The sequence below is a fragment of the Passer domesticus genome, chromosome Z, assembly GCF_036417665.1.
Source record: "Passer domesticus isolate bPasDom1 chromosome Z, bPasDom1.hap1, whole genome shotgun sequence".
NCBI lineage: Eukaryota > Metazoa > Chordata > Aves > Passeriformes > Passeridae > Passer > Passer domesticus.
The window spans coordinates 63312858-63384946 of NC_087512.1; the positions used below are offsets into that span (position 1 = coordinate 63312858).

The 72089-nt window shown below is 39.7% G+C and overlaps 1 protein-coding gene across 2 annotated transcripts; it reads right to left on the bottom strand.

The window, feature by feature from the left end:
* Positions 1–1815: 1815 nt before the first annotated feature.
* On the bottom strand, positions 1816–57426 carry MAMDC2 (MAM domain containing 2). 2 transcript variants are annotated; one of them, XM_064404166.1, is made up of 14 exons: positions 57277–57425; positions 57047–57160; positions 28121–28386; positions 27332–27416; positions 26175–26312; positions 23642–23898; positions 20918–21011; positions 18155–18301; positions 16989–17254; positions 7460–7553; positions 5620–5772; positions 3879–4138; positions 3171–3255; positions 1816–2859 (listed from the first exon to the last, which is right to left on the bottom strand). In XM_064404166.1, the coding sequence occupies exons 1-14, from the start codon at positions 57305–57307 to the stop codon at positions 2798–2800; spliced, it is 2052 nt and encodes a 683-aa protein (XP_064260236.1). In that variant the 5' UTR covers positions 57308–57425; the 3' UTR covers positions 1816–2797. The 2 variants fall into 2 exon arrangements, with proteins under 2 accessions (XP_064260236.1, XP_064260237.1); XM_064404167.1 differs by lacking the exons at positions 1816–2859; positions 3171–3255 and having other exon boundaries at positions 3979–4138; positions 5624–5772; positions 57277–57426.
* Between the last annotated feature and the right edge of the window lie 14663 nt (positions 57427–72089).

Here is a 72089-nt window from a genome sequence, read left to right on the forward strand (position 1 = left end):
TGCTCACATCCAGGCAGACAAAATGCCAGGTCTCTTAGCGCTTGGCTTTAGCTGTCTTTCTTAATATTCATGATTGTAAAGTGAAGTTTATATTAGTCTTATTTTGGTGACACCATAGTCAGAATACCATTTCATTTACTTCATAAAGACAGAGTAATAGTGACATTTTATAACAGTTGTTATTCTGGATTTCTGTTGGTGTAAACGAGGTCTGAATTTGCCCTCTTTTTGAAAATTAATAAGGATAATAATAAAATGAAAACGAATGTGATGATATTTAAAGAATAAGACCAATATTAAACATATGGCCAGTATTGAACAGAAAGACAATAAAATTCTTTACACTGATCTCAGGACAAGCTGAGTTCCAGTCCAGCACTAAGCTACATTTACAGCAATCAAATACAAGCCCATTACTGCCCGGGGCATTATAGTTACTTTTCAAGGTTTTTTTCATGTCCATTTTACAAATTTACACATCTGGCATCAAAGAAATTACTTTTAAAGTCTGCACTAGCTTTTGAAGAATTTTTCAGACATTAAACAATTATGGCAAGTCTCAGAACTGTTCTTTGCCCCACAGTGGTCCTGGTACAGCTACTGCAGCAGTGAAGAAAAGAAAAAACCGTAAATAAATGTTGGTCTGGGACAGAAATTAATTCCATGAGGCATTTCCCATTTGGGCAGAGCTGATAGAATATTTTTTCACCTCACCATAAAACTGAAGTTTGCCAGTGGAGAAATCTTAATGTACCAATACCCAGTTTTCAAATGTTTTGTAGCCATTCTTTCACTCTGAATTTCTTATTCTATGAACTGATACTCATCAGACACTGAAGTAAATTAAAGTCACCTTTTAAATTTTCCCTCTGTACTTTAACTCCTGCCACAAAAATGATTGCAAAGGTGATGTTCCCTACTTAAGGAAGAACTTAGGTGTTTCTTTGATTTGTTTTTTTTGGTGAGTTTTTCCTCCCCCCTCTCCCCTTCCCCTCATCAGGGCAATGCCTCACACCTTGTGGACTAGTATTTCCTTCAGTGATATTGATAAAATCACTGCAGCAGTGAAGTCCCTAGAAATCACTCAGTGGAGAGCACTTTAGAATCATTCATTTAGGTTTTTATTTTATCAGCCTAAATCTGATGGAGTGAGGCAGAGTTATATAAATCTTTAGAGATAGGAGCCTAACAGTTGTACTTCATGCTTCATTTCATTTCCATACAGAGAAGCACCAAGCCTAATTATTTTAACCACTTCACTTGTTTTCTGCTTAGATAATTTGAGCTGAGTATTGATACCAAAATATGCACTTTACAGAACAACTGTAAAATTGCGTTGATGCATAGGAAACCGTCCATTATTTCTGTTTGCTTTCATTTTTTAATAATAGCAAGAGTGATATGTTCATAAGTACCTGACTAGGGAGACTGTAGGTACCTAGGAGAGGCAGATAAGATATCAATTACTTTTGGCTCTTCCTCAGTCTCTAGGAAACAAAAAATGGCTTCTACCTGTGCGGTTAAATAAATACATGTGTATTGAATGTATTATACTGAACAATCTCTTCAACTGTTTCTGACACCAAAATGATAATTTACAAGAGATGCAAGAGCCTAGGTCATCCCAGGTGCTGTTGATCCTCATAGGCGGTTAGGAGAAGCATATTCTTAGTTCTGAAAGAACCAGGATATGGTGGCTGTAAGAAGTATTTCTACCACTCAGAACGTAGCTTCCTGCAGCAGTTCAGGTTACTTTTTGTTAGTCTTCTTCGGTGATGTGATCCACACATTTCATTCTCTTCATGTTCAAAATAATGAATTCAAGCTACTTTATTAGGTTCAGTTCCTTCTCCTTACACTGATTAGTACGAAATCTAGAGCAGAGCAATAAGATGATACTCAAACTTACATTTTATTAGGAAGTTATAGTAAATTTGGAAAAAAAAACCCTTACACACAAATACACAAAACCTTGAAAAATAACAAGACATGAATTCAGTTTCCTATTAATATAAATGCAAGATATTTGTGGTTGTGGTTGGGCAAAGTGTAAGTGCATTCTCTGTGAGTGTACAAATTTATTTAATAAAAAAACCCCAAAAGAACAACAAGACTCTCATCCCAGAAAACATATGGCTTTAAAGTGTTTCATTTCATATAATTCCACAGGCCAGCATCTTATGCTGAATTATACTGAACACTAGAAGTGAGTTTGTTATTGACAAATATATTTGTTATAGTAAAATAATACACTATCACAAAAATTGCCAGGAGAGTATTAAGTTTCCCAGAGAGATTTGTCATTGAGAATAATTGCACTTAACCTGTAGGATAATACTAGTAGCTAACACTATTTTCTTTGTTATTTCAAAACATTTATAATTTTCTTAATAAAAATCCATTCTATCCCCAACACAAAACATTCACTGAATGCAGATTTAAGATAACGCAATATTGGACTTCAATTGTGCAACTCGAATTTCCTCTTTTTACTTATATACCAGAAACGTTTAAAAAATTAAAAATTAATGATCTGTGCAAAATGGGAAGCCTTTATGTAATAATTGATACCTCATGCAAAAGAGGAAATAATATAAAAAAATTATGGTCTAAGCAGCCCTGAGTCAATAATTTCATTGAAAAGGCGAGGAACATGAGCGCTCCAAGTTCTTCCTATGTATTGGTGTGTATTCAAACCAGTTCAGTATTTCCTTAAAACATATTTTGAAATAGGCAGTTTGTGCAGTTTCTCACATACAATTCTTCAATGTACTTCATTCCTTTCAGCAGACTGTATTTAATATTCAAGTTCGTTTAAGCTGTCAGGATAGCCTGATGAGAATTGAATTTCTTCCACTTCTGGAATACAAAGAATGAAGAAATACTGTAATTATTTTTATTTTTGTCATACATAAGAATACTTACAGCAGAACTTAATTAGCATGCTGGATTTAAATAGTACTTTCATGTGGTTTCTAAAAAGTCTACAGCCACTTTACTAGTCAAGATTCTGAGGATGATCTCACATCCTATTAGAGGGTAAAAGTTCTGCACTAACCCAGCAGCTTGATACTAAATTCAAATGGAGACTCAAGAGAAATATCACCCACCCACAAACAATCACTGTGAATTTCAGGTCTTTGTCTCTTACAAAGTATCGTGACACTTACCCAAACAAGGTCCTGCCTGGAACAGAATATCATCAATTGCAGTGTCACTTCTTATTGACACACCACGGATTGCCTCAAAAATAATCTGTAAAGTAAGACACAAATCTTCATGAATCCAAATGGTGGAAGGACTGAAAAAAATAATAGCCATGCAACCTATTCAGGGGATACCCTTTACCCCCTTCTCTGTCCTTCCTTCCCCTCTCCTTTCCCTCACCCTTTTGTTTTCCCTTCTCCTTAGATAGGCCTCTGGCTTTGCATCATCCCTTCTCCTTGGTGCCCCCTTAGAAAGACCACCCTACAAGAAGCTGCCATTTCATCACAGCTCAGTAGCAGTGTCAAATCTGGACAGGTCTACAAACAACTGAAGGAAAAGAAATTACACAAATGATCTTGAAAAAGCCCTACCATTACTGACAAAAAATTATGGCATTTAAATTTAAATACTGTGAAATAGCATTTAAACATGTTAAAAAATATTGAATTCATAACTATTTTCCTACTTGCAACCTATTCATGTCTTTAATCCCTCCCTAACTTAATTTGTAAAAAAAATTACATTATTTCATATGCTTCAGGTATCCATTCAATGCCACCTACATTTAAACATTTTAGTTTATTTTTTTTTTTAACAATACAAAACTTGGATTCTAGTACATAGTTCACTTCAGTATTCCAATTTGACTGCTTCTTTCTTGTTTTTCTTACCTGGTAGTTTCTATCACTTTCATATTCTATCAGTCCCCTTAGCCATGAGATGCTTTGTTCCCCTGTCCTCCTCCACAAAGGTATTTCTTCATCATCCCCTTCCTTTTTTAGATAAACACTTAATAATCCAGTCCCAGCTCCATACATATGATAGAAAAATGTCAGGCACTGTTTTCCAGATGTTCCTCTTAGTGATCTTGAAACTAGGTATGCTCTCTGTCCATAGACCATGTTAGATGCCTCTATATACATGTAGTATCCTTTAAAAGATATATAAGTAAATATTAGCAAAGTAGGACATATTAGGTTGGAATGTTCGTTATGCTCAATATACTCATTATATTATATTGCACTAGGTTTGGTACAAACCCGCTTGGGAATTCTCCAATACAGTGTATGAATTAGGGATCTACAGCTGTAGATGATCTCCCTTTTCACCTTCTCTCTTGACTGCTGCTTGCCACCAAACTACAGCGTGGCTTTGAAGGGATGTCTTCACTAGGAGTTTGTGCAGAAAATAGGACTCTTGAATATCAAAAGAGACTCTCAAGCATCCACTGGCTGCTGCTGCTGCTGCTCTCAGCATTCCACCCATCTCACTGATCCTTGAGAATTCCCACTCCCTCTGAAGGCAATCTCACCCCCAGGACTTGTGGTGACAGGCAGGTAAAGGGACAGACCAGAAAAAGGGAACATTGGGACTGCATGAAGAGTTCCTGCATTATCTGAGTTCATTGTCTTCTGGCAGAGCATAGATCTCAAAACAGAACAGTTGCTTTATGCAGCGGATGGGATGTGGGGATGCTCCTCAGTCTTCTCACACACCTCAGTTTGCTCCAGCTGGTGATATCTGAGTGATGGAACGAGGGGCATGAATTTGCCTTTCACCAATTCATGGCCTGAACCCTTAAAACTTGGTTATATCTGTTGAAATACATAGCCGAAGAAAAGAATAGAAAGGAAGAATACACTACAGCGCTGTTATACCAGGAAATGCACTCAGATAGAGATTGATTAATTGGAATTCCGAGACAGCTGCAAGTACATCTAAGGGTATGTTTTAGGCTATGGCTGGTGGTGATGCAGTTTTCTGTGCACTCATGCTAATGGGGGTCCTACCCACCTAAATATTTGAACTTGCACTAGGAAGCTTGTGGAGCACATTTTCAAGATAAAGGGCTTGTGGGATCTCTTTTATTCTTCATGTTTTCTTTTAAGTTTGAACCCAAAAGGGTTCATACAGAAGAATACCAACCCCTTGCACAGCTTGCTGTTAGGAAATGAACTAAGAAATAATCATTCACAGACCAGGCTTAAAAGGCTCTCAGTTTTCAAGTCAAGGTATCAGTCTCACTTCTCAGACTACTTAATGATCCACATTAACTGAAAATAGGTCTAAAGTCAGTTTCAGGGAATATTCATATAAACTGGGAATTTGGAAGGAGCTTTTTCTGTGGAATCTGGACAGTCATCCTCCTTTATCTCCCAAGGAAAAGGCTACTATGGGACATGACAACCAAATTATCTACATGTCCTAGGGATAATTCAGATCAAATGTCATATTTTCAAAACCACTCATGAGTTCCCTGCAGAATGTGCTTACTTCATTTGATTAGTAACTTTTCTGAATAGAAGAGTAACAGCTTTCTCTATCTTCTGGTTTATCATTTAAAATATTTAATTAATATTTTTATTAACTGTCAATATCTGTTCTGAAATTCCAATGTGGAACTTAACTCACCTACCCCGGTAGTGTGGTCTCCTTTTGGTCCCGTATAAGAAGTGGGAGTTGGACCCCTCTTCCTGTGCCAGCTCCCACGACCTCTCTTCTTCTGGGTAAACACACACTCATCTTTTTCAAAAGTGCATTCTCCAGGAGTGGGCAGCAACAAATCTGTAAGGAAAGGATACAGTTTAAAACATCAAATATATTAGACTGATATATGGAGAGATTACACAAGTAATGTATTACATTTCCTCATCTGCTGACATCAATTATAGCTACCTGGCAATGCTTACAATAGTCACAAGCTTATACAAGCTGCTTTCAAACTGTCGTATAAAATTTAATTCTCTTCACATCTTTGGGAAAATCTGTGCCCTAGTCTAGCTCAGTGAATAGGATTCACTAGTCCTAGTATTCTTTAAAACAGTTTATTAGTCTTCACAGCAGAGCTTTGGACTAGATGATCTTATGAAGTCTTTTGGTTGTAATGGCTGGATTCAATGCTCTTAGAGGTCTTTTCTAACCGTAACAATTCTATGATTCTATACCAGGCTCTGTTATAGAATTTTCTTCACTGTTTTGGCACCCCAAGCAGCATAATAAATATGTATAATGTGCATAATAAATGAGCCTTGTCAAAGACTGGAGTTTCTGTGAACTGAAATCAATGCCACATGTAGCTCTCCTCTGTTCCTTTGGCACCACACTCTACTGCAGCCTACAACAGACCACAGAGCTGCAATTACTAGAGTATTTTCATTATTTCAATTCTATTAGATCATACAAAAGGTGATATAATTCAGGTGCATGCCAAGAAGCTTTTGTCAGGTAATCTTAATTTGTCATTCAGAAGCAGACATTTTGAGCTGCTTCCACCTTTTGAAGAGGAGGAAGCCTGATATCTCTGGGGCATTTTTCAGGCATTTGTTTTGCTCCCCTCAGAGACAAGCCATGGCATGACTATACACCCAGATACCAGTTCTGCACCTTTGGTTCCTTTTCCAATTATTTAGAAACTACAGCAGGGCAAAACAGACAACTGTTGGAAATAGTTTAGAAAAATGGCATCTTGTTTCATAGCTGTGACTTCTTTCTGTTTTATTAGCCTGAATGCATAAAATCTAATCAGAAGAGGTCATTAAAAAGCTATTAGGACCGTTGCAAAGGCATGGCTTTATTCCAAAGAACAACGGGATTGTAGATTGTGCCTGCCTCATGAAGATGTTTTTGGTTTTTTTTAATTAGGATACAATTGTTGTATTGTCAAACCTCATAAAGCCACAAAAGAGGGAGTTTGGTTAGTTCAGAGAGGTTGGCCTGTGCGTATCAGAGGGTAAAGTTTTGCTGAAAACCATTCCGTTTTTCTCACTACAGTGTGAGTCTTGGACTGCTTTTCTCTGTCTTCATCAAAGAACTGTAGCTCAGGTGAGGCTGTGTCTTGGCCTTGCACAACTGTATTTCTTGCCTAAAAAAAAATTATGCTGTGTTTTGAAAAAGATTGCTTTGGGGTCCATTTCTGGCTTCTTCAAGACCATCTGAAAACTACTCTTCACTCAGTTGAACTGTGGGTTTATTTTAATGCCCTTAAAGGACCATTCACCTATAGACAACTGCTGTGGAGTCACTGAAATTTATTAGGAGTTAGCTGGTACCCCTGTGAGCAAAAACTGGTCCTTGCTGAATGTTTGCTACTTTGCAAAAATAAGATTTATGCCATATGTATTGGGGGGGAAAAAAGACAAGAAACCACAACAGGACAAAGGCAGCTGTAGGATAAGCTTGGAAAATGAAGGTGTATGACGAACTCTTCTCAAAAGGATAGCAGCTGTTGGATGACAAATACATATGGTCTTACCAGCAGCCTGGCAGCTCCCCAGGCTCAATGATACATCATCCAGTGCCACCAGTCCACAGTCCCAGAAGCTTTTACACCAGCTAACAAAGACAACCTACGATACAGGAAGGAAGTTTCAGGTACAAAACCTGGCACTGTTAAGAGTCTGAAATGTTAAGTGTTTTTTCCAAATGCACAGATAATTTTGAAATCTACAGAACAGGAATAATGGATCCACTTTGCCTTGGCATATTCTGCCAACGACTGAAATATTGATTCCAGTGGGGACTAAATGTATGTTTTCAATCCAAAGAAAGTATTTTCTCACTTTTGTAGGCAAATTATGTATGTCTGTACATAATTCCCTAGAGTATTTTTTTGTCTGTGAGAAAACATGACTCACTGAGGTTGTGGTTTTTTCTTACCCAACACCCAACATGAACAGCTCAAATATCTTCAGCTATCTTATCCTGAAAACTAGGAGGTTTTATCCATGGAAAAATAAATTTGAAAGAGTAATGTGGAGTGATGGACAAGAATGGCTGTGGCAAAATGCAAAGAATAATAGAGATGAACTCAAACTACTACACAAAATGGGATTATTCATAAATGACTCAGTGCCATGACATTGTGGAGCAGGAGACTTGAAATGTTATGCATAATTCACAGTGTTCGTCTGAATTAATGAAGATTAATAAAAACATCCAAGATCATTGATTTGAGTAAACGTTAATTCTGCCATGAAAAATACAAGTAACTCATGAGATAAACAAAATGTAAAGAAAGTGTAAGACTCAGTTGCCCTTCTGCCAAAATTGACACAGAGCTCTTTGAATTACAGAAGACACATTAGGATTTATTTTGTGAAAACACTGCTGGCGGTTTTCTTGGCCTAACCACTGCAAACCATCTGTCTGACCATTGAGGTTATGACCATAATTTAGGAGGAGTTTTTCAAAACAATTCCTTTGTGTTGAGGTCTATTCTAGAGATTGCAGAAGGATTACTGTCACTTCTAACTGTTTAATCTTCTGGACAACACCTCAGTTGCATATTTGAGGTTAAATGCTGACTGACAAGTTTTCATGTGGGTAAAAAAAGGCATTCAAAAGTTCTTAGAGCATTATTTAGTATGTTCTCTTCTAGTAGGCTTGGTAACACCTTCAGTATTGTGCCTACATGGTATTTTGCCAGTTTGTTTTGCTATGTAGTATTTATTGACTCATTTGCTGATAATAACAGTAACTACACCAAAAACTTGGAAGCATGCATGCATTATGCTGCCCAGGGTGGAGCAATTTTTGAAACTCTTCCATTCAGTGCTACCAATCCTGGTTATTTTTAACTATCTGTCTTGTACATTGCCACTGGTATGGAGTTAAGAAGTGCCTCTGCAGAGAATACAAAACTGCTCAGCATATGGTGGCCTAAACCTCACACCTTTTTTTTTTTCCCCCCACTGTAGAACTGTATCTTAGCTTTAAGGTTTAACAGGACACAGGGACAATCCTTTAAAAACAGTAGCATCTCTTGGAAAAAAGCATAAAATAAGCATAAAATAGGATACTGACATTGGGTGAGTATCACTCTCCAGAATTTAAAGAAATGCATTCTGGTGAACATTTGTAATGAACTGAAGACATATTATAGCCCTAAATCCATGAATCTTCAGAAAACCACACATGTAAGGTGAAGTCCCTCATTTGTGAAATAACATTTCCACATTGTGGACTCATGTTTTAAGCAATGCTTTAGTATTGACCTCATTGGGAGCAGGACTAAGTTCTTTATTCTTAGATTGCAGTAATTTGTTCCATATAAGGTATGGAACTACCCACTGGATCCTGGAGAAAGCCCTCCATTTAAAAAGCATCTCAACAATAACTGTGGTCTCTCAAAGGCCATTGAACCAGTAATCTTTGCACAACCAAAGGACTGATCTGATTCAGTGACACTTATAAGCTTGTTCAGCTTTGCCATCTGTAGCTTAAGCTTCACTAGTTTTCCACTTGATTTTTGTGGTGTTGAGGGACACACTGCCATGAGCACACTCTGTAATTTCAGGGATTAAATTACTAAATCTTCTACTTGGGAGCTTCTACTTGGGAGTGCAGAGTTTTCAGTATTTGCTTTAGCAAGTATACTGAAATTGTTACAGTCCCCTCAATTTATTTTGTTGTTTAATTCTTGATTTAATTTTAGGCAATGGACGAGAACATTTTTATTCACAAGTTGAATTTGTTCACTCTTCTTCTGTTTTAAATATCCTTTTCTGTCACAAAGCAAAATATTTGAGTATTTGAACTTTATCTAACAAAATTCTATCAACTTGGATTTACTCAACTACTCATTTTCACCCTGAGTCAGATCTCTGAATCCTTCCTACAGTCTCAATAGAACTAATCTCAAGTTGCTTTGCATTTGTTCTTGTTTTGAATTAAAATATTTGCTAGGTCAATTTTTCCAAAATAAATTCTTATGACTTTATCTCATACCTTGGAGAAGACAATAGGGGACTCTTTGTGCTGAGATTTTTTTGTCATACAGCATGGCAGATGAACTGTTTCAAGCTAGGTAACAGAGATTCCTGCACTCACATTTTGGACACTAAATTAAAAACACTATCCAGTGAAGGCAGTTGTGTTGCCTGTGTTACTGAAAAATAAAAAATATCTCTTATGTCTCTTTTTGTTCCAATAACAGGACACAGCTAGGGCATCAGTTTCCTTCCAAATCACTGCCCCAGCTTAGAAGCTGGTTTGTTTATCTTGCAGTGCCTAATCAATGGTCCTGGCCTTCAGTGTCCAAGTATCAATAATCCTTTCTTAGCACTTATCCTGGATGATATGAGGTATGAGCAAAGCCAGATGAAAACATCTCGTCGAGCAAGCTTCTGCCAAAACACCATATCGGGTTGTGCTGCAGATACTGGGTGAGGGGGACTTCTAATCCTTAGCACTCAGCGACTCTACAAGGAGTTAAAACTCAAATGCATATAAAGTTAATCTGCTTTTAGAGGAGAAGAAATAGGACATGCAGTAAGGTACCTTCAGTGTACCTTCAGAGAGATAATGGGGAAGGTTGCTATAGGAGGTTTTATGGAAGCTGGACTGGGAACAGGAGAAATGGAGATCCCTATATGTTCCCTTGGATCCCTATATACTCTTATGTGTTTTCTTTCCTCCTTGTTTATCCGAGAACATGTACATCTTGCTCAATTAGCGAGCCAGATCTGCCAAACAGAAGAAAAACATGAAAACAGCCCAATCTGGTGACTTAAAAGTAAGCTATGCCTCTGCAGCAAGGTAATTTATCTTTTCCATCCTAATGAATATTCCTAGGTTTCAATGACACACTGTAAATCTGCGTATACACAAAACTCAGTCCGTCACTTAGACACATTTAAAGTTCAATTTCCTAAAGAAGAAGGACAGTTATAGTGGAGTCTGAGGTGGTTTTTTTCTGAGAAACTACTGTTGTAACTTCCTCACAGTGACACAAAACTCAGTATTACAAAATCAAAAAATAATTTGAACACTAGAAACAAAAGTGTGACCTGACAGGAAGAAGCAGTCAAGATGTTTTCACACAAGACAGGGAGCCTGACTTTTCAGTCATTTATGCAAATAAAGAGATTACAAATAAGCATGTAAGCCAGGGACTGACCACACAGGGATGGGAAAACCATTCTGAATGTCTCAGGGCTTTTCAGTACAGATGTTTCAGGTGTAGACCAAGTTTCTCATAGCTAACTTAAATAAGACTAGATTTTAAGCGGCTTGTACTTCTTTGACCTAAACAGTCAGAAAGTCATTTATCAAGAATTCAAATAAGCCATTAAGCCAAAATTAGAACATCTGTAAGTTTCGGTCATTTAAAACAAATTGATTTAAATGGCACTCACCAGGCAAGTTCAGTTTCTTGCCATGTAAATACAATGAGCTTCTATGGGAAAAATAATGTAATATGAAAGCTTCCACATAAATAATTGGATAACATTGATAATAAGCTTGTGACAGTTGAACAAGTATTTTTGAAATCCTTTCCTGTCTAAAGGAAGAAATAAACAATGAAAAAGAAACATAAAGCTAACCAAAAACCTAGTGCCACAGGCTGTTTATCCTACATCTCCTCTTGCTGGATTGCACAGTGTAGCAGAGAATGCTACCTGCACACAAATATATACAAGGCACTAATATTTTCATAAGTTCCCCACCACCCTCCCAGACTTCCACAAATCTGGAAGGGCTCTATCCTCACTCCAATCAAACATTTTCCTGTCCATTAAGGACTGGCAATGCCAAAAGGAGATGTGTAATATTTCATGCAACATATCACCTTGCTTAGCAACTATGAAGATGCAAGCCCTTTAGGCACTGCTTCCTAACCAGAGGAACTTATTCAGTTTCCAGTATGCTGTTTCCATAACCGTGTATCAAGCACCACAGGAACTGAGGTTCCCACATAGCAGCACTATTCTACTGTTTCCAAACTCTACCATTCTTATTTTAGGCATTTCTAGTGACTGTTCTTCAAGAAGTTTACTTTAAAAGGTAAGGAAAGGAATGACAGGACTGTTCTATAAAACTGCAGCTCATTCCAGCCTCTTTAGGGTGCATACCTTATTGTGGGAAGGCTGATAAAGGTTTTGTTGGAACAGTAGCAAAAAACTCTTTTATTTGACACAAGTGTAGAGGAGGAGGAGCAGGAGAATGTCTGCCCTCCTTCAGTTGGCACCTGACTGGAGAACTGTGTTTTTCACACTACTGACTTGATCACAGGGATCTAGGTTTTCATTGTTTATCCATGATTAGTTTAGTCATTTACCTATTACTTTGGTGGACAAGCAGGAAACACAAATTTCTTGCCAGCAAAGAGAAATAAATGCTAGAGTAATTTAACATTGAGCATCACCACAGTGATGATGTGACAAGAAAGGTCCAAAGACACTCAGATCAAGTACTACGAAGGCAGCAGGGTGATAATAGATATTTAGGAAACAAGAACCAAACCAGCACTAAATATGTCCAACCCAAAAAAAGCTGAAGAACTTGCTGAAGTGGAGGTCACAACTGGACCACTGTGGTTACAGTCACTGTGAGGTCTATTTTCCATTATTTTTTAAAATATTTTTAAAGGTATGTATACTATTTGCATCCACAGCATTTTACAGCAAAGTTTCTCAGCATTGTTCTGTCTCTTTTCTTTGTTTTATAATGTGTAAATATTCAAGTGCAACACACAGTCACTTGATTTTCCTTCTTACAATTGCAACTAAAATTAGTTATGAAGGATAAGAGAAAGCAAACAGATGAAGTCAAGCAAAGAGAATAAGGAAAAAAAAATCAAAGAGGAATAAAAGAATACAAAAATGCAGCCACAGCTAGATAGGATAGTAGGTTAGACTGTTATGCCAATTACCTTTCTGAGGATTTGATTTTGAACTCTTTGGGAGGTTCAAGCACTATTTTACTAGGTAATATTGCAAAAGCTTGCATGATGGATAAAAAACACAACATGTTTGCTTTCAAAAACCTGAGCTTCAGAATGGTAACGCAAATCTAGCAAAAATGAGCAGAATTGATAAAAGCAGACCCAACTGAACTCAAACCTTCATTTTAATCTAGGAATTTGGACTTGGTTGTGAAGTTGCATAAGAGAAATATTTTTCCATGCTGGTGTTTACCAACATACAGACACACACACTCTCACAATATTAAAATGTAGATTCTTGCTTCACAGTTCACGTTAGCTTCTCAAGGATGCATATGATATGTGAAATTTTCATCCAGTTAGCTCCTACATTTTCCTGACATGTATTGGCATGGAAGATCAATTTCAGTATATTCAATCAACTGAAAATAATCTATATAATTCAGATTGAGGTTTTCATGCTGCCCTTCCAGAGGCTTTTACAATAAACCATGAAAGATTTAAGTGATCTCAAAAAACATTAGAAATTTTTTTTTTGCATTTCTTTCTTTTCACACTGATTCCCTGGGTACAATATAAATCAATATACACTGTGACCATAGATACTCACACCAACTAGAAGAGACAGTGCTGCAAGTACAAATTAGAAGATCAGGATTTTAAATTTCCTGCCTTCTCACTAGTATTATCAGCATGTGTATTTACAGTATGTGCACAAACACACACATAAACACACACAAACATATATAAATATAAATATATATGCACACAAACACACATATATGCATGTAGGTGTAGACATTTATGACTTGCTTAGCTGGATCATACCTGCCTAGCCTTTAAAATATTTTCTTTTCAAAATGTTATATTAAAGCCAGCTGGACAGCTTCACATTTCCTGCTCAAGCCATCAACTTGTGCCAGACTGCAGTTAGCTAATTCAAAAAGAACTTGCAAAAACCATTACAGAAACCAAGAAATGAAAATCTGCATCTTTTTATTGTCCTGATGCAAACAAATATGCTATCAAAACTAAAATGTATTAGATGGGTTTTATATCTTTTTCAAAGCTTTGGGAGTAGTATTCGTAGTAGCAAAAAGATGAAGGATGTGAGTAATTGGTAATTTTATAGCAATTGTTTTCTGGCTGAAAAAATAATTTTGCCCTTCAGGACACATTGTCGCTGACTTGACCAGCTGTTAAGAAGTGCCAGGAGACTGTTTACTGTTTCCAGATGGGCTGACCCAAGCCAAAAGTGGCTCCTGGTAACCAAGAAGATGCTCAGCCAAACTACTGTGCATGCCTACAACTTCTCACCATCCAAGTCTACATATGCTGCATCTCGGAGAACAATAACATAGGAACATCAATCACTATGTCTCTATTAGAGGAAAGGTGGCAGCCCTATCTTATTTTGAGACCACCTCTCTCCGCTGAAAGACTGTTTTTCACTTGTCTATAATACTGCCAAGACACAATGATCTCAGCTCAGATTTTCCATGCTAGGTCCTTGCTACAGCCTTGTTTTGGAAGATTTAATCCAAAACAGTTCCATCATTTCTGAGAACAAGGCTAGGAAAAAGGGTTTATTTTGCCCCTCTTAAAAAAAAAATTCTGTGAAAAGCTTGAGCACTCCAAGGCTTTGGAGTAGAAGCAGAAAAGTGTCAAGAGTCTGATCTTTATACCAGTGCTATCTTTTCTGTCATTAGTTTTTGAGAAACTAAAATTTGTAAGAAATGGGACAAGCAAGGCAAACAGAATGGAACATGAATAATATTACAGGGGAAAAAAACTGGATTGTCTAGAGCTGAGAGTAAGATGAAGACTGGGTGGGGGGCAGAGGGGTGGCTCATTGCCTATGGGACAAGTTAAAATAAAGATGCCTCAGTGAGGAGGCAAGAGACACAAGGCTGCAGGAGACAAGACAAGAGAGGTCAAGCTTCTGTTATGTCTCTCAGCACTGTCTCCCTCCAGAACCAGAAGGGTAATCCCTCCTTACTTGCTGGTTCCTACCACTCCTTTCTACCGGCCAAAACATGCTCTGGTGCACCTCCACAGCCGCCCTACATGAAATGAGTGGCTTTTGCCAGCTATTTCACTACTAGGCCGACACATCTTCACAGATAACTAGCCTGAGTGCTTACACAGTTACACAGTAATACTTCGTTTCCTTCTGTTGCCTTGGAAAAGAAGAAACAAACAGAATAAAGCACGAAAAGACTTTTGAAAGTATTGAGGTTGAAGAGTTGGACATGAGCTTGCAAGGCAAAGCCAGAATCGAGTTTACTGTGCAACTTCATTTGAGCTTACTTTTAAATATTATGAGCAGACAGCCTGTAACTACACCAGGTTTTCACCCTCTGCCTTAAGTAGACATGCTTAAACTTTGGCAATATTTGTCTTTTTTTATGCTACCTTCCCATCTGTAAATGTATCTTGATGTACTTTTCCATTTAATATTGTTCAGAACTTCACCCATTTCTTCTGTTTATCTAAGGAAAACCTTATAAACTGAACTCCCTTTTCAAATGCATAGTTATTTAGCTAAGAGGTGCCTGAATTATGGTTTGCTGACTACATGCAGACTTATGTAAAGCCCAATAAATCTCCCAATATTTTGTGATATTTAAGGAATCCATCCTCAACAGAAACATTTTGGCACTTGTTTCCATGGGAAGGAAGACTTTTACAAGACCTGAAGCACCCAGGTAAGGTTTTTGAGAACTGACAGAGGCCAATAAACTATGCTGCAGAGCATAGTTTTTCTGCCCCTCCTACACACCTCCAGACTCAGAAGCAGCAAGGCAAGCTTCTTCACAACTCTTTTACATATCCTGACTTCTGGGAAAACAAAAATTGTTCTTCACAAATTCATGCTGGAAAAGATTTTCCATGTAAATGTCTGATGCTATAAACCTGCCACCTCCAAGGCTGTCAACCAGTTCTAACAGTCGTGCTCAGATGTCATCACTACTCATACAGCTGATTAGGCTACATCAGCTACTAAACCCTTCCAGAAGTAATAAAGAAATACCTAAACAGGAGATGACAAAAGTAAATTATAAGACTGCCATTTTAACTTTGTTGCAAGTATCTTGGAATGATAATATGAGAAACTTTTCTAGTATGCACTTGCCGGTCACTAATTAAATACTTTTTTTATTCTCTAATGATTGAAAGGGAATTACAAATTCTGTTATGTTTTATGGATACAGTACATTAAAAAAACCATTGAAACTTTAAGGTATCAGGTATCTGACAGAAAACACTACCCAACAACTAGGAATGAAATTTTAAATGTAAATTTGCCTCTCAACACAAGTTAGGTAGCTGGTTTTTGGTGAGCTTTTATCGTCAGTAATTACTGTTATTTCAAAAACTAATTTGTAGTGGAGAAAATATTTAAGATGTTTGTCTTTAATTTAGAAATACTTAGAGTTGCAAGACAAGTTTCCATTCGTATGTTCATCATATTATCACACTCTGGTCAACTGTGCAACAAATGCAGTGATCTATCTGGTTCTCTGTAGACAACTCACTGATAGTGAAAATCTGCTACAGAAATCAGGATAAATATAGAAGTAGCACTTACAGAAATCTGTGTAAAAGTTAGTATTTGAAAAAAGAGTGGAGATGAGGAATTACAGTGGCTTAAGGACTTATTCAGGAAGTGATATCAAGTACTAATGTGTTATTAATTTGCTGAGATAACATAATGATCTCTCCAACAAGACACTGCTAATTCTTCACATCCATTGCTCTCATTTACACTGACTTCTAGTTTCATATTGTAACCCAGCAGTTGAGTTTAGTGAAGGAGGATCAGCTCCCCATTTTGACCAGAACTTACCAGTACTTTTCAGATTAATTGAAATCTGCAATTGAGTTGACAATGATATGACTCATATAGGAAATAAGGAGACAAAAATGAGAGGATGTGGAGCATGCTGAGAGACCTAGACTCAAATGGCTTTTGTTAGAGCTCCTCTGGTGAAATCTCCAGCTAATCCAATTTGCAGGTATAGCTCACTTAGGATTTGTCCTATAACAAAGAACTCTGAGAAGGCAAGGAAAATCTCGTCTCAGAATTCAGAAAATTTGAAGAGTTGGCTCTTACCTTGCAAGGCATAGGCTTTTTGAAGGAGATTTCAGCTTGAGTCCAAACTCCCTTTGGAGTGTCCAAGACAGACCAGATTTTCTCTTGAACAACATGATTCTCCTCAAAGATATAAACTGCAAGAGTGCCACTCATCTTAAAAAACCCATATAAGGCATAATAAAAACGCAGACAAAACTGCAAGTTTCCTGGCAGGGTTGGGCCATACAGACGTCCAATGTACCCAGGCTGTGATGTAAACTTTGTGTTTGCCAATAAATAATAGCCTGCAAGACAGCATAATTATCGTATTTAATATGGTATTAGCACAGCTGATTTGCTATTAAAGCAGCTTCTGTTATTGCATCAGATTTGGGTTATAAAAACAGTTCCAACTGGCAGGAAATAGATTATCACACTCTGACAGGAAATAACCATTTTTTTCCAAAAGCATCTGTCTGCTTCTAGCTAAACTGGCACATGGCTAAGTTACCAGAAATAAGCACTTATCAAATTTATCCTTAAAAAATTCCCTGGCTTGCTGGCCTTGCTGGAAAACTAGCCTTTTCAGGGTTACCACTGTGAGACCAAAAAAAAAAAAAAAAAAAAAAAAAGGGAAGGTGGGGCACAGGGCCTATTATTCCCTGCAGCAAGTATAAAGAACTGAGACCTTAGTGCACATGATTAATAACCATGAATATTCTACAGAAAGAGATGTCTGAATTTCAGAACTTAACAGTCTTCTCACCATGTGGTTTCACTACACAATATTTATGTTTTCCCTTTAAAAAGCCAACTATCCTAAGCCTGTAAGAGCTAAAAAGCCACTTTTCCTCTCTAAAAAAATGCATTACCCTATTATTACACTTACTTCCGTATCTTTTTGGATTCATCCCTCCAGTAACTACAGAGCAGTATAGTGAAGATACTCTGATTTATGGCCCTACCTGACTATTCAGTAGGTGACCCTCTTACTCTACACAGGGGAAAGCACAGCCAGAGCCCCAGACAGGACCAAGCTGTGAGCAGTGATCTTTAATGGCAGAGAGTTGCACTGAGGAAAGCCAACCATTGTGCCAGTGAAATTACTTAACAGAGTGAACAATGATACAATAGGTTAACCTTAACCTTTTATAAAACATTTATATATAGTTTGACTCTTCTAGGAAAAAGCAGTTTTGATTCACCGAATCCAGTAGTGTGATCTCCTGCTCTGTACACATTGCGCTTCACTTTCACTCTGCTCCATCCTGGACCATCTTTGTGATCTTGGTAAAAATTACACAGATCTTCCTCAAAATTGCAGCCTGCATTGGCAGGATTGAAAGGAGCTCCTAAAAGAAAGATGCATATGTTCTGTTAGGATGAGTACAGTGTGATATTCATAGGTTTGATGCAGAAGGATGCTGAAGCATACTCTGGTTTGTCTTGCTTTTTTTTTTACCAAAGATAAGCATGCACAAAGATGTTACATATATATAGTGCACAGCCATGATGAAACCAAATGATCAAATTTCGATTGCAAGTTGGTCTTATATTCTTGTATTTTTTCATGGAGGCAGGAGAAACCCCCTAAAACACAAATGAGCTCCAGATATTAAGACCAGTTTCTTCCTTCAGGATATAAATTCACAAAGACATTCAGACCATTTGTTTTCATCTGCTCCTTCCTTCAACCAAAAGATTATTAGGACAAAACTAGTGTGCCCATGTGCCTGTGCGTGCACTGAACATCAATATTTAGTATTTAGTATATTCTTTAAAGAGCATTTCTTAAAAATCCTCTTTATAGTTATGTGTAATGTGTGTGCTTATGCATGCTGTAAGTACATAAGCAAAATAGTTTTTAGTTCCTGTACCACCTCATGGCTACTTTCCTCTGGAGCTTGCCTCACACAGTGCTAACACTGAAGTGAAGAAAGCTGAACCATTTATAGTAAAGTTGATTAAAAGCAAAGCTAAGACTCGCCCAGCCCTGCTGATGGCTCTCTCTTGACCTGCACTATGGAATTCATGGGTCAGAACTTGCTTCAGTCTGAAAGAAGTGACCCTGCTGTATGGGCCATGCTAGTAAGTAAAACATTTCTATTTCTTCAAAGGCCTCACCAGTCTCTTATAGAAGGTGCTTGGGGAAGGAAAGGCACAACCCAAAGCTATCATGCAAATTTTGGCTTTGCCAGGAGCCCAGACACAGGTCATTGTGTACATCACTCTACAGCAGCACATATGACCTTTCTTCATGGAGATGAAGAGAGCTTTTTCACCAGTGGCAGGTACACAGGCAATCAGCTTTAGTAGAACAAAAATTGTGGCTTCGGAGTGATGCCTGAGGTCTTTTCAGTCTCAGATTGGCCAAATCTAAGCCCTCCTATGTGTCTTAACTCTTCCTGCTGCCATGGCCTCCCACTTCTGCTTTCCTAGTTAAAGAAAAGGCAGGTGGAGCACTACTATGTGGCATTAAACCCATATTCTGACTCATCGTTTGCTGAGCAAGTTTAGTACTGTGGTACCTTTTCCTCCATTTGGCTAACATCAAGACTTTTGTTGAACAAAACTTCCAGAAAAAAACAAAGAAAAAATTTAGTTCTGTTATATATACTGCTACGGCCAAATACAAGGAGAATGGAGAGCTCTTGCTTTTAAACATCTCTACCCAGAAGAATTGAAGATGGCAATAACTGATAAGTCCAAACGATCAAACAGTGTATGCTGTATATGTTGTAGGTAACAAAGTATAAAGCAAATAATTTACTTTAATTTTTGAAACAAAAAACCCAAAGCAACCACAAAACCAACCTTCAAAAACAAAGTTAGTAGGTGGAGTTCTAGATGAACCTATCGTATTCAGAACAGATTCTGATCCATTCAGATTAGATCTGAACTTCAACCATTGGAGCAGAAAATGCTATAAAATTTATCCCATTTCTCAACAGATATAAGTTGTCTGAAAATTAAAATGGAAAAAACAGAGAAGCAGCTACAAACCCATGAAAATTGCAAGCATAACTTAGGATTTTTGTTGCAAAATAAAGCAAATACCAAGAAGTTATTGAGGAGATAATCAAACAATGGATTTATTCAGCCAGGAGATGTGGATTATTAATGATTAATGTATCTGGAATCTACCTCCTTCAGCCATGATACTCCAGCAGTGGAGGCAGAGCTAGCAAATACTCTCAGATAAAAAGGCGGAAAAAACAGCCTCTTTTTCATTGATCACTTTAAAGAACTCGCCTAAAAATTCAAACTTCTGACCAAAGAAATAGATGGCATAATTGGGAAACCACTAATCTACTTCTGACTAGTGTTTAGTGCCAGAGTAAAAGCCCAGGAACCAGCTACTTAAGAGGCTGCATTCACAAATGACAATGTCCTTTGTCACAAGTGCCTCTACATCAGAGGTCACAGGGATTCAGGTGGTGTCTGTTGTTGTGAAAACCTAACAAATACTCGACAGACACGCTCTGCCTGAGATGAGTAATACCTCCTGGAAGAGTGAAGACAGGGAGGCAAGGCTCATGTTTTGGCTCTGAAGAACACCTCAGGGCATGTGGCATGAAGAATGCCTACACTGGCATTAATGAAAAGCCCAGGGCATTTTCTTCCTCATACCATCACACCTGGGAAAATCCTCCTTCTCTTTCTGTGACAAGCCTGCAAGTGGTAATTTCTCAAAACCCGTAGTGACACAAATACAGCATTCAGTCCAGCACTCCAGCTGCAGAACCCTGAGGCAAGGTCTTTGGAAAGGAAGCATTAAGAATTGGTTTCTGAAAAAAATGGATGTCACAGGTGTTATCTGCTGTTATATCTTCTGAAGGAAGAGGAGCCCAGTGGCGCTGGTCAGTTGAGAAAGTAGCACCAAAATTGCAAATACTGACAGACAGTTCTGAGGGGCAAGGCAGAGGGAGAAAACAAGGGAGATAAACAGCAGCAAGGGCTCACCTTACCTGTCTGATTGCTGCAGTAAACCGGAGAGAAAGAAATGTCATCAAGGGCAACATAACCTCCCTTGGCGCTATTGAAAGCAACTTCAAATATTACCTAGAAATTATAGTAAGTTGTTATTTGTCCGTCATATACTCAACAATAATTTTGGTAAACATCTTTCAAATACACAATTCTGACTGAATGTCCCAGAGAGACTCCAGCACATCTCATACAGTGCTGAAAGTGTGGGGACTAATAAAATTATATCACTTACTAGCGATATAAATCAGAGCCTGACCTTAGCACTAGATCGTTGCTCACTCAAGGTCAAGGAAACACCAAAAGCAATACAGCTCTTCTGCTTTAGGAAGCACCACTTTTAAAGATAAAGTAAGGCTTCTGCCACTGCATTATATAAAACCACAATTCACAATCATCATTCCATACTGATTAGAGCTCCAGTTTTATCTAGAATCTGTCTGGATCAAGAGCTTAAAACTCCCTGTGTTCATTACTCTGCTATTAATGTATCAAATTTTACAGTTTTCTGTAAATATCCTCAGACACTGAAACCCGTGACTTGGCATTAGCTGTTAGGGAAGATTTCCTGTACAGAATTTATTTAAGAACCAGAAAAGCTATTGCTGTGCTTTGTTTAGCACAAAGATCAAACAAGGTATTGTATTTAGTTATTCCCAGGGGAAGTAATTTCCTCAAGTAAGTGGAGGACCATCTATAACTCTTGAGGAAGTGTCTTAAAATTTCTCTTAAGTATCAAAGGTCTGAGATACAGGAAAACTTTGAGAGCCAACCCCAGGGACAAAACAAGGAAATAAGGACAAATGCTTTCAGAGTGAGATTCTTTTCAGTGACAGCAATGCCTGGGAGAGCTAGTGAAAGAATCCTGAGCAATCTCCTTTAGCTAGATGAAACAAAGAGGAAGAGTCTCTTGAAGCAACTGAAGAGCTTATGTGTTAAATTTTAATATTATTTCTATAAAATGATCTCTGAAATAATTACTGTGTTAAATTACATAGAAATTCCTTGAGCAGATTAAAGGCCTGTCTAGCCCAGCGTCTTTTTTCCAGCAGAGAGCACCTACAGAAAAAACTGAAGACAATTAAAGGCTTTCAGTTCTTCCTCCCTTATGTTATATTCCTGATGGATTCTTCCTTTCCCTTTATTTTTTCTAATCAGTTTTTTAATTGATCTTAATAATGGTATCTACAGTATGTTGTGGAAGTGAGTTCTATGGCTGAATCATATATGAAAAGACCCTCTGTTCATTTTATTTTAAAACTGTTACATAGTAACTAAGAATTTGGAACCGCAATGTAAATTTAGAGAAACGCAACAGTTAATCTCTTCTGTGCCCTTCATGACTCTTAAGAACCTCTAACATATTCTACTCCCATCTTTTTTTGTAAGGGCTGAAAACTGTTATTTCATTGATGTAACTTCTCCATACTTTTCATTATCTGCATGTGCCTCTTGGACAATATTTTTAAATCTTTTTTTAATCTTCTTAATTTATTTTTTTTAACTGAGAGAACTGACGTTGCATACCCTGCTGAACACAAGATTTCCCTGTACATTTACCCAGTGGTACAACATCCTCTGTTTTGCTATTTATTCCCATATGGATAATTTCTGGATGGAATGCCACCAGGAAATGAGAGGATATTTTCACAAACAACAACAGTATTGCCAAGCTCTAAGTGAACATTAATTAATTTCCATCAATAGTGCTAGGACTGATTTTCCCCTTTTTAAGCATGAATTTAGTTTCTATTAAGTGAATCAGTAATTCACTTACAATTCTGTATTATGAAGCCTTCTAAGATTCCCCTGAAGTCTGATAATTTAAATGGATTATCACTGATTTTATAGAGTGTAAGAGGCCTGTGTAACATCTCATGAAAATTAGCTTTACCTCTAATAATTTCTGGAAGTCTACAGGTTTATGGTGAATTAGCAAATAACTTAGGTAGAATTAAAGCAAGTAGAATTTATCTGTGACCCATGTAATAGAAGTGTGTATGTATAGAGAGAGTATATGTGTGTATATATATAAAAATTACATACATATGTGTAAAATACACATGTAAGTATATATGTATGTATATAATATACATACACTGCTTATTTCAATCTTCTAGGTTTGGAGTATTTTTTAGAAAACACTAGGGAATAAAATATCCAATTTTTTTCTGATACTCTCGACAGTCATTGTAATAACAATCAAGAGCTGTCTTTCACATTTAAGACTACTGTACTCTTAGGACCCAAGTTTGGACTTTCTCTCATGAACTGCAGGATATAAGTAAGATGGTCAATAGACCTTGAATATTTTTTAAAATTTTTTCTTCTGCAGTATTTTTCTTATGCATTATTTTACAATACTCAGCATCCTCAATAATGGATCATAGAGTCACAGAACTCTATGATCTGAACTGAGAGAACCTTAACATTATTCAGCAACTAAAAAACTTCCCATCAGTGAGACTCTACAACCTCCCAAGATACTCCAATCAAGCACTAAACCACCTGGCTTCAAAATCAAGCATGAGTGTGGAAAATGATCCCTTCTTGACCTTTATGCAAAGGGTAAATGAAATCACAGATTACCAACATCTTTCAGATACTGCATAATCCCTGCTATGTTCCTTGCTCGGTCTGAGTTGGCACTCATGTCTGAGGCAACCTGAAGTCGCAGCTGGACTGTGCAGGAAGGATTGCTTTACCTCCATGGGATACGGCGCATTGAAGTCGACTTCTGCCAGTGCCCAGTCTGCATTCAGTGCACTGTCTGTTTTCCAGATCTCTTCATAAAAGCCACTCATGTCTCTTAGGTAAACAGTAAAAACAATGCTGCTTTCCTGCTTAAGTTGATAATAAAAAGATAAGCAGCCAGATATTGGGGCTGTGGTCTTTGGTGAGATTAGCTGAGCCACTTCCTGAAAATGTTTGACATAAACAGAGTCCACATACATGTAGTGACCTAGAAGCAGAAAAACATTTGGTATAAGGACACTCTTTAAAGAGCACCATGTACAAGAATTATCAGCAGACGAACAAGGACTAGACCTATATATCTATGAGCAACAATGGTTGCTTCCTAGAAAATTTTAGTAATTCTAGAAGTTTTTTTTTCCTCTCTTTTCTTCCTCTGTACAAACCAAAATTGTTCGGCTAAGATACCACCAGCAAAATAGTCAGTCTCAGCTCTTTCTTTTCTTAAGTCTTTATCATTATTAGAAATAAGATATATTTGAAACATAACAAACTCTGAACTTTGGTAGCCATTCATAAATGGAAAAATGTGCAACAACCGTGTAAACTCCCTGCCTCCCAACAGCTTGGTGTAGTATTTAGTCTCTCTTAAGTGCAACTTTTAGTGAAGCAATCCAAGTAAATGAACAAGATTATAAGCCATGTGTTGTCTCATCTTTTATAAATCAGTTCATTTAATATATCAAATTATTGTCAAATAGCTTTTAGACCTTACATATCTGCTCAGTGTATCTAGGATTTGGTTTATAAATGTCTTATTTTTACTGCATGGACTGGAGTTTTTATGTAAAATCCTTAAAGAAGATTTTTGGGAGATGTTAATGAAGAGAAAAATGCATTACATTTGAGGAAAGTATCTTCCCATCATTAATATAAGCCAAATATGACCTGCAGGATTTTCTAAGGGTACAGCTTTTAATATTTTGATTTTGGGAGTGCTATCTCAATTTAAACAGGACACATCCATGTTCACAAACATGCTTTGTAGTTTTTCTTCTTCTGCACTCCCAGAAGCACAGCATCAAACAGTATTTGATGAACAAAAAAAGGCTCTTCACAAGTAGAAAGCCTGGAGAAGACAGAAGCGTCATGCTGGAGCGGTACTTCAGCATGAACACTGCAAACTATGCCATTCAATTTGAGTAGGCACCACTACATTAATTAGCACACAGAAGTCTCAGACCTTCAGATGTCACTTCTCGCTTCACTCTGGTGGAAGGAGGGGAAAGGAATTGCTTGGCTGTGGGTCTCCTCCAGACTGCCCACTGCCAGGGACTGGTGACTTCAGCAATACTTGCCCGCAAGGTTCTCAGCTTCACTTCTGTCCTGCAGTTTTAGCACAACTCATAGTTTATCTACAATCTGCCTTGATGATGGAACTTCACAGCCCAATTCTTGCAAAATAGAGGCACTTCTGTGACTTTAGGCTTCTTGAAGTCTTCTCAGTAAATGCTCAGCATTGAGGGCTTGGTGTGAAACAGAAATCTGTGGCTACAAGAAAACACATCCCTCCCAGCTGGAAGCATTTTCTGTCTCAGTCCTTATTTAATAGGCTAGTCCACTGTCTTCTCTTGAAGTTGTGGTGAGTTTAAACTTCCATCAAAATTTTACCGGCATTTCAGTGCCAGGGGGTGATGCAAGGATGGAGAGACACTCTGTACTCAACTCACACAATTGTGAAGTAAACAAAAAGGCACAGCGGCATGAGTTAAGGAAAGAGGATCAACCCTGCTTTTCATGAGATGTGATTCCTTGCACTGCCACAAGCATCATGCAGCCCATGACACACACTGTGCAGCACCAGCCCAATGTCCTGACAATCACCTGCTGTGGTACTTTGGGCAAAGAAAAAGTTATCCTACAACCCTCTTCACAGCTGTGTAAAAATCTCTTCCCTGGGCAAGGTGTCCAGGACAAGCATTTCACACCAAGTGCAGAAATTCCAAAAATTCTTCCCAGCATTATGTCTCTGAGGGGCTGTACTAACAGCACTGCATTTGACTGAAAGAAACAAAACTTCTAAACTGTACAGTTTCACCCAAGATTCTCCAAGCATGTTTTAATACCTTGGTTTTCCTACTTCATTTTCTCAATAGCCATTGCAAAGAAAACCCCTGTCACATATACAGAGCAGCAGTACAAGAATCTAAAACTTACTGTGGCCCACACATTTAGAATACATTGAAAGTTGAATTTTCGAGCTCTCACATCCAAAATTTTATTGTTATCTCTGAGTACTTTTGAATCTTAGCAAAGAGTGTAACTACCTTTTTATAAAGTGTACAGGCAATTTTGTCTGAACTTCTGCGAAATCCCCCAGCCTCTTTCTAATCCTGTTTTTATCCCATAAATCACTCTTACCATTCCCACCCCAACCCCACAATGAAAAGAACTCATATAATAACAACTCGCAGTATGAGAGTCATACACGAACCACAGACTCAGATTTTTCCACTATATTTCTGCTCTACATTTGTTGCTTACCCAGTGCATTGTTAAGTGTGTGGTCTTTGGGCAGGATAGACTGAGAATTCCGAATGTTCCCTCCACCAACAAACCAGTTGACGTTAGGATTCCAGCGGTTCACATAGCCACAAAGATGGTTTTCTTCAAAGTCACATTCTGCAATTGCAGACACTACCAGCTGAGTGCACACATTTTCATTACAGAAATAGGAAGAGCAAATTGCTAAGCACTGGCCTCACTTCACATATGGCAGAGCAGATAAGGCCTGCCTGTATTTATAAAACTGGACACACCATTTAAGAACTCATAATAAACAGAAGCAAACCTATCCAAAATTTTTGAACATCTTTTGATAAAATTTTCATTTCCATCATCTTTGGACCAATCTGTCTTTTTACCATTTGCCAGGATAGGACTGCTGTAATTCAGAACCAAATAAAGCAGATTTAAATACACCACTTCCATGTAGTAAATAGTCAAAGCAGAACTTTCACTTGTAAACCAGGGATGGCCAGAAGCAAAGCAGGATAAGTATTTCAAAACAGTAATGCAACTGCTTTGTCTCCTTCACAGACCCAAAGAATTGTGACAACTTGGTTGGACTCCACCAGAGATCTCCAGAAATGTGAAGATCTCTCAGCCTCCTAGACACTGGAATTTTTGAACTTCATTAGCAGTTTTTAGCAAATATCATGAGAAAATGGCAGAAACTGTAAATATATATGTATGTATATATATATATATATATATATCAGCACAGTTTTTTGACTGTAGCCTCGAGATTACACTTGTAATGAAACCATGAGCAGGCAGAGAGCAGAAATAGTCTTGCAGCTGTTATGTCTAGTATTTGAAGCTTTTCAAAATATAACAGTTGCTCCTGCTTGAAAAAGAAATAGATTTTGAATTATATTGTTGTATATACTACGTGTGTGTATATATATACACACATACAGATATGTATATATACATATCACAGAGATAGGTGAAAAAACCTCACAAGTTTGTGAGATTATTTTAAAAATTATCTGTATTGAATATAGCAGTGTACTTTTCAATTAGGAAAAAACCATTGTCTTTTTTTTTTAAGCCAGACCTTCCATCCAGTTTTAAAACTGCCAACAAGGCATTATCTTCTATGCAGAGAATATGAGGGTTGAGCAAAGAGTACTTACCAATACAATATCCAGAAGTTATTTTGATTTCAAAAACTGCTATGCTGGTGGATTTATCTTGTCCCATTTTGGCTTCCAGTACCAGCTGCACAATATAAACCAAACTGTCAATTTTAGAATTTCATTAGTACCTTGAATATTTAAATAGGATAAAGAGGAGAACAAATTAAATGTTTCTTGGTGAACCATCACCCTTGCAGTCAGGTGTGCTTTTGCTGAAAGAGCTTGGCAGAATGCATTAAAGATGGAGCCAGTTCTTCTTTAACCACAGAAGACACACTGAAGGACAATGACACAAGGCAAAAATTCCCACACTTATTTAAGAGTATGGAATTCCATATTCTTCAGCTGTGGTTATGCAAGACGTTATTGTGAGTGATGCAACATCACTCTGGATAGAAATACTCTTCTGTCAGCATGTGACTCCTTCCAGAAAGGTGCAGAGGGCAAGAATAAGTGAGCACAGCTGCAGACCCAGGACCTGGGGCTTCCTGTATCTGCCACGTGGCACAAGCAGCTCCGCAGGGATATCAGGAGCTGAAGCATCCTCATGGCAGGGCTCAGCTGGCCATGTCCCCATGAGCTGCTCCACACAGTTGCTGGTTAGAGTACTGCCAGCTCTGCTCATGGGTGCTAGGGACAGAGGGCTCAGCTGACTTGTGCCACCAGCCTTACACACGAAACCCAAGAATAGGGCTTGAAATAAGTCTACATATATTAAAAAAAGAAGTTTGTGCAGCCCAACATATGCACCAGAAAGCCTGTGGCGTCTTCTAAAACTGGGCTTACCTTATACTTCTTGGTGCTGTTTGTTAAATCTAAGCTAGCTATGAGCCAGCTGTCTGATGGCTCCTTGGCTGACCACAGCAAGCGATCAAAACTTTCTCCTTCCTGCCTCAGGTACAGGTTGAGCCTGGCAGGATCAGGTGAGGTGTCTGAAGTTCTTGCTATCTGATAGATCAGTCTGACACAGCTCCATTCCTCAGAGTAGAGATCAGGGCTGGACAGCACTGCTTTCTCACCCTCGTAAGACGTATCCACAGAAATATAATGTCCTGGGAACAGACACACACCAGAATAATATATGTCAGAGGCTTTGCTTTTGCATCCCTGGAGAAAGTACTTATTTAGGAAGGAATGGTAGTTCTGGGACTAGTCAGGAGGCTGAGACCACCACTCCTCTGGTAAGTCATTTAACCTTTTGATATCCTGCTGCACTCACACCAAAGTGACTTCACGTATCTCCCAACATTTTTAAAAACAATTTTTAAATTACTGAAAATTTTGAGACAAGATATTGTATCAGTGTAAAGCAGATTATTATGTGGTACCCTTTGGAACTGATAGCTGTAGATAGACAAATTGATTGACAAGACAATTTGCACACAGAGAAATATTTTGCAGGAATATTTAGTTGTTTTATAGACTAAAACTTTTTATTTTCCTGTAGGTTTAAAGACAACATAAAATGAGACATTGCAGCTAAAAACTCCCAAAGCACTTCTGGTTTTGAAGAATAAAACTAGAAAGACACTTCTAAGTAGTAAAATTGACATGTTCAAGTCTGCTGATTCAAAAAATTGCGAAATGTAAAGCAACATTTCAACATACCAGCAGTCCAAGATTATTTTAAAATTACCCTCTGGGGCAAGATCTAAAACAGCCTTCCATATAAAAATAAAAGGGCGTGATGACAAGGGAAAAGTGCATAAGGAAGCAAAAAAAGTGGAAAAGAAACAATGTGTAGGAAAATGAGGCAACAGTAAATAAATTATAGTGAAGCATAAGCATGGTCCTGGAAGCTCTACTAAGATATCAAAACCAAGATCAGAAGAGTAAAATGGACTACAGGAGTCACAGAAACCTGAAATGCAATGCCAGAAACAAGTGTTACAGAAAAAATGAAAACTTAAAAATAAAAAACACCACAAAACAAAACAGTAAGACAAACTAGGACACCCATGTCTGAAATGTTATCCCACAGATTATCAGGAAAATGATCCTTCTAACCTAATGTCAATGTACATTAGAGAAATTCCATTTCTGATACTAATTCTCATCACCCAAGCTGCAACTGTGAGTTAAAAGTGCTGTCAGGGCCTATGTCCAATTATCCCTTTACCCAGAAGCACATCACACTTTCCAGGAAATATACTTGTTCTTTAATCTCATCTCATTTGACCACAGAGCTTGTCAGTTTCCATGCATATATAAATATGTGGATAACTCAGAAAGTCAACAGCCACACTAATGTTAAATACATTGCTTGCCTTTGAGGCACAAAAATCCCCTCCCAAATCCTGCCTGAACCCTCCTACTCTACCAAGACACCCTCGTGTTGCTTCCCAGAAGCTCCCTTGTTGCCTTTTTAAAAGTATTCTCTCCAAATGAAAAAAAAATCATCTACATGGTCACTACCCCTTCAAGGAAAAGCACACGTATAGATCTGCTTTATGAGGTTCCCAAAGTCCTCTCCCATAGACCCCCCACCCAGGGAAGATGCCAGGAGCAGACAGTCACTCTGACAACACCTGATTCTTTGGGAATTGCATGTTATAGCATCCCCCTGCATCTGTTCCCTTTCTCAGCGCAGACACAGCAACACATTTGTACTGCACATTTTGTTTAACTGATGTAAGATAAATGATTGCTAGGAGATAGCTGCAGCCCTAAGCAGTGTAAGGGGCTGTGCAAATACAGAAAAGCTGTATTTTCTTTCCCTTTTTAGGGAATGGAATTTTTTTTTCCTCTTATCACGATTTCTCTTTACATCTGCTGTCTGGTTTTAGTCTACTGGGGAAAGATACAAAATCACTGGTAGAGTACAAGTAACTTGTTACTGCAGCAGTATTTGAAAGAAAAATAAACACAGCAACAAATATTTAAAAATAGGCACTTAATGTTCATGCCAAATACTTAATCTCACACTATGTTACAAGGCAGTCCGCAGCATCCACTTTCATGCATTAATCCAGTTAGCTCACACAAGTTAGCACAGACATTATTTGTTTGCTAGCATATGCCTGCCCAAGGTACGCATTTTTTTCACAGGAAGATAGAGGGAAATCACCGAGACTCCATCAGAAGTCAAATGCTTCTTTCACATTCGGTTTTCATTGATGTTATTGATACTATCCTAATCAGATGTTTTTATTCTAATCCATGTTTTTAGACTAGCCTGAACTTGGATCATTTTACTTAAAAAGAAACCTACAATTTGGAATCCATGCCTGGCAATTTCAGTTTAGATTTCAGCCCTGTTTTTGTCTGTACTTCAAGAGAAACCCTATAAACAACAGATCCTTCTTATAACAGTAATCTTTTCTCTTTTTTTTTTTTTCAGAAATAAATTCGCATTGACATAGGAAAATACATTCACATGAAGACCTAAAATTACCAGCTGAGGCTTACATGGCTGCCAGGTTTTAAAACTTAATTGTATGTAAACTAGGGTTTCTTCTACAAAAATAGTGGTTTCAAAGTAAACTTCTTATAATTTCCAGTCGGGCTGATTATGTAAGTGTAAATTTGACTCTGCTGTCTGCGTGTTGTGCACTTGCTCCCACTTTTGTCTGATTCACCACAGATACAAGAGTAAAGATTGTGAACTCCCTTTTTAACTAGTGGTGGGGGTTGCTTGCTTTTTTGTAAAAGGATTAATTTTACCTATTCATTAACTCTCCAGAAACAGAATACTCTCACTCCCAACCTAATAATTTCAGATTCTTTTGAAAACTTAAATGTGTAATTGGCTCCACTGAAATCAATGTGAGCACTGATAGAGAGCTTTATGTGTAGGTTCAAATGCTGCTCAGCTAATCAGGAACAGGGAGCGTGGCACTTGGCAGTACCAAGCACAGAAAATGCCAACATTAAATTTCTTCCAAATGAATGGCAGCATTGACTACATGGCCTTTACCCTAAACTGAACTTCAGTAACAGCAATGACATGCCATTGATGCAGAAAGGAAGGCCTCACAATGCAGACCTTAAGGACTGACACAGAGCAATTGTGAGAGCAAAGCAAGGCGAAGGGGGGGTCCTTGGAGTAAAGAAACAGACAACTTTCCACACTTGTTTGTGGGAGTAGTAGATAGGTTATTTTCCAGTCTGTAGAGAATTTGATGAATGCACAGTGGTGTAGCCTCTCAAAAATGGAACATGGAGCTTGATTTTGCAGCACGCCACAATCCTCCTGCTCATGACAGTCAATTTACAGCAGTCATTCAGGAGTTATCAAGAGAGGGCTACTCTTCAAAATCACAGGAAGGCAGATGACAGTAGTCACAAAACTCTAGGAAAAGCCTGATGGCACAGAAATACAAGCATGCAATTTCCAGCAATTACTTGCTCAGGGGATAGATGCAGCCCTTAGCAGTCTAAGAGGCTGTGCAAATACAGGAAAGCTGAACTTTCTTTGTCATATTCTGAGTGACATGGCTTCTTGAGTATCGTGGAGAGTGGCCTGGCTGAGAGTCAACTCCCTCAGGACTCTGGGATATATCTCATCAGGTCCCATAGACTTATGAGGGACTCGGCTACCCCAGCCACATTTTACAGTCCATTCACTCAAGAGGCGTGGAGAGAGAGGCTGCCAGTGGGGGTTGATATTGTATTTGCGGGGTGCCCCGATGAAGGAAGGAACAATGAATCAGACTCCATGTTCTCAGAAGGCTAATTTGTTATTTCATTATACTATATTATATTAAAAAATACTGTACTATACTATACTAAAGAATACAGAAAGGATACCTACAGAATGTTAAAAAGATAATAATGAAAACTCGTGACTCTGTCCAGAGTCATGACACGGCTTTGCCCCAATTAGCCACTGAGGTAAAACTCTCACAGCAGAACCCAATGAAACACTCACCTGTGGGTAAAAGATCTGCAAACACATTCCAAAGGAGCAAAACACAGGAGAAGCAAATGAGATAATTATTGTTTTCATTTTTCTCTGAGGCTTCTCAGCTTCAGGAGGAAGCTGAGGAGAAAAATTCCTCAGCTGAGGAGAAAAATTCTGGGCAAAGGGATTTTTCAGAAAATATGAATGGGACAGGTTGAGACAAAAAATTTTTGAGCACTTCTCCTCATCCTAGTTACCAATTTGCCAGCCTTGCCTATCAAGGGGATAAATGCTTTCTTTGACCTTCCTTTTCTGGCTGACACACCTATAGATGCTCTTTGTTTTGTTCTTTGTGACCTTTGTGAAATTAAGCTCCAGCTTTGCCTTTGCCTTCCTCACCCCATTCCTACACAATTGGGCTGTGACTACAGTCTTCCCTGGACACCTGCCCTTGCTGCCACTGACTGTGGATTTCTTTCTTGCCCTTTAGTTTGACCAGGAGGTCCTGACTAACCCATTCAAGTCTTTTGCCTTCTTTCTCTGAATTTTAACTCCTTTTGCTAGTTCTTGTGCCCTACAGAAAGCAACCTTAAAGATCCACCAGACTTCTGCTCCCTTGTCCCTCAGAGCAGTTTCCCAGAAGATCCTATTAACTACATCCTTGACAACCTGGAATTTTGCTTTCCTAAAATTCATTATTCTGACTTTACTCTTTGCCTGACCCATACCCCTCAGGACTGCAAACTCCTTGAGTCCATGATCATTGCAGCCCAGGGTGTCTCTAATCTTGACAGCCCAAATTAACTTGTGTTGGCAATCCACAGGTCCAGTATCACACCCTCTCAGGTAGGGCTGTCTATAACCTGGCTTCAGAAGTTATCCTCTGTGCACTACCAGAATCTCCTGGACTGCCCGCACCGTGTTGCTTCCCCAGAGTTGAAGGCCTCTGGCCAGACAAGAGCCTGCAAGCACAATGCCTCTTGCAGCTGCAGCAAGAAGGCTTTGTCAGCAGGCTCCCCTTGGTTGAGCAGCCTGCAGAACATGAGGTTCTCTTGGCTGTCACAGTGTCTTGATTCTTACCCACAGGCTTTCAACCTGCTCATGACTGTTCTTCAGAGACAGAACTTCACACTCTATCCACCTCCTCAAACAGAGGGCAACCCCTCCACCATTACTTTCTGGAATAGCCTGTAGCCATCCATATGTGCAATCCAGTAATGGGATTTGTCCCACCAAGTTTCAGTAATGGCAACAACTTCTTCACAGCAGTACAGTGGCTCCCTCCTTCTCCTGTTTGCTGCCCACACAGTGTGCACTGGTTCAAAGGCACCTCAGCTGAGCAGTCAGCTCATGATGCCCACTTGGAGGAATGCTCTGTAATTTCACTGAGATATTTCACTGGTGTTTCTTGGCTTCTGTTATCTCAGGAGCCCCTGGCTTGTCTCCATGAGACATCAAATGTGCTGCAGTGTGGCTAGCACATCTCAGATCCACTGACTGGGACCCTCACCTGCACTCTGTCCCTTTAACCTTGATATGTCATCCCACAGCTTGTCAGGGGCAAGCCTGACTTTGTGCCCTTCCCTGATACATCTACTCTAAAGCTCTGTCAATGAGCCCTGCTCACTCCTGAGCAAAGACAAACTTCTGCAGTCATGATAAAAGCCAGGGATTGCTAACTACCTTTGACAGCTGACAGCCAATAGGTGGCTGGTAAAGGCAAACACCTACAGCCAGGACTAGGGATGGGAGAAAGGAGACCCAGATATGTTTCCCTCACCACTCTCTCACTACTCAGGCTAGTAAGTAATGCACTTTCTACTCACATTTCTATTATGATGCTTTACCCACCATGTAACTTGACTGTCTTCTGCTTGACAGCTGAATCAAACTTTACAGGACCAAACATTTTATGTTCCTCCATGTCCAAGCAAAACATTGAGCCCAGGGGAAATTAGGACACTGTGCTTCAAGCCTATCCCACCTCAATGCAACTATGCACTGTGGCAGCAAGCCTGATGAAACTAGATATTTAAAATCCCCCTGTAAAAATGCCTGTCATCTTGCTGCTCTAATAAGCAGTTCTATACAGAGCTTCTCTCAATTTCAGTTGGTGATACATTAACTCCATGAGTCATTCACCCAAGGTTTCCAAAAATACATACATAAAGGTGGGCATCAGTAGATCCATCAGCAGTGGTTACATCAATTGCTAAGGAATAAGGGCTACTGAGGTCAGGAGTTGTGCTTTTTACAAAAAAGAGCACAGACATTACACTGATTGACTTCTCTGTAAATAGCACAAACAAGACAAAAAAGCCAGATGCTGGCTAATAAACTAAAACAAATTGCATTGAGAAAAATTAAAAAAAAACCAAACCCAAACATCCACTGAAATAAAAAAAATTACCAGTTAGCTTTTCAATGATACATTTCCTCTGTAAAAATTTGGAAGGGTAACCACAGACTTGTTCTGGCTCTTGGTGGAATTTATGTCTGACACAGCTGTTCACTTAGTTCAGCCACAGCACAGCTTTACAAGAAAAACTGAATATAAGCAGCATGCTCCAAAAGAAACAATAATAAGGAAATATGAAGCAGGAAAATTTGATAATTTACATATGATTAGATACCCATTTATACAGAAAAATGGCAAGAAATGTCTAACACTTGCAAGTCCTGTTTTCATTTTTCTCTATATTTCCCATACAGAAACAGGAAAGAATGTTACCAGGGTTCCTTACGACAAGTTGATCTATCAATGCCTTCTGTGGAAGCTCAGAATCTCAGTTTTGGGTCTTGGCTTTAGTTTTGGGATTTCTTTTCATATTTTATTGCCAAAAAAAAAAAAGTGTAGAAAAGCAGTACAATTCTGAGATCTATGAAGTCTTCTTACATCTCCAGAAAAATTTAGTTGGAAATATTAACAATAGAGCCACAGGGACAAAATGTTGTATTGCCCATGCCCTCTTCCTCAGCTGCATCCTGCAGGTAAGAAAACTTACCTGCAACAATGTGGTGGATAACCCAGAATGTTGTTTTATTCTACATCTATCTGTGCCCAAAATTGCTACTGTCTCTCTAAGACCCAGCAGTGCAGCAGGAAACACAGGGCCAGCGGGTATTTTTAGAGCCAGGGTCACCCAAGCAAAGCTCTCTTGCCTCCAAGCTCTGCCTCAAGCCTGAGGCCCCCCTTCATGGTTTTTTTAGTTTCTCTCTCACCTTCAGAGAGACGGGGCTGTTTCGGGCAAGTTTGTGGACACACAACAGCAGCAGCAACCACAGAAGCTGCATTTCACAACCAAAACCTGTTTCAGAGTGAATTCTGCAGTGTGGGGCTGGAGGATGCTGTTCTCAGGGCCTGGGGAGATCGTTTCTGCCCCCAACACACCCACGGCTCGGGAACAGCAGCACCAACACCAGTGGAGTTCCGCAGGAGGCAGCAAGACCACAGCACCAACACCCAGAGAACCAGAGGCTGACACCTCTGCTACAACAGCAATTCTGCCACCAGAACTGCTTGGTAAGCTCCTGCCTTCCCCTCTTTTTGATCCAGAGAGAAGGCTGAGCCGGGCATCTGTGTCTTCCTCGTGTCTCCCAGACCATGCCGGAGGAGGGCACGGTCTTGGGGGGGTCACTCCCCCATTCTGAGCTTCCCCTTGCTCGGAGCCAGTGAGATTTCAGCACCTTTGTAACTAGTGACTGTTATTTTTTGCCTGCTGCTATTTTATTTTGTTGGTAAAGTGTTATTTTCCCCAACTATATCTACTTGTATTTGTTTCTCCCGATTGGTGGAAAGGGATTGATTAAAACTATACGGGCAGGTAAACTCATTTCAGAGTCTCACTTATTAAATTGTCTTAAAAGAACACAAGCAGTGATCCGCTTTTGCCAGAGCTGGTGTTTAATCCTTGGCCCGTGGGAGACTTGCAGCAGCAGTTTCTCCCCTGAACAGATGGATGCATTCACAATACACACAGGTCTGAGTGGAAAAGCCTGGCCCACATTAATGAACATAGAGTCTCAGTCCCAAAACATTCAAGGGAGTGCCATGATTACAGCTACTTGATACTGCAGGGTATAACTGGTGTTTTCATTCCCATCAAGCCACAGATTATTTTATTTCTGGCAAACTGTTAGCTTCACACCAGACGACCTACATGGTATACCCTGGGACTAATCAGTGTTGTCATCACTGAGAAAATGCTCTGTTCTTTAAGCCTCCTTGATTCCCCCATGGTTTCTTAAAAGCAACTCTGTGAAAGCAGCTGAGGGATAGATAAGCAGAAGGTGGGTGTTTTGTGTTTGTTGTCTGCAGTGACTGACATTCACTGCTATTGTGAAGGTTTTGTTTTCTCTTCTGTACCCACAGGGGCAGCAGCAGTTCCAAGCCTAAAGATATCACTTCTTTGCAGAAAAAGCCTGTGGTCCCACCTGGCCACTGCTGGCTGCCATTCCAGGCAGGAGGGAACCTCAATACCTCACCAGATCTGCCCCTGAGCTAGTCATCTTCAGGGAGTCAAAAGGGTTTCCAGGTAACTCTCACAAAGCTGAGTAGTATGTTAAAAAAAAAGTTTTTTTAGAAAAGCACAGCCTGGTGTGACGAAAACAGGCAGTTTACCCAGGCTGTCGCCCACCTTCCTCTGGTCAAAGGGACAAAACCTGACAACAGCAATTCCTCCAGCAGCTTTCTCTCCAGCTCATCTTACTTTACAAGCTGAGTCTCCCTACAGGGACTGATATTAATGATTTGATCTTTTTCTTGACACATTCACCAGACCAGGCCAGAGAACTGTTTGCCAGCCCTGGGGCATAAATCTTCCAAAGCTCCTTTCCCAAAGGATGGCTTTATGAATTAACTACCAGCTTCACCTCCTGCCCTGGCCTTTGTTCCCTCAGGAAGTTCAGAAATACAGCTGTTAGCAAGCCTGTCAAAACTAATACAATTAGCCCTGAAACACTCTTTGACTGCGGCATCTGCTTGTAGCTACTACCACTCTGGAAAAGTCTTCCAGCCTCCATCCATCAGCTTGCCTGTGAAGGTCTGGCAAGAGTCCAGCCTGAGCTGCTGTTTTCTGCTTCTGATTTAGAGGAGTTGCTCCACTGTCACTGGGGATGCTTCCTCTCCTTGTTCTCCTTCAAGTCCCAAGGTCCTTACATCATGCACCAGATCTCCTGTTTATTCTGAGCCACAAGCATGTGGGTTTTTTCCTTTCACAATGACCTCAACAATTTTTATACACTTTCAAATTTTGTTTCTGTTGTTTTAACCAACCCATCAGTCTCGGTAAACTGCTGTTCACATCACTCAGTTCTCATTTTCATGCTATTCATCACATAATTTCAACAACTTTTCATCTGCTGACACAAGGACTGCCAAGTTTTTGTTGGGTATCTCTGATTTTCCTTGAAACAGCTCTTTCCAAAAGACATTTCCATGACTTCTGTTAGCTGGTATATATCAACATCCTGTGTCTCCAATATAGGTAGTATTTGGAGACACAAGATTCTCTGCTGTGAATTTCTGGATGGGAAATAATTGAAAAAAAGTTTTTTCTTTACTCTTTGGCATCCTAAATGAGTTTCCATTGCCCCCAGTGCACAGGGAATATTAAGGATAAGAAGCAAGTATCTATTTCTCATCTCTTCCATTACTAGCTCTATTTCTTTGCTATATCATGTTTCCACCAGGATCAAGCACACAAGGGAATCTCTTCCAGCACAGCTGCTGGCCTTGGTGAAGTGCATCCCTTCTTCAGCAGAAAAATACAGAATTTCACTCCTTTGCATTATGCTGTCTATTTACTTTGCTCATCACTCCTAATATTTGCTTACACATGTGCACATGATGTGATGTAGTGGAGTATGCAGGTAACATATTACGTTACAAGCTCTGCTCTGTATTATGTGCACATAATGTGCTCTGTGGTATGAGCACATCTCAGCCTGGCCAAGGCAAACCTGCCCACCTGTAGTCCACACAGTTTTGGGGGCACATCTTTGAAGAAAAAAACTATCAAACCTGCAATCCACATCAAACTGTAGGCCAGCACTCCACAGGGAGCATGAGGAATTTGGTGAGCCAGACCATGAAGCAAGGGACTTCTTGCTGTGTTTTAAAAGGGGGCATTTATGGGGCCACACTTCTGGATCTCAGCGACCAAAAAGCCTGGGGGAGTAAGAGTTTAAGAAAGAGAAAAAAAAGAGATACTCCAACTTCATCAACCCTGTTTTGGTTTCTGTGTCTGGATTTCCATCATCTGGAAGATCAGGCTTTTGTACGTCAAAAGTAAAGATTTCTTCGTTGAGTCATGTCCTTGGTGTACTCCAAAGTGGTTAAACTAAAAGCCTGTGGTGCTCACCATCTATGCCAAGCTCTGAAGCAATCCTGGACTTAGGGAAGCAGTCAGACTGGTCACAGGAAGTAGTGGTCCTGGGAGGGAGAGGGCAAGTAAGCTTTGGAGTTGGCATGAGCAAGGAACAAAAGTCTGCCCATCATGACTTGGCTTTGGTTCATAACAGAATAGGGTCACAGCATGCATGGGGGGTCCTGGACCAGGTTTTCCGTTGGGGAAATAAAAAAGCCTCAGCTGGTGGCCTTCTGGAGTGCATCTGCAAACCATGTGTATGCACTAAATGAAAGATTATAAAAGCTAAACTTTTCTGCTGCCTGGATCTGCTCTCTCAGCATCTGCCAAATCACTTGGCCTACTGCATTACCCTGGAAAAGAGCTCATCTGCCTAAACACTTGTCTGTCTCTCCCAGCTACATCAGATCAACTAAAATGTAACCTCTGTCCGCAAGCCTTGTCTCTCCAAAGGAAACTATAGATACACTTGGGTACTAGAAATTCCATTTATTCTGATACCCAGCTGGGCTCCAGGTCCTACACGGATGGAAAAAAAAAATACATTAAATACATATTTGGTTTCACTAACATCAGAATTTGAACTCCTATGAGTTCAGTTTCCTGCTTTACATAAGCTTAGTGGTTTCATTTCTTTTTTTATGCCAGAATCATTTGGATAACTGGCAGGCTCATGGGCTGATCAACGATCTCACATCATAAAGCGCAAACAGAGCTGCAGACAAGTGAGGCACAAATTTATACACATGAGCTGAAACAGCTGGTTATATAAAGAGCCTACAGGTGAGCTAACCAGATCCTGATGAGTGTGGGCAGTAACGTGGTCACAGATCACCTGCGGAAACTGGCCTAGCCACACCATCAGTTTCCAAAAATAGATGGAGATCACTGTCTTCTAATGAGTTTATCACTGGCTGCTGTTGAGCAGCCCCTTATTTTCTGCTCTACTCACTCAGTGGCTACTCTTGGGGAATTGACCCTAAGCAAGAAAGCAGCTGCAGTGACTCATTTTCTGCCCCAAAAAGCTTCATCCTGGACCAGGTGCATGCAGTGGTGAAGAATCAACATGCACAATCACAAAACCTTCAGTCAAGGAACGCATCTGTTGATGTTGAACATCACAACCACCAGGCCCATGGCTAACATTTCCTGGAGTTCTGCACAATTGCATGCATCAACTAACCATTTCAAAGATTGGCTTCAGTTTATTGGGAATGCTTCTCGGCTTGCAGCCCTGTACATCATTCCTGCTTGGCAGGGGCTGGTAGCAACTGAAAGTGTGTATGATGTGAACAGACTGAGCCAAAATCCAAAAAATTGGAGGGTTTATCAAAATAACTGTATATATAACTCTAGAACATCTCATACACACAGTGGTGAATTTACTGATGGTGTCAATATCCATAAAATTCACAAGGTATTTTACAGGATGCTGTGGGCCTCTGTGGGGACGGGCTGATGTCCTAGGATTCTCTCCCCTGTCCCTAAGTAGTTGCAGTCCCTAGAACCAGTGGAAGGAGATTCAGTCATGGAGCTTCTGCTCCAAGCAGAATAATTGAACTATCCAAAATTAGTGAGGATCATTTAGTATCAAAAGCAAAAGACAACTCCTTGACCGTACTCCAATATAAGGAACAGAAAAAAATAGATACCAGTCAATGGTAAGAATGTTTAGTCATTTAGGAGATTTAGGAGTATTTGGCTTTACACGGCGTATCTAACTGCTGATTGTAAGCAATTGAGTTTTGATATATTTTAGCTTCCCTAGGTTTTATTTTAATTAAAATAGCTATTCAAACCCTTCTTTGTCCAACTCAGTGAATCACCCAACACATTTGCTTTCACGTCAGGCCATCCAATGTCACCAGGCGCAGGGCTCTGCCATCTGTCTGTCCCAGTCCGGTCTTCACACATCTGTCACATTATGGTGGCCTCTCTGCTTCCCCTTGCTAGGCAACAGTCAACAAATTAATTCCTTCAGGCATCCCCTTCAAATACTCCCCAGCTGCCATGGGACACTTGTCATCACAGATGCTAAGACTTTATTTGTAACACAAGTCTCAAATATTTCCATTTTTTCCCCAAGATTACTTTTGAAGTGAAAAGCTCATGAGAATGCTGGTGAATTTTAGCACTTTCTGCAATGTCATTCTAGTGAATATCCAGTGTTATCCTCGGGCAACTACTCACAAAGGAATTCAGCAAATCCCACTTGAGCTGTAAAACACATTTATCAAGACTGAAGTAAAACCTGAGATATAAATGAGTCATTGAAAAAAATCTATCAATCTGACCCTGCCAGTTCATGAAACTGTTTTCTTCAAGACGTCCTCACTGACTCCTGTTTCACAGTCAAAGTAAAAGCTTGTCAAAACTTTCCAAAGTAATTGAGTTTATAGCCTCTTATACAGATATTTTTTATTAGTATATTAGTATCATTCCCCCTAAGGGATCACTAAGGCTATTAGGCCTTATTCTACTTATTTTATATCCTAAATAGCCTAGAGAGGAGGAGGCTGAGGGAAGGTCTTATTGTGCTCTTCAACATCCTCACGAGGGGAAGCAGAAGGGCAGACACTGATCTCTGCACTCTTGTGACCAGTGAGAGGACTCAAGAAAACAGCATGAACCTGTGTCTGGGGAGGTTTGGGTTGGATGTCAGGGAAAGGTTCTTCACCCTGAGGGTGCCTGGGCACTGGAACAGGCTCCCCAGGGAAGTGGTACCAGCACCAAGTCTGACAGAGTTCCCAAAGAGTTTGGACAATGCTCTCAGGCACATGGTGTGATTCTTGGGGTGTCCTGAGCAGGGCCAGGAGTTGGACTCGATGATCCAGATGGGACCCCTCCAACTCACCATATTCTGTTATTCTGTGATCCTAGCGTGATCAAATAGACATCAATTAAATTTATACAAATCCATAAAACACTGTTTAAATTAGCTTACACTCAGCGTGCTAAATCTCACTGTGCACTTAGCACTACACCAAAGGAGTGGTTCCCTTGCAAATAAATGTACACCCTACATTTGAATATTGCTGACAATGCACTTAAAGAACCTCAAAATGAGCCAGCAGGTCTGACCTTACCTCCTCCCTGCTGGCTGTTAGTACCCAAGAGTGGTCTTAGATGGATGCTCAGGTATGAATAAAGTGTAGAATAAGCACACTGTGACACTACCCTCCTGTTGCCTCCCAGCTCCTGCAGCCATTTTTCAGTGTGGAGGTCTGCCTGTTCTGGTTCTGGTATTAATTGTACGAACACACAAGTCTAGCTAAGCAGCATGTGCCTCACATTTATTCTGAATAAAAACAAACTATGCAGAAAATAAACCCTGCAGAAATAACTTTGCTCAATCTGCCAAGCTTTGTGTGGTCTTTCTAAAAACAGTCCTTAGTTCATGTCTTCTGAGAATGCCTTTTAGTGTCATATTTGCCATAAAGTATAACTCATAAGTTGAGACAAAGCAAATGCTGCAATGCTTGAAGGTGTTACCAGAGTTCATACAGCATCAACAAACACATTCAGTGCCAATCCCAAACACATGTTCTCTGTGTCTGCAGCTTCCCCAGGAAGAGCAAATTCTCTGCTGCAAAAGTATTTTCTGCAAACACGTGTCCCTCGAGGGGAAATGGGAGCCAGGAGCTCTCACTGGGCGCACGTGAGTGCTCCCATACACTGCTCACAGCACCAACAGGAGTGCTGATGTGTCTGGCTGGTCACTGGCAGTGACTCACTGCTTTGTTTCTAGTGAAACAATTCAAGAAACAGATTTTCAAGCCTGTCCCTACAGCTGATCCCACCAGTTTTGCCTGTTACCCTGCAGAGCCAGAAACTTCTGCTGCTTGCAGAGAAAGCTCATTGTTTACTGAAGAAATCTGCAGTTGTGCTCATCCAAGAAGTATCAATGGGCATCTCTGGGAATACAGAGACAATTAGTTTCTTATTAAATATTAATGAGCAATTAGGCTAGCTGGACAACTGTTATTTTGGGTTCAAATTTCATATACAGGCTGCTTGACTCTTTAAAATAAAATGGTGTAGGAATGTCTTTTCTGGCCTCTGCTCCAAGATACACATTCAAATAGCATGAACAGCTGTTTCACATCACACACACACACACACATGAGATTTGCCATGAAACAGGGTATCAGTGCAACCTTCTGACATGGTCCCCAGCCTCTCCCTCTGCTCTGAAGCAGGACAAAGGCCCAATCCCAGAGCACGCAGAAGGGGAAACTCCAGAACTGTTGCTCCTCCACACCTCAGAAGCTGAGAGTAAACTAGGCCACAAGAGTAGATGCTTGCCATGTTTTCTCTTGGAAAACAAGGGGAATATTTATAACCATTAAGAACTCAGAAAAGACAAAAAGACAAGTTTTCAATGCGTGATACTGAAATAACCTAAAGTACTGAGCCCTATAGCTGCAGTGCTCTGAGGAAGGAAAGAAAGCTCAAGAGCTCACACACCAGCCTTCAAAAGCCTGATCTCTAAAGCTACCAAGAAGCTGATACAAGCTGACCTAGTACGAAACAATTATCTAAGGCAAAAAGTCTTAACATTCTGAATTTAGGAAAATGTAATGACACAAGAATGCTGCAAAGAACTTTGGTATATGTATTTTACTTTTTCCATTTAAAAAAATTATAATGGGGGGGTCAATAAAATACATCCTGCAAATAGGTAACTAAACTTTCTGAAAGGTTCTGTGAGATTCATAGAGGCGCCTGGTCAAAAGGAATTACAAAAGTCAAAGGGTCTGCAAAAGCTTATCAAGTTTTGTTAGTAAATTATACCCTTGCCCAGGAAATTGGTGTGTTTGTTCCTGACCTGCTATACAAACCCAAAACAGTGGGTTTTGGATAAAGAGGTAGGGTAAAAGAGAAGATGGAGAGAGATGTTAATTAAAGAAGAAGAGAGAGAAAGAGAGAAAGGAAGAAAGAAAAAGATGTCACCAGTCCTGGCTCTAGTATTGAACCAGCTGGGGTGTCCAGGGTCCTGGAAGTGCCCAAGTACCTGGGCTTTGCAGAGTTACCTTTCCACAGGTAAGTTATCCCTGACCTGGAGATAAGTTTCTTGCCTTCTATGCGAATCAGCTACCACACATGGTACATTCTTTTAGACCTTTATGGAAATAGTTCAGAGGGCTTCAGTAGTTTTTGGTGGCCTTCATTTCCCCCTACAGTCCATACCCACTTCTTGCCCTCAATTCTGTGCCTGCACTGTACTGTGTTGTGCTTATCTCCACATTGTTATTATTAAATATTATGCAGTTGTGCAATAAGCTGGTGAGATAGGAGAATAAAGCAGTAAATATAGACTAGCTCATTACACTTGGTGTTTTAAATGCAATTAATTTAATTGCTTTAGGTGAAAATTAAAAATATGTCGTAACTGGAGAAAATAGCAAAATCAATTATTTGGAGTATTACTTATATAATCAGTTTGATTTTAGTCTGACCAGGGAATAATTTAATGAAGAATAAAATTTGGGAACTGAGCAACCCATCTCATGCTCATTTCTGATGTTCACTGAGGTTATCACATTGTCCCTCACAGCTTATGGCTCTTTGATTATGGATGCTTGCACACTGTTGCTGACATAAGACTACTGGTATTAGCTAGAGATGATGGGTAGCAGAATTGGTTGATAGAGGACTAACAGAGGTCTCAATATTTCATAATTTTTATAATTCAGCTTTCTGGAAAAAAAATATTTCTTGTTTGGAAATACACTGCTATAAAAAGTTGGAAGAGATAAAGTGATTGGAAAGCAAAGCCATGACTCCTGGTTGAATTTTGAAATTCCATTCAGATTTTATTAATTCCTCTTTGACCTGGACTCCATCAGCACCCTTTGCAACAGATATACTGCGGTCTACCTATCTAATGCATTCATGGCTTTGGACAATCTACCACTCTTAAACTCCTCTCCATGCCTTTGCAGAGCTGTTTCCTGTCACTTTCAGGCACCTCAGGGGACTAGAGTGACTGCAGCAGCACTAATGGAAACCCTGCAGCAGATTCCGTGGGCACACCATGTAACCTCTTCAGCAACCTGTGCATAAATGCACAGAAACCCTGGCCAGGTAAAGCCTGCAAACATCTCCCCAAAAGACTTTACAGGCTGCCTGCTTCCATCAGGCTAGAGAAAAATGTTCCTGTGAGGCTCCTTCTGTCAGCCACCCTTCCCTGCCAGGGGGTACACTGCAGTACAAAGCAGCTCATACACACACTGTGCAAAATCAGATGGTACAACCACTGAATTGGAAAAGATCTTATGAGGATGATTCAGCTAGTGCAGATGTCCAGCAGGCAACAATTCCATTTTCCAGCAAGTTTCAAAGATAAAGTAGGGGGTTTTTTTGTCTTTTCACAGAATTGTTTAAATATTTTCAGGCTGTGGACTTCTGTTGAGACTTCTTACTGCTCTGGGCTTCAGCTTTCTCATAGTGGACTAACCTGCAGGTCAACCATACAACCATAGGCATAGCAACGAAACTCCGTTCTAGATGCATAACTAACAAAAACCACAAAATGGTCTTTTCAAAAAAAAAAAAAAAAAAAAAAAAAAAAAAAAAAAAAAAAAAAATCAAAAAACCAGCACAAAATCTAAGCAATCATGAAAAGAGAACTTTTTTAACGAACAGAAAAATATCTAGCTGACCCACCACAGGAAAAAAGTCTCATTCCTATGTTCGTAAGGGATGATTGATCATATAACCTTATTTTTGGCTTCAATACCCATCAGCTGTGAATTTATATTCACTTTATAGTCACTCCAAATTTATATAAAAACAAACACTGATTACAGCTCTCAGATTTTTACCTACATGTTGTAGTCCAAACTACACATACCACTCATCTTATTTCCATATAAGACAACTTCACTGTGCAATGTTCTCTCTTCTTTTTCAAACAAACCACAGTTACTGCCCTAATAACTCTCCAGTTTGACACTCAGTTTAAAATAACAGCTAGAAGTGGCTATATTTAGAGAACAGTCTGGTATTGGTACAAAGCCTCTCATGTTTCCACTCAAGCACACAACAATATCCTTGGCCAGGAAAGAACTCCCTCTGTGAAAGGTCTTGTAAGAATTCAAATGCAAAGTAATGACTGTATATGAACTAGAAAAGATTCATTCATTTGAATTCCTCCTGCTTGTTAGTAAACTTCAACTAAGCCTCTACAAAGCACAGCTCAGACTGGCACTGCCGAGCTATATGGATATTCAAAACGTTAAAGGTCACTCTACCTGAAATGCTACAAAAAAATATTTTAAAATAAAGCATTCCTATAGCTACATGTAAGTTTTCGAGGCCATCTATGAAGATGTTAATACCTGACAGTGAGCACTGTGAAGCTCAATGTTAAGCTGCAGATGCAAACATTAAGCAAACCTGTATAAGGACACAGAGTAGAAAACACACTTTATTCTGTACAGTGTCAGATTCTATAATTGCTTGTGCCCACATTATCATGTTGTTAAGGCCTACTTCTAAGGGAAGACAAGATCTAATATATCCAGTTCCTTAAAAAAATTATTGCTGCTGTATTTGTTAACTTTTAAAATCCAGGCACCAGGATAAGTGCATTTGCAGTTTATGTTTGGTTATCTTTGTGTACTCTAGCACTCAAGGCCGACTTACTTTCCTTAAGAACTCAGGAATTTACACAATCAGAAAGCAGTTTATACTATGGAAAACCATATCCAAATTTGTTCTCAGCTAGGAGAGTAAACCAAGCTGTAGCTTAAAGCCTAAGCAGTACTAAAAGTTATTAATTTTCTTGCAGTCTGTATTGAGTAAATTTTCTGAACTGAACAGTTAAGGATGACACAAAACTGTCAGGCTCTATAATGGAAAATTAATTACTATAGAGTAGAGACAAAATATAACAACAATGGCATTACTCCAGTTCTCACTGTTGTATTACTGTAATCATACAGGACAAAACTGACTATAACCTGACACTTGGGTACACAAATATGATTCTCCTGGGATAAAAAATACCTCAGAAAGATTGTGAAGCATAAAAAAATGTCGCCAGGTCCTGGTCTGCTGGTTCCAGCTCCTTCCTAGAGCTTGCAAATGACTGTGATTGTTTGCCACAAGTGTTTACATGTCTTAAGGCAGAGCATCTATCTTGCTGTACACCAGGCATCTGGCACTCAGGGGAAGGAGAGAAGAAGGGATTTGCTAGGAGCAGACAACAGCAATAAATACTGATAATGAACTGCAGGTCAGCTTGAGGATACATGGCTTTGGAGAATTAAGGACTCTATTTCCCAAACAGATGCATGGGAGAGAGCACAAACATTTACACCTGTTTCATCACCTGCCTGAACACAGTGGTGAGCTGAGAGCAACTCAGAGTCAATATCCATTCATTCATCTGCTTCCCTGCTGGCTCCAGAAAACAATGATGCCAATTACCATCAACTCTCTCATATGGCCTAAAATGAACTCAATTTGCTTTGGCCAAACAGCTGCAAAACTGTGGTCCCAGTCAAGGAGGTTCATGTTCAGAATTATCTGCCAAGAGTGATTAGGCAGAGCACAACTATTTTGCTAAAACTTCCTCAGGATAACAACCATGTCTAAAACAGAACACACCAAAGGCAAGCTTTCAAAAGGAAATTACTAAAAAAGTAGGAAATTATAAAGAACAGATCAAGTCAGAAAATGCATCAGAGCACTCAACACATTAACCTACCCGCTTCCCATGAAATTCTGCAGCCATAAGCATTAGAAACATTAGCTACATGACAATTAAGCTCCAAAGACACCAGTAAGTATCAAGTTCTCCATATCCTGCTTACAACTAAGAGATCATTCATCTAACAGGATCTACAACAAACTCTCTCTTTTCTGCATGAAGGTGCAGAGATTTCATACATACATACATATAAATGGATCAGGCATCTACACATAGCATGTGACTATTCTGTTTAATTCTTAACTTTAAAAGGAATCAGAAATTCTTATGTTTGTTTGCTGTGCATGAAGATATCTTTGAAAGGCCACTGCAGCAGGGCTTTCTTAACTTTCAGTCAAAAATACAAAGATGCCACAGAATCACAGAATAGTTAAGGTTGGAAGGCACCTCCAGAAATCATCTGTTCTGACCCTCCTGCTCAAGCAGGGCCACCTACAGCCAGTTGCTGAGGACCATGTCCAGACAACTTTTCAGTATCAGCTGGAATTGAGACTCCACAGCCATTCTCACAGTGAAAGAGTGCTTCCTATTTTTCAGAGGGAACATTCTGTATTGCAGTATGTGCCCATTGCCTCTGGTCCTGTCACTGGATACCACTGGAAAGAGCCTGGCTCTGTCCCCTCTGCACCCCCCCTTCAGGTCCTTCTATTTATTTATAATATAAACTTCCCCCTCAAGCCTTCTTTTCTCCAGACTGAACAGTCCCAGCTCTTGCAGACTTTTCTCACATGAGAGATGCTCCAGTCTCTTAATCATCTTCACAATCTTTCACGGATATCTCTCCATTATGTCCATGTCTCTCTTGTACTGGGAAGGCCAGAACTGGGTAGAACTCCAGACAGGGCTGAACAGAGAGGAAGGGTCACTCTTGAGCTGCTGGCAACACTGCTAATGCAGACCAGGACACCATTAGCTGCCCTTGACACAAGGGCACATTGCTGGCTTGTGTCCAACCTCATATCCACCAAAGCCCCACGGCCTTTTCTGCTGAGCTGCTTCTAACTAGGCCACAATATAAAAAACATGGAATGTTTCCCCAAAAGACCCTCCAGTGTTCAGAGATCATGCAGTATCCGTAAAGATTTTAAGTCAGAAGTGACTTTGCCTTACAGGTACCTATAACTCTATGAGCCTGGTTGGATTCTTACATTCAAGCACCAACCTTATCATCTAACCCTGGAATGAACAGACAGACATTAAAGTGGTGTTTTCTACATTCCACAGTTCTCTAACCCAGAGAAAGCACTCATCCCAGAGAAAGTACACACCTGCTGACTCCAGCCTTTTTCAAGGGCTTCTCAAGTCGTGTTCATGATAATTTCTGAAAAGCAAGAAACCATGTTCCAGGCTGGAATAAACACTGTTTAGCAAATGTGAAAGAGGCTGGCAAAGGGAGTCACATATTCATTGCCAGATCTACAAATGAATTAGTAAGTACATTGGAGAATTAAGGTACCCCATCTTACGTATCCACTGAGGATTTCTACTGCAAGGGGAAAGTGCTTTTTGGAACACATAAAAATTTTACTGAACAGAAGTTTCTGCAGAGTAAATCTAAATTTTGTTTAGTGCCTTAGACCATGATCTTTAATGTTATTAGTAGAAAACAGGGAAATCTGTTTATTCACAGATGTGATCTGATAATTGTCTGGCTTCCTTACCCTCCAGGTGTAAAGTTTTGCCACAAATGCATTAGCATTTCCCTAGACTTCACTGTCACAGAAGCCTGCTCCAATCTTTTCGAACCATGAGGGATAGACAAGGCAACAGTCTCACAGTATTGATCAATTGTTAGTGATGTAACATCCAAAAAATAAGATAATCTGAAAAATGGACAATTACTTCTTCAATGGCTTTGTATACAACATGGTTTTTTATACAACAGCTGTAAACTGCCCTTCCATTACTATAGCTCTTTATGCATTTTTAATATCAAATATAGTTTGTGGGCCAGGAAATTTGAAGAAACTTGGCACATCACAAGAGTGCCTCTTAAAACATTTTAGCAGTTTGCTAATTGAAAACTGTGAAGACTTTGTTTCCTAAAAGACTTTGGCTGATGTTTCAAATGGAAATCTAATTACCATGATTCATGGTTATTTTCATACTAGACTTACAAGGTTTTCAGAACAGAAAGAAGCACTAGTTACAAATAGCTCATCCTTTATCAGAGAATATATCTATTTAAAACAGCATTCAAAGTACACCAACACAATTACTCACACTTGTAGAGTAGTCTCAAATACTGATCTTCAGCCACATTTGGCAAAGGAAAATGTGTTGAAGGAAAGAAACAGCCGTATAGTGCAGAACACACTCTGTTAATCAAAGACCACTATACTATATTACGTAAAATTGTAGGAATCTTTGGCTTGATTATGATATGAAGAAGTACTACAATAATCACACATTAATCCCTGGCTGTCTAGAGACACAGTGAAGGATGGGGCAAAAGAGGCTTGCTCTTTTCAATGGGAGCAATAAAATTCTTCAAATGATATAAAACATTCTAAGCAATCAAAGCATTATATAAAATTATATGGATGACTGTGGCCTTTTATCTGGCCTTCTGTAACATAACAACAAGAAAGTATTTTTAAGACAGTAAAAACCCAACAGTTAAAGGAAAATCTCTCTAATTTTTAAAGTATATTTTTGTGAGATGGAACCACAGAAGATTTGGCCCTATTTGGTAAGTTTAATCAGTCAAGTAATTATAGCTTTGCATGTATTGCTCTTGCACACAGTGGCTGGGGACAAAACGTCTCAGAAAGTAAGGCAATGGGAGAGCTCCAAAAAAACTGAACAAAACCAACTAGCTGTAACTGGTTTGGTCTTACTTTTTCAGTAAGCTTCCAAATATTTCTACTCAATAGCATTCTACACAATAAGGATATTAGGGCATTTTCCGGCTGATTCTATTAAAGTTTTGAACAGTCTGGACCATGTGCAAGATAAACAAATCTTCTTTACTAGCAGAAATGTTTCTGGAGTGTCTGTGATGATTCTTTCAGCACAAGTGCAAACTTACTTTTCCACACTACAGATCTTGACTCACACTGGATCTTGACCAAAATTTATTGTGAAAATTTCTTCCTCCCCATCAAAAAATTAACTGTGAAATCATGGTCCTTCCTCTTCATTTGTTCAAAATGATTATGCATGTAGTGTAATAGGTGTAACAACCACAAAGTACTGCCTAACAGCACTTTTACTAATAAAAAAACTCATGCCATGCTGCATCTTGAAATTCCTGAAAGAAACTTAACTTTAGTTCATTTGCATCTTCCATTCTTTTTCAGAAAGGTGAAAATATTTCTAGCAGTTTTCAGTAATTTGCATGTCTATACTTGAATTTTAGCAAACTTCAATAACATCTGCAAGGTCAGGGGTTAGGTGCAAGTGATTTTTTCGACTGAGGTGATTTCACCTCCATCACAACTCCCAAATTCTCTTTTGTCCTCCTACAGTTTTTTCTTTTTCTTTTAAATTTTAATTCAAACGGCAAATTATCTATTTTCAGTATTTTCATGCAAAACAAAGTCCAGCCTATTGTCAGAAATGCAAGGTATATTCAATAAACATTAATTTTCTAAGATTCATCCTCCCTCTCTTGTGGCCAGATTCCACGGCTCAGTGTAAAACTACAGCAGTTGCTGATTCTGTAAGCGCTGAATCAGTAACAGCTGTATGTGAAAATACACTTATGAGAATGTTACTATTCTGTGGAGAAGAGGAATGCTTTGAAACTCATCTCTCATGTAGTGACTCACTGACAACAATTTAGGCTTTGTTTGTTCCCCTGTGGCAAATGGAAAGGCCAGACTTATCTCAAGTGAGATCATGCACAGGCAACTGCTGAAGCTCTTGATGGACATAAAGTGCCCTTGGCTGTCTTTTTTGTTTTTTTTTTTTTTTTGCCCAAGACCTGCCTCTGAAGATGGAGGAAAAATACACTAATAACTGTAATATGGGCATAGCTCAATAAAAATGTTATTACCCAGAAGCCTAGGATGGAAGTTATACCTGGGCAAGCAAAATGTAAGATTTCAGGGTCTGGGATCAGCAAGACAAGGGATAGGCTGGAGCAAGATGGAATGCTCCATCTTGGTACTACTATTAAACTGCTAATGACAGCCTTAACAGGAAAATAGTATGAAGAAATGAGTTGCTAATACAAGAGTGGTGGCTGAGTAGTCCAGTAAAGGAAAACAAGAAGAACACACGAGTCTAAGTGTAAAAGAAGTGTGTAAGTCAGCCCTTCGTTCCCCACTCCTCAGTAAGGACAGCTGTCTCTCCAAATTCAATTACTTTGGCCAGGAACACCAACATTTTAATTATTCGGTCAAGGCAAAACAGACCATGCGCCAATCTAAGGGCTTCTACCTCCATCAAACAGCACTCAGTGCAGAGATGCCCTGGCTACAGGTTTGACAATCCCAAACCAATAGGATCCTGTGGCAGGATGAATTCATCAGCTGAGAACTTGCCAGCAAACAAGCTCTGGGGTATGCCAGCCGAGTTCTCCTGCAGCTAGGTACAAGCTGGTGCAAGTTTGCTTGACTCCCAAGTACACAGTGATCTCACAACAAACACGTGAGACCACTTGTCTGATCACAAGAATTGTACAAAGCCAGCAATGTTACAACTTTTTTTTTACATTTTTAAATTATGTACTTTCCAACGTACAGGAAAGTACTGTAGATAGACGGAAAGAAAACTAAGACTTCAAATGTGCTAATTTATTTGCCAACAGGTTTACAATGAAGCATGACAGAGCACATATCAGACATGAACTGTATTTGCTGTGCCACAAAATCTAGGACTGCCAATTATCACCTGCTTCATTACTTTGCATATTACAACCACATGATGTGACATTCAAGATCAGAGAGCTCCGATCAAAAGAGGTCAATTTTAAGTCATATGGCACAGCTGTAAATACAAGCTATTTAAATGGTATGCAGGCAATGTTTAGATTTGAGATTCCTTATGCTGCTGCTCTCGCCTGACTTATCTGATGGCCTGCAATAGCTGTCCTGTCTCTTGAAATTGTTTTTCATATATTTTTAAGTGTAGCTATGTGATAAATGTGTTCCAAAACACAAACTTCAGTTGCCTGAAACTACTGTTATTGATGTTGCTTGCTCACCACCCTTCCACAAATTGTTACCTGATGGATGCCTGTTTGGAGTGTATCACAGGAACAGAGTCTTGGAATAATGAGGCAAAAATAGGCATATGCTTTAAGAATAAGAAAAAATGGCCATATTTGTATGTAATGTAATCTATTACATCACTCTTCTGTGTGAAATCTATCTCTTTTCCTTCAAAATACTGCAGAAAGGGAAAACATTATTAAACCCCTGAAATGTGGGCTATTAAAATATATCCTTGGCAACATGAGATATGAAGATACACACTTCCAGAATTTTTGAAGGAAAGCAACACTCAAAAAATAGGTATTTGAAGCTGTCAATTATCCTATGAGAGCCAGGTGCATTTATCTGTATCAACTATCAGCTGTATCAGTGATAGCTTTAGTGTTTCAGTGCCACAAAACCCATTAGGCACATTAAACAATGATCACTTGCTTTTTGGAGCACATTGCTAATATAAACAATCGCTCTTCCCTATAGATTGCTGTCACAATAGACAAGTTTCTTATCTAGTGCTTAAATCCAGGCAATCAGATCAGCATAGCAAACTTCATTAGGGCAGAGTTAAGCTGAAAACAAAAATACACATTATTTTTAGCACCATTAAACTGGTCTAATGTTAGAGTGAAGGGCAATGGAAAACAAAACATACCTATAGTTCACAAAGTGCTGTACAGATATTCTAAGAAAAAAATGTAAACATTGCCCAGAGTCACAGAAAAGACATGCCATAGTTATTATGTTTAATGAAATTTATCTCTAATAATGTTTGTGGGCAGGATGTTCTTACCACCAGGTTATGGCCAGCTCTGTGCTGGACATAGCTAAGAGGAATGCAAAAACTGCCCAAACCTAACACTTTAGAATGCCTACAATTGAACCAAGGCTGTGTTTCCTACTGCTGTTTTAAGTGGGTCTGCATGGTTTTATTTATTACTATGCTGAGGATTACTGCTATTACACAGAGCATCTTCGTTTCAAAGACCATTTTGGATTTGTAGAGCATGTTTGTTGTCTAAAATAATTGTGCAATTTGGTTAAAGAAAATCTGAAGATTATTTGATGAATCTTACTCTATGCAGTTTGACAGTACGTATTAGAATTAACTGGTATTTGCCTTGCAAACACATATGCTGCTGACAAAGAAGTGAATTCTTGTGGAAATCAGCCACTATGCATCTACAAAGCTCTGTGCCCCAAAATAACTGAAGATGAACTCATGCTCCATACAACTGTAGGTGTTAGCAGAACCAGCACGGTGTTCAAACCTCCCAACACTCTCAACTACTATGAATATAGATGTGATTCCTAAATTTCCTATCCATTGGTTGAGTCCAAGAGTTTAATCTTTCTCTTATATTCTGAACTTAAAGTAAAATTATCTGTTCAGAGGCATCATGAATGCAATAACATTTCTGTGGGCATGCCTACACCACTGAAATTAAAATGGACCGTCGTCCCCTCTGTTTATGTATAGGAGAAACTCACATAAAGCTTTCAGATCTTATCACTGGTAACATACAAATTGATCTGTTGCTCATTTCAGAAGCAGGATTACATTATGATGATCTCTTCCTGAGCAACAACATTACTATGTTTCTTGTGTAGCTGGTATCCTACAAACAGACCAAGCAGAACTTGTTGCATTGAATTTCCCATGCTGCACTGAAAACAGATCTGGCTCCTTAGGGAACACGCTGCCTCAAGCCTGATGCTGTACTGAACCAGCCTGGGCCATGACCTCAGTCGGGGGTGCTTCCCAGCCCACCCCAAGGCTCACTAGAAATTTATATCCACAGCTTTTTCTGTATGTTACATTTTTCCTGGCATGGTGTTTGTCTGCTAAAATCATTATAGTTCTAAAAGGCAAACCCCGAGCTAGCCAGTGACTGAAAAACCTGACATTAAAAAAAAGCACCTTGGTATGCTTGAAGGTCCTGTTCCTGAATTCAGTCATGTGAGAGAGCTTGAGGCTTACAGAGGGTTTCACTGAAGCAGAGGTTTTATGGGAGCACGGGTCAACTGGACAGATGCCTGAATTGTTTCTTGTATAGCTGCTCCTACAACCAGCCACTTCACTAGGGTCTGATTTGCCAGTCTTGAGTAAAGCACTTAGCAGTGAAACAGCCATCCTTTGCAACATTGAGTATTTTATTTTGATTTGCACTTGATTAAAATAGGCCCTAAAACACAAGTTATAGGTATCAAAGCTTTAGGTATAAAATTTAAAATGTTTTCAATTATGAAAATTCTAAAATTAAACAAAAAAAATACTGTATGCTGGAACTACCAGAACACTAAGGAGAAACCAGAAACATTTAAAACAGCAGCTGAACCTTAGAAATATATTCACTTAAGTGGGACCATGTAGCTGCAAACAAAAGCAAAACTTATACTTCCTTTCTGTGTGCCTGGCCCATCAGAAGATACTGGCTTCCTTGGCAACCAGGCAAAATACTTTCAAGTATGGAGTGGAAATTTCTGGGCACAGTTTTAGTTATATTTACATCACCTTGACAGTCTGGCACAAGACTACATTATTGAGAGATTTATAAGATGCAAGAACTTGCATTGCAAGTCAGATAATCCCTGTGAAAGACCCACTGAACGTAATTCTATACCATAAATAACATTTTAAAATAATAAAGCAACTTTGAAGCAATGCAAGAAGAAGCGGAACAATTCAAAGCTAAGCTGCCTCTCCCGTTCTTAACTTCCTCTGTTGTCCCAGTAAATCACCACATGCACATACACTGACCAGCAAATACCAGGACACAGTGCTGCCAAAAGGGGCATGGTTTTATAAGACAAAATCATGAAAGAGCATCTAAGGAAGACTAGTTTTACATACCTGCTGTGTAGATTAGAATGAATTATTTTCAGCTAGATTTAGTTGTGATTCTATGAATGTATTTCTGAAGAGACTAATAGAATACCTCGTGTGCCAAATGTTTGCACAGAATGCCTTGCTATGATCAAATTACAGACTGCAGAAAAACTGTTTATAATGGAAATGCTGACAGAACTATGCTTAATACGAGAGCTGGTATACCACATATCCTCCCAGAGTATAACATTTCAGTTATGTATCTCTGAAAATGAGATGAGCAATAACAGAAGCTGTGCAGCTGCTGGTATGTTTGTTTGTAAAGAAAGATCAAGCTACGGTAACAAAAATTGCGTTCTGTGCACCAAAAAAAGCAGGCTGCTGCTGATCCAAACCCCTGGTCAAAGGTCCTTATATCTTGAAACACTGTGGATGTGCACAACATGATACACACCCACTTCTGCAGGTTTTGCTCCCAGCAACTCCCAGCCCCTTGGAGCTGAATCAATACCACTACCACGGTGTTACAGCCTGTAAATCACAAGGAGGAAGTAAGTGCTGCTTTGCAGACAGACGGACAAAGAGGGTATGGTGTCAGGAGGCATAGCTGGGACAGCAAAGATGACTACTAAATTTCCACTAATACCTTCAAAAAATACAGAAAAAAATCTATATCTATTTAAATAAATAAATAAACTAAGAAATAGATATCAAATAAATAAGAGGAAAAGTACATATTTCAATTATTACATCCTTGCAGGCTTTTCTGAGTTAGGGTTTTTTGTACATTCCCAAAGCTTACTGACTAATCTAAAAAGTAACAATGAAGGTGACTCATTTTGCATAGGTGAGAATTTGGTATGAATCAGGGGGAAAATATAGTTTTTCTCAACTGAGAGACAAGTGGAATACAAAACTGGACCAGCCAGTTTTGAATGGAGCACTGATTAATGACTTCTAAGGGGTTGTCTATCTCTTTGTATCTGTACTCACCTCTTCATTATTCTTGGTACATGTTTTTGGGCTTAAAAACTTTAAAAACACATAGTCCTTTTTCTGTGTGAGCACAGCTTTCACTTCATGAATGACAATTTGGTGAACACATAATCAAAATTAAATTATTTCATTACCCAGTTGCAGCCATGCTGTGTATATTTTTGTTTAGTCTTTTGTTCATGTAGATTCTGTCAAAAATTGGAGCCCACACTGAAAACTTACCAAGTAGTTAGAGTTGCATAGAAACTCTGTGCAGTGACTGAATATTCTTTTCAACAGCATTAAGTCTTGTAAAGCCTAATACAACTTACTGAAAAACTTCACTTTTTCTGTTGAACTGGACGTACAATGAATCGGAGAAAAGTCTTAATTGAACCTGTTGCAAAAATACTCTTGCCCAAGATTGTCTGTTGCCCTGGAAATGCATCCACTTTTAGAGTAGAGCCCAAAATACATTTAGAAAGAAAATAATGCTTAAGGAATGCATAAGGAAAATAATGCATAAGGAATGGGACCGATATGACTGGCTTTTTTATAAAGAGGTTTTGACAAAAGACACCTTTTCCCAACAAAACGTGAAAGACAGAGAAAGAAAGGGGATTTCTGAGGCATCCAGCAGAAACCTGCGGAGATACCTGTGCCGGGGGAGCGCAGACGCTTCCCCGCAGGGCCTGCCTGTGGTCAGGGAGGAACACACCGGGCGGGAGGAGCTGGACGGCGGCTGCTCCCCGCGGAAAGCCCCGAGATGCCGCCGGCCGGCCGCGGGCTGCGGCAGCGCCCGGGCGCGGCAGCGCTCTCACCTTCCCCGTGCAGCGCCCAGGGCAGATGCGCGTAGTCCCACTGGTAGCCGCAGGCGCTGTCCTCGAAGGTGCACGACCCGGGCGAAAGCAAGGCCGCCCCGGCGAGCCGCAGAGCTGCAAGGACAAAGCGAGCCCCGGTCACGGCGCGCCCGGCCCGGGGGCCGCCGCCGCCCCCGGAGCGGCGCCGGGCGCGTCCCGGGCGGGCGGGAGGCGTCCCCGCCGCCGCTTACCGAGCGCGGCGAGCAGGCAGAGCCGCAGCATCTTCCGCGCCGGGCGCCGGGCTGCGGCGGGGGCAGAGCGCGGCGCGGAGCGCGGCGGGGCTGAGCCGGCCCTCGGCACCCCGGCGGGGCACGGGAGGGCAGCGCGGCCGGGCAGGCAGGGGAGGGACGGGGAGGGACCGCGGACACCGCGGGTGGGCGGCCCGTCCCACTCCTGTCGCCGAGCGGGGTCGGCCCCCGCCGCGGCCCGAGGCCGGAGTGGCTGAGGCTGGAGTGCCCTCCAGGGGTTACCCCTCCTCTGCGGGCAGCCTGCGGAAGGGTATCGCCACCCGCGCAGCGAAAATGTGCTTTCTCACGTTTAAGTGGTTTTTCCCGCCTTTCAGCTTGTTCGCAGGGCATCGCTCCCGTCGTTGCGCACCATCGCTGGGTACCACTCCGAGAGCTTGGCTCTGGCTGACGTACTCCCTGTCAGGTGCTTGTGCGCAACAGTAAGGTGTCCACTCAAACACATCTGCAGAGGACAAAGGGGCTCCCACCCCACCAGAGCTCCGTGTTAGCCCTTCTGTCCTTCCCTTCCACGAAACCTGACCTTCAGAGGACCTGGCACGTTTAGCTGGGAACAGTCCAGCACCTGCTGAGATGCTCCAAGTGCTGTAGTTCATCAGCTTACAGAATCACTCAGGACTGGACCCTGAGAGATGTCCAGCCCAAACTCTGCCCAAAGCAGAGCCAGCTTTGAACTTAGACCAGGTTGCTCAGTTAGGGTTTGATAACCTCCAAGGGTGGTTGGGCTCTCTGGGCCCTGGCTGCAGTCCTGGACTGTTTTTGTGGGGAAGGTGTTTCTTCCTTGTGAATGCTCTGAATTTCCACTATTCCAGCTGTGCTACTCCCTCTCACTCTCCAATCATGCACCACTCTGATGAGTCCTGACGCTGCATTTCCTCTGTCCCTCTCCTGTCCAGGGCTGTTGTTGAAGGTAGCAAAAGTTATCTCTCTTCCCAGCTGAACCCTCTCCTGGCAGGACAGGGTCTCCAGGCCAGCTGCCTCAGTGGCCTTCTCTCACCTCACATCTAAAAGAGATTAAGACCACTTAATGTGTTGCATTGCAAATACAGAAATTCTGAATTATTTGTCTAATTAGGGCTGCAGACATAGCATACTTTTCAGATTTGACTGGTGGCACATGGTAGTATTTAAAATACAGACCTTCATTTTATTATCATGCTTTAATATCAAAGCATTCAGTGAATAGGACCACCAGAGGCCCCTTTTGTTACTCTCCAGGACCATAAAAGGACATCCAGCTGGAGGTGAATGTGTGTAAATTATTTTTAGGGAAGTGATGTTTATATATTAGATAAGAAACACCTTTTAATGAATATATATGATTATGAATGGATAAACCCCCTGTTGTACAGTTTCACCTCACACACAGAATGAAGAGAGTTTAATCTTCTGTGTGTCCTGTGCAGATAAAGAATGCCTACTTTTTAATCCTTCAAACTGAGTCAGAAAGTTTATTCTGGCCAATTTCAGTATCTCCATGAATTAATTTCAGTACTAAGGCACTTGATTAGCTAAATTTTAGCAGCTTTGACACATGCCTATTTTTACACAGAACTAAGTATAGTGCATTATCTAGAGTACACCACTTCTGAAAAGCTGATGGCACAAATAGCCAACTGATGCTGATGACTCACCAATATAAGCACTCACTAAGAACAGCTGAAGTGGCTAATGCCCTGTTTTTTCCTTGCTGATTTCCAAGATTTACCACCTCTTAGCAGAGATGGCTTAGCTGCATATGTCAGCCACCAAAGTTCATAGCACCATGTGTAAGTTGGTTTTCAAACTGACACCTCCAGCTTGCTGCAACCTCTCAGGAACTAAGGAAGTAGCAGGTGTGTGTGACTGAGATGACATTAAAATTCCTGTAAAACCTCGGTGGCCCACTACACTCTTTCCCAAGAACTGTATAGAAGACATTCTCCTTAATAATGGATTTGTAAAAGCATTTTGCCCCTTATTGACTCACGTTTCCTGAAATCTCACCCCATCCTTTCCTGCTGCTGATTTCATTAGGTTGTCTTCTTCATGTCAGGGAGTAACATAATCAAGGCCATGCTAACCAGGCAATCTCACAAGGGAAAACAAATGTCAGAAGCGTCATTAATTGTTATATAGGAGTATTTGAGAGGTACTAGAGGCTTCTACAGATGGTCGAGTTTAATTCCATAAGCACTTACCCAGTTTGTTCCTGACCAGGCAGGAAATGGGTAAGCCACATTGTCATTATTGCCTTTTGAGACAGGAAATGCAGAGATCTAGCATGAGGCAGAAGGCCAGTTACACCTCCTATTACTAAGTGAGCTTGCTTTGAGTACAAAGTTAAACCACAGGCTACCATTTGAATTTTATTAATTTTAATAAATTTTCGCAGATTAACTGCAACACCAGAGAAGGAGACGAGCAGCAACTATAGTCTGAACTTTTCCAAATTCTCTGCACAGATACAGATTCTGTCCCTTCCAGTGTTTTCTTTGAAATCCTGGAAAACACACTTAATAAAAAAACCTCTTTGCAAGCCCAGGCACATCCAAACTTTCCACTTGTTCTCAGACATTGGACACCGGTACTCAGTTGGAAAAGGATATCAGGACTGGAAAAGGAAATGAGGTCTTGTAGTACCTTGCAGTGTTCAAACTTCAGTCTTCTCATATACGTGTTAATATTATTATTTTATGCTTTATATGCTTTAATGAAACTATAATAATGCATGACACTTTACAAGTCTACTTAGGCAGAAGTCCTGGCATCTTTTTCTTTTTATATTTATCTTCAATAAGAAAAATACAAATCATTTGAGCCAAGCTCATCTAATCTAACTTTGCTTTGGTATATCAGTATTTCTTATGTCCTTTGCCCATTGTGTTCTGTGATTTGCAATTCCAGATGATTCTGATCTTGCCTATGAGCCAGTTTTTGCAGCTGCTGACTTCTCCATTCTCTGGAAGTATGTCATGCTGCAGGAATATTTCTACTGGAAAGGTAGAAGGTACTAGCAGCCAGTGGCTGTGCTGGACATTTCTGCTCCCATATGGTTTACCATTTGAGGGCGGGGTAAGAGAAGAAATTAACCCATGGGATGAGCAGGAAAAACTCCTGGCAGTATTACTTCATTTTTCTGGTTGCTATCACATTGTACTGTTAGCAGCAAACTGCCAGCTTAAGCACTCTTCTACTGCTGTCTCTGGCATGAGCCACACGTGTTTACCAGCAAAGCAGGTACACCTGTGTGCTTTTGGGAATCGCTCAGAGAGGAAACTCATTCACATTCTGCTGAACTGATTCTGTATAATGCTTTGGAATGCCCTGCTCTGCACAGCCCGACATGGTTTACTCTTAACAAAATGAACATGTTTGTCATGTTGTTTCAACTTATTGTGTCTCTGTGATTCTGTGTATTTACTGTTCTGTGCCCCTAAGGTGCATCTACTAATTCATGATCTAAAAACTACACATGGAGACCCATGGAGATCTCCTCTGCTTCCAGTTTGCTGAGGGTGGCTGACTGATCTTAAGGAGCACCTGACTTTTTGAATGGAAATTGCAATCAGTCCAGTGCTGGTTCACCTGCTTGAGTGAAGGGAATCCTGGCGTGAGTGAGCTTGGCAGGATCGGCTGCTGCTGAGGGTTGTGGTACAGAGCCACGACAACAGACAGGAGGGTTGATCTGTTTTAGATGCCAAGTCAGCATTTGCTGTGTATATGTATATGTATATGTATGAGATGCATGTATATCTGTCAGTAATGCTGGACGTACAGACAAAAATTTAGTTAGTGGCTAAGCTGAGCAATCCGTAAAAAATATTCAATCATTCTGTCATATGCAGGGTTCTCATAGTAGGGAAAAGACCAGGAGGCCAGTCTCAGGAAAGATAAAACTGGGCATGAAGGCACTGCTCAGTAAAGCTGACTCTTTGTGAGGGGCAACAAAGAGACTACAGGAACCCTCTCTTACATTAAAAGTACTGTCTTACATTTAAATAATCAGGCTACTTTTTGTAATTTCTGTATTATCTTACTAAGATTATACTTTTCAGACCTTGTTTAATTCCCTGTAAAGGAAAGCTGGAATGAAGTGGGCTCTTGCTGTACATCATTGTGGTTCCATGAAGAAGAGTAAAAGGAACAGTCAAGAATGACACCTGCATGTGAAATTACTAAATGAGTTAAATCCCAGTGGTCTGTCACTTTGTCAAATCTCTGCTGGCACCTGCAAACTGCAACTTCCTCTTTCCAAAAAGCAAACAAAAGAGACACCATTCAGGTGCCAGAGAAATAGCTAGCCACAAAATGATCAGTTTAATAGCTAATTAATATTTTACCACTGTTCTCACATCTGATTTCTATGATTTTTTTTTTTTAACCAGAGAGCTAGCAGGTTGTTGGAAATGGTTGATTCATCATCCCTGGAGGAATTTAAAAGACATGTAGATGTAGCACTTAGGGACATGGTTTAGTCAAGGACCTGGCAGTGTTAGGTTAGTGGCTCTATGATCTTAAAGGTGTTTTCCAACCCCAACTACTCTCTTATTCTGTGATTCTGTGACTGAACCGTACAGTATCTAAACATTGACTACAAGGCTGAGAATGGGCCTGCTGGCCAGGCAATGGCCCCTGAAAACCACTGGACATTGCTTTTAGCTGCAAATTCTGTCATTTTCTGTCAACAGAGTATGCACAAGTCACTGATTTTGCAGTTGGTATAAGTGATCAGGAATGTCATAGTAATACCCAAGCTTGATCCATACTAGGGAATGCAGTTCTACAAGAGTCCCTTCTACATCCTCACACCACAGGATGGTCAGTCTTGAGGAGAAAAGGAAGCCAGTAGGTAGGAGCTGGAGTAGAGTCATCCTTGGCAAAGCAGGAGAGCCAAAGTGAGACGGGCAATCTCATAGCTATGAGAACTACAGATGAAAAAGTAGTGTAAAAAGTAGCTTTTCCACATGCATCCATGTAAGGGAGTTTTTGGAATAAGCCCAAGCTACAGCACCTTGCTTCACTATCAGGAGACAGGAACCACCACAAGAGAAGACTTTGCAAGGCAAACCTGAGTGCTAGAACTCCTCAGATATTCTGCTAGAGATGAGCAGTTAGGAAATGAACTCAGGAAGAAGAAGGAAGAAATATTACCATATTTTGGGTTTTGGGGATCAATATTCAAGGAGGTTTTGGTTCCTGGACAAACACACAGAGCTACTAAACATTTAGGCATTTTAGTGAATATTTCAGCTACTCAAGTGAGAATAAAAATAAATGCTTCAATTAAAGCTGTCCTCTGAGTGTCCAGTTAATGAGGGTTAGTTATATCTAGATGAAAAAACGGCCTTTGCTGTTCGACATGAAAAGATGAGTTTAAATAAATACAGACACCTGGTGTGACCCTTGGGGTATCCTGTGCAGGGTCAGGAACTGGACTCCATGATCCTTGTGAGTCATTTCCAACTCACCATATTCTGTAATTCCGTGAAATAGAGAATAGGGACTACTTGCAATAATATATTCTAAATATTAATTCCAACACAAGTATATTTTGCATTTCAAAAGGGATTCACAATACTCTAAAACAAGATGTACTAGAGCAGGCAGTTATACAATGATTACCAGTGTAACTCTACCTTGTAAATTGCAAAGTTTTCCCATGGAGACAAAATTCCAGGAAAATCCCGATGGTCACAGGATATAGTAGAAGGACAGCATATATTTTGAACTGGAGAGGTTTGTCATTTACTTTGCTTAAAGCTAAAGTTAGGATTTGGTTTGGGGCCAGGGAAATCAAAGACCTCAGAGTTGAAGTGCCAGCAACATCTTGCTCAGCCCAAAGACCTGGGATGGCAGCTGGGCTCAGAAAAAGTTGTAACTCAGTACACATCTGGAATCATGAACAGGTCTTATCACCTGCAAGATACCTAGTTTAAAGTCAGGGTCTGGGTTAGTTATCGGAGGACCACATTGGAGCAGTGTCCAATTGGCCAAAGTAAACTGTTCTTTCCAATATAGACTACCTGTATTCTGCTGCAAATTTTAGCTCTGGAAATAGAAATAATTTTTTTTGCTCAAAAAGCATTCAAGTGCCATTACCCTCTTTGGACATTGCAGAATGAATCAGGAAGAGAAGAAATTGTAAACAAAAACTTGTAATCCAGAAATAACAAAACACCGGGGACAGTAATTTGTACCAGATGCTACAGTGTAGATGTAAAAGTAAATACAATTAGGCCTATAACAGCAAATATGAGCAAATTAACATCAGTGATTGTTTTAAAATAAGTAACTCTTTCTTATTGTCATGAACAAAAGCCACTGACAACTGCAGAAAACCTTTTATATAGATGGTGTCCCTTTTGTTTATTGGTTCTGTGCCTGTAACAATACACTTTTAAGATTTCTTTGAGGTATCAGCTGCAGAAGAAACAGGGGAATGCCCAGCTGTTCAAAAGCTATTTCATGATACAGAGGACTGCACAATGAAAAAAACTAGGGTTGCCATGGTAAAATATTATTTGTGTATAAATAAATGCCCTGCAGACAGTTTCTTCCTCAGATGACATTACTTTTGCAGAACTTTGTAGAAAACAGAGGACAAAGCCAAATATGACGATATGTGCAGAGATGGAAAATGGGGGGTGGGGGGAGAAGGAAGTGAGACAAAAAAAGGAAGATTTATTCAGTGCTGTTGAAAATCATTAGTGCTTGTGAATCATTAGTGTTCAGTGAAGTGGATCTGCCTTATCTTGCTATAAATCAGCTTTACAGGGGCTTCTTGAGACTGAAATAGGGTAATGAACTCCCCTGTCAGGGGCAAAATTTCTACCCAAAAAATTACCAAAATCCTGCAAAGAAGGGCTGCCCTCTTTAAGAGAGATCTCCTCTCACAGGATTAGTTCAGCTGTGTCAGGACCTTTTCTGTCTCCTGAGTCAGCAAAGAACTAGCAGACACCATCTCAGCATTGTATCCTTGTGGTTTGAAATCCTACAGCTGAAAGTTACTGCAATCACCTGGCTGCTGGGCTGGAATTTTGTGTGGCTTGAAGTCATGCAGTACTCCACCTCTTAGCTGGTTATCTTCTTCTGCCTGTGTCAGACCTTTCCCTTTGCCAGCATTGGAACCATCTTTTTGGCTGAAACATACTGAGTAGAGCACGGATATGTACATAAACGAAAGACATGCTCAGTAGTAGCAGTCCCTGTTGCAACATCAAATAGGAAGTGTGTGAGATTTAAATAAAAAAACAACAACCAAAACCAAAAACAAACAAACAAAAAAAACCCCACAGAAAACAGCCGACCAACCACCATAAAAACAAGAGAGCTGACTTACATATGGAATTTCAGAAGAAAATATGGCTGCAGTTTTACAAATTGTAGAATATTTACAAAGTGAAGAATACTTTTATTTTATAACAACTGCAAAGGAAATCAGGACAGTCATTGAATGCTAGAGATTTCTGAGTATCACAAGATGTATAGCTTCACTTTTACAACCCTCCAAAGAGGTAACTCCAGCTGCTCATCATCTTTCTATTTGATATATGTCATAAATACATGAGCCACAAGATAAATATATATTTAAAGCTGTACAGGCAGGTATTGCCACAGGGTACCCCAGCCGACTCATGTTAAATGCCAGCATTTCAACACATTACATGCAACAAAGAAGAATCTCTGTAATGTATTGCTTACTTTAATTACAGGTCATAACTTGTTAGCTACCTGATGAAAAACCTTAATGTCAGCTCCACAGTGTTCCTGCTTTGTCAATTGATCTGACTTTAACCCTGTTTCATGGGCAAAACTGGCCATTTTTTTCCTCGCTACACCAATTTGTTTCTTATCTGTAAATGTTGTGGCACTCAAGCAGTTGTTGAAAACCTTTGGTGTAGCATTTATTACCATGATAGGAGAAAGGAATTGCTGGAACAAGAAAGGAGGGAGACGAACACAGCGCTTGTTTATAGTTGGAATAATCCATTTCATTCCTCAGCAAGAGGGCAGCATGCTAATAAGCTCAGGTGCTTATATATTTAGTATTGTTCAAACAGTTAAGGCCTGGTTGGCATTTCATATCCCAGTTATATAATTCAGTCTACTTTTTCCTAGTTTGCCCTGTGGTTAGTGTGAGAAAAGTGCAGCTTCTCAAACTGAAATGTTACGTAGCCCAGGTTAAGGGAGTATACGACCCAAATAATAAACATAAAGAATGCAAACCTGGGAGGTACAGAAAAATCGTTGTATATTCTGTTCTTTAGAAGCCAATTTTCATGAAAGAGAGAGCATCACTTTGTCATTCCTGATTTGCTTTCCAACCAAAAAGCCTTACCAATTTGACAATCTGCAAGGACAAAAATGTCTTCCACAGGTTAAAATATGTGTTCCCTAGGAATTATTAGGAACTGTTGGACATTATGAATGCTTCCAGATTGGCAGAAGGAATAACTGACTCACACTGATCATCTCTAAAGAAAAAAAAGTAAATCTAGAAACTTTAGAAGTTCTTCTTCCTGTTTTTAAAGCTAACAAACAGATGAGGCTATTTCTTCTAAAGTTTTTTACTTAAACAAAAAAGGAAAAGCCAAAATTACAACCCTTCTTGTGTCTGTGGTTTTGCCCTGTCAGCTGATCTGATCAATGTCTCCAACCATCTGTGTGTGCACCCTGGCTACCTCGTACCAGATGAGCCAGTAGTGGTCTTTGCACCAAAAGCTGCACATCATGGTAAACAAGCAAATTTCATTTGTCAACAAAGCTACAATTTTGTGGCTTTCTTGCAACCATGTAGAGACAAAAGCAGTGAGTGAAGATTACAGTATATGGCAAGGTCCAAGGCGGGAAATGACTAATAATTAATGACACTGGATGTGAGGTTTCCACAACAATGTGCTGTTGTGGACTGGGTCCTATGACTGACTTACACAACACATGTATATGTTTTTGAGTTGTGTTCTCTTCTGGTTAGGAACACTCAATTTTCAGTTCTAGCATCATGACAAGATGGGTTCAATAACTAGCAAGCTGCCAGATACCTTGTTTCAATCAGTTTCTATACATCAATTATTACTTGTTCTGAGACGTGCAGGAGTGTCTAAACTGTTTTTTTTCCAAGGTGAATTCTCACAGAGAGGTTTATGATTGTATATATTGTGCCAATATCTACAGTCACCCAGGGAACAAACCTGAATAAGAGTTGAGGTGCTCAATTACAGCTGGGCCAACAAGAATTGGTCTGAGCAGAGCTCCAGGGCAGGGCTCCCACACAGATCTTATATCTGTCACCATGACACTGCAACGACTTCATCAGCATCCTCAGACTGACTGGAGCACTGCTCATCACTGTTCCACCTCCCACAAGCACCAGGCTACTCACTTCTTTGTCCAGACCTAACCTTATGAGAAGGGAGAGCTGGGCATTGTTAACACATAATCTCCTGATTAACTTTGTATTGATTTCCTTTATACTTGGCTGATGGCCTGGAAATCATCACCACAACTGACAGCTTGTGAGTAATAGTATTAATTGATGGTGCCCATTAGTCCCAGTTATATGACAGCTGACTGTGACACTTAGCTCACCTTCTGCACAGCAGTGAAGCCATGGGCTGAAAGGGCCATAAAAGTGTATGGGAGAATAAATAGGATAATGTTCTGCTGCTATTTGCATGGCACTGAGCATAACAGACTAAAGGAACCTGATGCTCCTGTATTTTTAAAGAAAGAATGCTCCCAAATTGGTGTGTCAGTTGGGATTCCTCCCTGTAATTTCTCTATGAATAAGCTTTTTTAAAATGTACCATGAAATATGCTTTGGAATCTATTTTTATCACAGATCCATGTCACAAAATCTCAGAGGTTGGCAGGCATCTCTGCAAGTTCCTTAGTCAAAACCCCTGTTCAAGCAGTATCAGCTACAGCAAGTTTACCGAGACTCTTGTTCACCTGGGTTTCTAATATCTCTAAGAATGGAGACTCCACCACCTGCCTAAGACACTGGAAGCACTGTTTAATTGTCCAAACACTAAAAAATTTTTCTTCTCTTCAAATAGAATTTCCCATATTTCCCTTTGTCTCTTGTCCTGTCACTGGGCACCATTAGAAGAGTCTGGCTTTATCTTCTTTATTCCCTCCATCAGGTATTTGTACACATTGAACTACACTGTCTCGTGGTAACTGCAGTCGTGGCTCCTCCCAATATTCACATTCACAATCAATTTTTTTTTTCTGTGAAATTAACAGAGACAACAGAACTTCTTTGGCTTTTCAGTCACTGATGTCAGGAAATCATCATCAGTGGAATCTGAAAAATTCCTGAATTGTGCTCTACTGCATTAACTGTGCAGCAGATAGAGTTGAAGAGCTGAAGATCCCCCTGAGGGTGAGGGCAAGTGAAAGTGAAGTTTCTTCCAGCTGTCTGAAGACCTGATCTTCAGATCTTCAGATCTGCTCTGAAACAGATCTTCTTTTTCCTAGGCATGTTTTCTGTAGAAGACACCTTTCTCAACATCCCTCATGTGCATTTGCCATCCCAAGATTGTGCTCCATGCACTCCTGCTGCTCCTTTGTACAAAGGGCAGGTCCATCTCCTCACTCATCCAGCCTGTCCTTCCTAAAGAATCTGTTTCCATCCATCACAGCACTCCAGCCATCTGAGTATGTTTCCATCCAGCACAGTACACCAGTGAGATACCTGCAGTCAGACTGTAACCCTACAAATAAATCTCCAATTCTGGCTGTTTGCTCCCCAAGCTACAATAGATAATTAAATGGCAGTGGGTGCTTGCAACTTAAATTATGAATTCCAAAAGAGAGGGTGAAAAAAATATGATTTTAACCTCTATTTCATCTTCTGGTATATATAATCCTTTAGGAATACAGTCCCTTCTGTAACCAAGAAACAAGAAATTGTGATCTTTTCTCTAGCTTAATCCAAAGACCTGTGGAATTACTAGGCTTTATATAGAGCAGCAAAAAATGCAAGGGAATAACAGAGCACTATAGCAAATTACTTATTTACTTTTCCCTAATAACACCTTTTGTGGAAATAATTTTATTTCAGTTTTAAGTAACCCTGAAAGAATATGTTATTCTCTTTTGGTGCCAGTTATAAAAAGGCAGGGAGAAACGAAACTCCATGGTTGCTTGTGAGACAGTTATAAGCCAAGGAAGAATTTCAGGACCTTGAGAACCTACCACAATACTGCAAGCGGAGGTGCCCCAAAGGGATGGTGACGCATACAAAATGACACTGGGTTGTGTCATGAACCCTTTCCCACATGGACTAGGGAGTTCATCACTTAAGGCAAAGGGATGAGCTGTGTTGCTTTTTAGAGGTGGAAGAAACAGCACGCATCTTTGTTCACCAGGTATTTTGAACACCTCTGTGGTGTTACCATATATTGGTCAGTGATTTCAAGGTCATGAGATTGCAAGGAACAGGCAGAGTGAAAGAAAACTGTTAGAGAAAGAGAGGGAGACAAAGTAGTAGGATGGGCAGGGAGGTTTAACCTCTACAGGTCAGCAGAGCCAGAAGAAGATGAGACTGACTGCAAGAACAAAGAAATCTAAGCATGTATGGCAGCTATTTTTCATTACTTATAATCACAGATATATGCAATCTCTTGTTATATCAGCTGGCAAATTGTGCTATTTGCAAAAAAACCCAGACTTTTGAACAAATATGAAAATTATGTTATTTCTGTTGTAATGGAAAATTTTAAGCTTGCAAAAGAAACTTGTGCCACAACAGTAGCAATTGTGAGCAAAAGCAGATGGAAAATAATGCTGAATGACAAGTTTCTTTCGTACAACCACCAGAGGTTAAACTATGTTATATGACCATAGGGACCATTTAATAATGTCCAGTTTTAAAATCAATAGACCCTAGTGTCTAGTAACTTCCTGTCTGCAGCTGCTTGATCCATACAAGATTTACAATCAACTCACCTGACAATTCTGTTTATTTGCTATTGTTTCCTTTGGTGCTACTGTTAATTTTAAATTTGACATCTTGCTTTTCACTTGTCTTACCTATTTCATAATACATTATGATACCACATCAAAATTTTAAATGGCGGTTATGGATACCGCTATAATGTAAAAATCAGTCTGTAAAAAAAAACATGAGTGACTTGAGCTCAGTTTAATTGGAGACTCTAGGAATGGCACACACAGAATGACAGAACCACAGATTGAGTGAGGCTGAAAGGGACCTCTGTTTGCCCTCTGGTCCAACCTCCTGCTCAATCAGGGCCACTCAGAGTCAGGTGCCCACGACCATGTCCAGATAACTACTGAATATCTTCAGGAATGGTGTCTCCAGAGCCTTCCTGGGCAACCTGTGCCCATGCTTTTTCACAGTGATAAAGGGGTTTCCTGCTGTTTGTAGGGAATTGTCTGTGTTTCAGTGTGTGCCCATCGTCTCTAGCCCTGTCACTGGGCTTGTCTGGAAAGAGTCTGGCTCCCTCCTCTGTGTGCATTCTCTTCAGGTACTTGCACACCTTAATAGGATCACCCCAAGATTTCTCAGAGCTCCAAGCTGAACAGCCCCAGCTATCTCAGACTCTCCTCAAAGGAATCATACAGCACACAGGGATTGAAAACATAACATACGGCTTGTTTTTACATCAAACTCAGAAATCACTACATTTTCCATCCCTAAAATGAGATGTTCTATTTGAACGTGGCCTGAGTGTGCATTGTGATTTCCTATTATGCTATGGGTAAGTATATTAAACAAAAGACAGCAGTACATATTCACCAAGCAGCAGGTACAAGTAAACACTTGCAGATTTTGGTCATAATAAATATAGAATTTGTAGAAATAGAGATAAAATTGGTAGAAATAGAGACATCCAAAATTTTGGAGTGTGTTAAAAAGGAGCCATGTTTAAAGGTATAAAGCCATGCAATGATGCTCACAAGTCTGAGGTCAGCTGAAAAGATTATGACCAGCTTAGTACTTGGCATGGATGTGGTAGCAATAATGTAAAATGGTAATTCAAATCTACAGTGTGTATGCAAAGTGAGAGTATTTCTACTGAGATGAGTTGTCCCAGTTTGAAGAAGACAGAAATTTTATGGAAAAGCCATGTGAAAATCTGTGCCAAAAAGGTGTACCATGATCAACAGTCTTCCTACTTGGAATTCCCTGATTCTGTCCTGCCAGGAGTTTTCCATAGTTGGTGCAGCCAGCTTCACACAAAACATAAGTGTGAAAGTAGCAGCTTATTACTTTCTGCAGACCTGTGAGGAAATGTGATACCTATCAGAAAACAATAAAATTTTCATATGAAAGAGATTATTCAGAAAAAAAAATTACAAAATTCTTCATTGAAATATTTTGTGTAAGAACTACCTGTGCTAGTTTTCTTCAAATAAAGAAATTTCCAAACACCACCAGAAGTGGAGACTTCTGTGAGCAGAAGAATTTAAAACATCTGGTTTTAAAGATAGACATACAGTAAATTATTCTTCTTTCTGTAATTATACAGATCATAATTCTAATACCCAGTATGTTCACAAAAACAAGCGAAAGGCTCCCCAAGCAAGAGGAATTACATTTCATGAGAACGTCCAATTTAAGATGGAAATACAAGTTTGATGCTGTAAAACAGCTGGTGACCATCAGGCCTGTTGAATTCAGACCACAAACTCATTAGAGCAGGAACTGCTTCTTTGTTCGTGGCTGGTGTCTTATTTCTTAATTGGCAGTGTTATTGCAAAATGAGAGTAGAAAGAAAAGCTCTGATTTTTACTAATTCAAACCAGAACTGGAATGACATCAGTTTGTTAGTGTTGGAAGCTAAATTTTGACATGCATAAGTAACAGAAACCCTATTACACTATGTCAAGCACTAGAGAGTCCAATTGTGTTTGACTTTGCTACACACTCTGTTCAATACCAACATTTTACACAATCTCCTGCTTTTAAAAATAGAATTAAGCCTTCATGTTTCCCTTGTAGATTTCAATGAAGATTTGGACTCTCTTGATGAAAATAGAAGTGGAAAATACCAGTGTTGGGAAAAAAACATAGTTCTGAAATGCTGGCACAGGCAGAGTTTAATACTCAGCTTACTTCAACCTGTCTCATGATGATGTATTTCCCTAGTTTTGTTTGTAGTACTCTCCAAATATTATTAACTAAGTCTTTCCATTAACAGTTCTTGTGTGCCAAAACAACAGACTGAATTTTGAAAATAGAAAAACAGTGTAGTAAAAGGCTAGAGAATAATAAAATATTGATATTTATTAATTTCAATAATAGACATGAGAAGGAAAAAATATAAAGTGAAAGAAAACAGGATCAGGTATTGCTTTCAAGAAATTGTATGTAATGACTCAATTGTACTCCTGCTGAAGGAAGAAAAAGACTTTCACTTGATATTAATGGAAATAGGCAAAGATTTTCAGTCACCTAGAGATGCTGCAAATTGAAAAGATGTGTATCTTTGAACACTATACTGGAGACAAAAAGAACATTACATTTTATTTCACTTTGTTCAATGTTATTTGGCCATAGAAATAGAAACATACTCTCAACAGCAGCAAAAAGCTAGAGCATCCAAACACAGTATTAAAGGTATTTATTAATTCTTTTGTCTGATTATGAAAGGTTGTGAAAGGCATCTTACTTCAGCTCATCCAGCACATCACAGGAGAAGGTCAAGATTTCTACTTTCAGAAAAGAAACAAACCAGTACTTTTTCAAATTAATCAGTGCATAAATAGGTTATTTTCTTTGCCTCTGTGCACATTTTTTTCTA

Bases quoted from the DNA above. Each gene is read 5' to 3' on its own strand.
- MAMDC2 (XM_064404166.1), bottom strand. From the start codon at position 57,307: ATGCTGCGGCTCTGCCTGCTCGCCGCGCTCG. The intron at 5,773-7,459 runs GTAAGACCATAT...CTTTCCTTACAG, and splicing joins GGGGAGCTGCCAGGCTGCTG to ATTTGTTGCTGCCCACTCCT. The intron at 4,139-5,619 runs GTGAGTTAAGTT...TATCTTTTAAAG, and splicing joins AGACCACACTACCGGGGTAG to GATACTACATGTATATAGAG.